Source organism: Cervus canadensis, chromosome 3 (assembly GCF_019320065.1).
Source record: "Cervus canadensis isolate Bull #8, Minnesota chromosome 3, ASM1932006v1, whole genome shotgun sequence".
Taxonomy (NCBI): domain Eukaryota; kingdom Metazoa; phylum Chordata; class Mammalia; order Artiodactyla; family Cervidae; genus Cervus; species Cervus canadensis.
In genome coordinates, this window is record NC_057388.1 from 46,894,419 (window position 1) to 46,966,507 (window position 72,089).

The window sequence follows — 72,089 nt, forward strand, 5'->3', positions numbered from 1 at the left end:
ATCTTTGACATTTGTCAGTATCCATTACCATGATTACTGAAATGTTCAACTCCTTTCTTCCTAATGACTGCTACCTCCTTAAAGGTAACAGTATCCAAGCCATTCTGCAGTTACTTCTTTTTGCAGAGTGCAAATATGAAGTTTTACATTGTGTTATGTTATTTTATATGTTATGTTATAACAGTTTTTGACTTACTTCTTTTTCAAAGTTTATGTGCACAATTTGCAATAGGAGGTTTGCCTATCAACCAGTTGTATGGAAGTGATTCACTAGAAGATGCTGAAAGGGAAATACAATATTTCTTTCCTCCTCAACACACTGTGGCATTGATTAAACCTCATGTAACACAAGAACAAAGAGGTAAATATATAAAGATAGAACCAATGTTAGGTTTTTTTCCAACTTCTGTGGAATTTTGCAAAGTAAAGAAAAGTTGAAAGAATAAAGCAATGACCACCTTCATTATCAGGCGGTAGTGCTCCAAGTTTAGGCTGTGAGAGATTTTGACCAGATTTCCTTTATTTAACCACCTTGATGGTGCCCTGCCAGTTCAGTGAGAAGAGTTCAGGTTGGCTGTCTCTTCCAATCTATATCTAGAAGTTCTATATCCAAGAAGTTCCTTGGCATTTACAGTGTGGAGCTGAAAACATGTCTTCACTTTTGGCATAGAAACAGATTTCCTCCTTTACAGACCACTAGACATATCACGTGGTTTCTGGAAAGATGGATCCCAGAAACTGAACATCTACATTAACATATTGAAGTTCTTCTGAATGTCCCTCTGGTGCCTTTTCAGTTTAGTTTAGCACAGTTTTGTTTTTTTAAAACCACTGTATGCAAGTGATACTCTGACCTTCCTTAGTTATTTCAATCTACTTAAATACAGAACAAAAATGGAGGCTATCTGCAAGACTATCAAATATCTGTTTTCCCTAGAGGATATCATGAAACTTATTAAAGAGACTGGATTTGATATAACACAGATGAAAGAAATACTCCTAACTGAAGAGGAAGCAGAGAAAATTTATTTTAAAATAAAAGGAAAAGAGTTTTATAAGGATGTCTTGGATGTGTTAGCTAAGTAAGTTTCTGATATATAAGAGTTCTTTGCATTGTAAACATAGTAACTGTTTGTTATAGAAACTTTGAAAAATATAAAAAATTCATTAAAACATTCTATCTAATCTAATTCATGAGAAAATCACCCTGGTAATATTTGGAGTTCATGTTTATTCTAATTCCTTTTTTTCCTTCTCTGTTTTCTCTTTATTTCTTTAGGTCTTCACATTAGATATAGAGGCTATCTGCTTTTAAATGTCTGCTTTGCCAACATATTTAATCTTTGCCTTAGTTTCCTTATCCATAAAATGGGGATGTTAATAGGACCTAACTCATTGGTACTGTTGCAAAGGCTATATAATTGATACATTGAAAGTAACTGGAATAGTGCCTAGCATGTATCCCTAGAATTAAAAAACAACATTCTTCTAGAACAAAAATCCTGTTGAGAGGGACTTCCCTGGTGGTCCAGTGATTAGGACTCTGTGCTTCCACTGCAGAAGGCATGGGTTCAATCCCTCGTTAGGTAACAAAGACATAGCAAGTGATGCAGCATGGCCAAAAAAACCCAGAAAAACAAACCCCAATAAACCTATTGGGTGAGGGAGAAATTAAATTTTTTTCAAAAAAGCAGAAAAATCACACTGATGAGGACAAAGAATAAAGATGAGCTCTCTGGATGAAGCTGTGGCATTCTGTCTTTAGCTGTGTATTCAGTCTCTACAGTTAGCAATAGTCCAAGTCTTCTGAAAGCATTCTTGTTTGCAGGGGTACATCTTTGGTCATGATTCTGACCAAGTGGAATGCTGTTTTAGACTGGAGACGATTAATGGGTCCCACAGACCCAGAGGAAGCAAGACTACTGTCCCCAGATTCTATTCGAGCCCAATTTGGAAAAAATATTTTGCAAAATGCTGTCCATGGAGCATCTACTATGGAGGAGGCAATGGAGACGATTGGTAAAATGTTTGAAGACTTCATTCCTGAGAACCTTGAGGAAAACTAAAGTATAGTACCTCCTGAATTATTATTATATCTCCTTATTACAGTGACTGGACCTAGGACAAGGCTGGTCTATAAAGACCAGAGTTCTCTCCATATTCCTGAATCAACTTTATTTCCTGCCAGACACACTGTGCCAGTCTCTAGCAGCCTGGGAGCCTTGTAGATGCCAGGGACCTGAGAGACGGTAGGGCAAGTGAGACACCTGTGGATTTGCCAGCCTTGGTTTTAAACCTATGGGTTTGCAAGCCCTGGTCTCCAGCTGTGTCTGTGCCATCTGCTGTGACTCAGTCTCACCAATCTCTCTTCTTTCTTCCCCTCCACTTCTTCACTCTGAGTGGTCAAAGTCTCATTCAGAAGCCTCAACTCTATCCTTTAAGTGTCTGGAAACTTGGAGCCTATTAACTACCTGTGGGTACTATATGACCATAGAATAGAATAGAATATTAGAAAGTATAGAATAAAAGGCAATCAGTTCTATTCTTTGGCAAAGAGGTGCTTATTGGGGAGAGGCAGCTACATAAAATGTATGTGAATTGAGTCTTGCTTAGTTGTCAATTGAAAGCTTTTCCATCTTGGACAATGTGGGAGATAAGAGTATAAGACAGATAATTTTCCCCATAAAAGCTACTTTCTTTCTTTAGTTTCAAAGAGCAGGCTCACAAATGTATAATGTGGCTCTGGTTGCTGACTTGAATGTGGAGTATAGTCCCCACCTGGACAAGCCAAACTGAGAATCAACCTCCACAGCATAATGAAGAAGCAATGTGAAATAGAGCAATCCCTTCACACCCAACCGGTTCCTCAAGGAGAGATGACCAGGCACATTGATTCCTAATATTATTGATAAGCTATGATTTCCCTAGATATAAGAATGTTGTATTAATAGATTATGCATAGAAATAAAGGTAAATTCTGGCATAGTGCAGCTCATTCCAGTAGTCCAGCTCAGTTATAGACCAAAGCATGATGGTACAACCCTTGACCACTTATGTTGGGAAAACATGTATTGTATATCTGCTTGAACTGTGGGTTCTTAGTTAATACAAAACTATGGGTTATTGGTTAAAAAATAATAATTAAGGTTACCTTCAGGGAAATACAAGTATGATGAGGAGACAAAAATCACAGAGACAGTGTCTGATTATGACTACCATCTGCACATTATTAAGCATGTCAGTGATGAGTGCCTGTGGAGCAGGTGGTGAGTAGAATTACATTCTGTTTATAGTGTCTATTAGAAGTATAGTGTAGATATAATGTCAACATGCTTCTCCCCTTTTGTGATGAGGGAAACATTATGAATAATATAGGGGATTTTTAATTAGTGTATATTTCAGTGCTGAATTGATAGGTGTGTGTTTGATGAAAAGAGTTTTATACACACACACACACACACACATGGGCTTCCTTGGTGGTTCAATTGGTAAAGAATCCACCTGCAATGCAGGAGACCTGGGTTTAATCCCTGGGTTGGGAAGATACCCTGGAGAAGGAAATGGCAACTCTGGTATTCTTGCCTGGGAAATCCATGGACAGAGGAGCCTGGTGGGCTGCAGCCCATGGACTCACAAGAGTTGGACGTGGCTTAGTGATTAAACTACAGCCACCACTACACACATATATTCACATTTTGCTGGTTTCTGTTTTATGCTATCACTATATCATAACTCTCAGGGGGCTAGTATTGTGGGTGTGTTCCAGACATTCAAGAATCATTTGTTTGGCTCTTGTTGGACACTGTTGCAGGGCTGTATATACACAGTGCTTGTCCTAAAGGAGCTTAAGGCTCTAAAGGCTGGAGATAGAAAATTAATTTGTGTTCTACGATTCTTAGAGGTAAGCACAGAGTGAGCAGATGCATATATGTGACAGAGAGGGAAACAGAGATTGAAGTTATCCAGAAAGAAGGCACTGCAATAATCAAAGTGGAAATTGACAGCAACCCACAATAATGTGGAAATGTGAGTTAGTGATGAGTGAAATAATCAGAGAATTTTTAGAAAGCTTCATTGTGCCCACAAGACTTGATAATTGGCTACAATTCTATCATATTACAGTTGAATTGTCAAAAGCCAAAAATAAAGACTGACACTAGAGAGCAATAAGAGACAAGCACTTGTTATGTACATGGAATCCACAATAATAGCTGATTCTCATCAGAAATCATGGAGGCCAGAAGGCAATAGGGTAACACACTTGAAGTACTGAAAGAAAAAAAAAAAATCAACCAAGAAGCCTATACCTAGGAAAACTATCCTTTAAGGCTGCAGATGAAACTAAGACATTCCTAGTTTAAAAAAAAAAAAAACACGAAAGGAATTTATTACTACTAAATCTGCTCCACAAGAAATGCTAGAGAGGGTACTTCAAACTGAAATGAAAGGTCACTAGACAGTAACTCAAAGCCACATGAAGAAATACAGAACACTGGTAAAAGTGTGAAAGCCAGCACTACTGTACTTTTGGTTTCTAACTCTTTTTGCCCCCCCATGGTATCAACATATAAAAAAGATGATACAATAATGATTAAAAACATATATATTAACGGGCACACAGTGTACAAATATGCAGTATGTGCCAATAACAATACAAAAGGGGAGAGACAAAAGTTTAGGAGAAACGTGTATACTATTAAAATAAATATATCCATTATACACTATTGAAATTGGTATTCTTCACAGTAGGTTGTTATACGTTGTTTTTTGTTTTGTTTTGCTTTCATTATAAGTTTTAGAATGTTAATTGCAATTTCTGAGGAACCACTGAGAAGTTTTATAAACTACTAGAAAAAAGAGGGAGGCAAAATGGTGTGCTAAACATAAAAAGTCAACCAATTCAAAAAGAGGCAGTATGGAAGAACTGAGGAACAAAAGCACACAGGACATATAGAAAACAGATAATTAAATGGCAGACGTAAGTCCTTCCTAATCAGTAACGACCTTAAATGCATATGAGTGAAAATGGAAGTATTACTTGCTCAATCATGTTCAACTTTGTGACCCCAGGGACTGTAGCCCACCAGGCTCCTCTGTCCATGGGATTCTCCAGGCAAGAATATTGGATTGGGTTGCCATTCCTTCTCCAGGGGGTCATCCTGACCCAGGGATCGAACATTGGTCTCCTGCATTGCAAGCAGATTCTTTACCATTTGAGCCACTAGGGAAGTAAAATGAAAGTGAAAGTTGCTCAGTAGTGTCTGACTCTTTGTGACCCCATGGACTATGCAGTCCATGGAATTCCCCAGGCCAGAATACTGGAGTGAGTAGCCTTTCCCTTCTCCAGGGGATCTTCTCAACATAGGGATCGAACCCAGGTTTCCTGCATTGCAGGCGGATTCTTTACCAGCTGAGCCACTAGGGAAGCATGGAGTAACTTCTCCCAATTTAAATGCAGGAGTTCTCCAATTTAAAGGTGGAGGATAACAGAATGGATTAAATCATGTGATCCATTAATATGTTATCTTCAAGAGACTCGCTTTCAATCCAAAGACACAAAAAACTTGAAATTGAAAAGATGGAATAGAATGTTCTATGCTAATAGTAACTAAAATAAAGCTAAAGTGCCTATATTAAATCAGAAAATTATATTTTACATCAAAGAAGTTTATGCAAAAGACAGTAAAGGACATTAGATACTGAAAAAGATTCAATTTATCAATAGATTACAATTATAAACATATGCACAATAACAAAAGAATTCCAAAATACATGAAGCAAACTTTGACAGAATTGAAGAAAGAAATAACTTCCACAGTAATAGTTGGAGACTTCAATGGAACTCTTTCATAATAATAATGGATAGAACAAGACAGAAGATCAGCAAGGAAATGGAGGACTTCAGCAATACTATAGTCCAATTAGACTTAAATGACACACAGTTATTGCCTCAGGGGTGGTCCAGGACTTCAGCAGCATTAAAGCCAAAACTCTTAATAACCAGCAGATGGCATGCTTGACTCAGTTGTACACAGTTGTTCAAAGATTTTAAAAGCAAGACATAGGGACAGGCTATTTTTTCAGGTTGTAGAATTAGGTTTAAGTAGTCAGAAATCTAATAATCAATGTCCAAAGAGATATATTCCATTAAACTTTAGTTTATGTTGGTGTCGGTCTTGAGGGGTTTGAACTTAGTAAAGTGGTATGCAGCAGCATGAGGCAGGCATCTGGGGACTGGGGTTGGTGGTATCTGGGAACATATTCTTACCCCAGAGGAAGAAAGGTTAGAAAAGACTAGAAAATTGTCAGGGCTCCAGTTCACTGGATCTTGAAACTTGAATCTTAGCTGGACCTTAGGCAGCAGATGCCTGTCATTGGCCATTGTGGCTGAGGTGCATATACCTTGTGCATATGTGTGTGTACCTGAGTGCATATACCTTGAAGCAGTGGGCTGAGATATGTAAACAAGATGAGAAGCACATGATGGTGGGGCCATGGGTCCAAATACAGGGACGAGCTCAGATGGCAGACAATGGTGTGTCTGTGAGGGAAGGAAGCACCTCTAACCTGACAGCCAGACAGAGCCAGGGATGAGTCTCGTCTTCATGAACTATACAGTACAGAATAACCTCCAGCCTCTGGCACTGGATCAGTCATACACCTTGACCCTGAAGCCAGAGTTTCCTTCATTGCCCTACTTAGCCCTTGTAACCCGCTTCCAACATAAGAGACCTGAAGCATTGCTGATTAGAGGCTAACACCTTCTAGGATCCCCCCGTGGATCCGGTTCCTTGTAAGCAAATGCTTTGCAGAAAATGGACCAGTTTCCTAAAATGTGCTCTGCTGTATTCTATGGCCCTCTCCTTGGAGTCTGTTGGTGCCCTGAGACACCAAGAGTTGATCCGCTGCTAATGATGCTTGCCTGTACAGTGTTCGAACTTGCCCACCCCTTGGAAGTTACTCTGGGAGACCTCCAAAGCCAGTTCTTTTTTCAATGCTTTTAAGAAAGAAGAAAGTTTATTAAGCAATGGTTTATGTGATTTTCAGCTGCTGAAATATTTCAATGACATAATAAATACTTGAAATTATTAGATGACTAAATGGTTAATGAATTTTAAAAATCCATCTGCTTGATTCAACAACAGCACTTGAGAGATCCCTTGATACCATGATGAAACTTTATTCATAATACCATGTTTTGCTTAACCTCAGTGTTCTGAACCTCATACTGTTATTCATGTTATTACAATTTTGTGAGATTTGGGATCAGCCCTCTGGCTATGAGTCTTCTCTCTTATCTAAATGTAGTTGCTAATCAAGTATGCCCCTTTTCCCTCTAAAATGTATCACTTATGTGATTTAAATTTACCATTGCAAAATGGTTCTCATCTAGATATTACAGCTGCATGTTAGAATTATCTAGTTATAAAACTACTCTCATACAAATATTGCAACTACATATGTTAGACTTATGCCTATACTGCCTGAAGTTGTAAAGGCAAAATTACACACCATAGAGATTCTTACTGCCATTTATTTCAAGGTTTCCTTACATGCTAGTAGAAACAGACCTCTCTTAGGTAGAAGAGTAAATAATGTAAGATACATAGGATATGAAGGCAGAACTGTCCCTGGGAGACAAGGGAGTCCCTGATGGCTGGCTTGGTCCCAGTAGTCTTGACAAGCCTTCCTTAGACACTGAAGCAGCCTGGAGAGTTTCTTCCCCAACTTTCTGTTCATCTTCCTTCTGTCTCAGCTCTCTCAGCCCTATTCAACTCCTGCCTCACTCTTTTTCACAGGTGTTTCCTCTAATAGGATCCATATTTGACTGGATTCCATTTTGGTGCCTGCTTCTCTGAGTACCCAGACTAACACACATGTAATGAATAAAAGTTTTCATGTCTACCCGGCTTAAATCCATACTATATTTCATCACCCTCTTTCTCTTTCTCGCTCTGATAATATGTTTGTGCATGCATGCTAAGTCACTTAAATCATGTACAACTCTGTGTGACCCTATGGACTGTAGCCTGCCAGTCTCCTCTGTCCATGAGATTCTCCAGGCAAGACTACTGGAGTGGGTTGCTATGCTCTCCTCCAGGGGATCTTCCCAAGCCAGGGATGGAACCTGCATCTTGTCTGTCTCCTGCATTTGCAGGTAGGTTCTTTCTCACTAGAGCTTCCTGGGAAGGCCTAATATGCTTACAGTATTTTCTAATTATAAAAGCAACACATGTTCATTAGACAGAGTACAAGAAAGCATTTATGGCTTGTACTCTTCTGTGCCACATTTTTTCCCCTAGTTCTGAGAACTCAGTAACAGTAGAAAATTATTTGTGTCATGAAAATCTGTCCTCCCCTCATGCCTGGGGACCCACATTCAGAAGTCAATTCTCATAAGTTATTGACAAAATAAACTAGTCATTCATTGCCCAGCTGCCTGGAGTGTGGAGAATGTTGTCAGTTGAGGGCTCATAGATAAAAAGAGACATTGAGTTTGCAGCTCAAATTTACGTTATAAGAAGGTGAAGACAATCTTAGTGAGGAGCTGGAAAATCACTTTAATACCCCTATGGGCCAAACATTCTGCAGGATAACTGACAATAGGATCAAGAACTTTGCTGGCTGGGCATACTCCTCGGCCCAGCAATGCCCCTTAAATGAACTTATCCCCCAGGACTAATTAAGGATGTGCACAGATATTAGCTATCAAGCTGTTTGAGTTATTCAGTACATTCAGTTAAGAGTCAACTTAAATCTCTAATAACATGAAGGTCTAAGTGATGCTCACCATGGAATACCTCATGGCCATTATAAAAAAGCTGGCTTGGGTTTTAGTGATGTGAGAGCTAATTCAAATAAAGGGCTGAGTGAAGAAGGCAAGTTATGAAACAGTATAATCTGTATAATAGGTTTTGGTTTTTATCATACAAATGCATAGAGGGAGACTGCAAACTGTGAGAAGAGTGACTATCAGGAAGTGGAAATTTGGACACAGACCTACCCATAGGAACACTGTGTGACTACCAAGGCACAGACAGGAGTTATCCTGCCTCAAGCCAAGGAATGCTCAGGACTGCTGGCAATATGCAGAAGCTACGGAAAAGGATTTGGTAACCAAACTGATGGATTCGGAAGGAATTGGGAGTTTTCTGAAGGAAGTAGCTTCATCAAGGGGACAAGGTGGTGGAGTCGAGGGACCCTGGGCTTGCCTCTTCTCATGAGCACACCCAAACTGCAACTAACTACCAAACAATCATCAATAACAAAGACTGGAGCCTACCAAAAATGATATTCTACATCCAAAGAGAAAAACCCAACAAGATGGCAGGAAGGGTGCACCGTTATATAATGAAACTCCATCCCCACAGGCGAGCGATTTCTCATAAGTATTTAGGTGGAAAAAATATTTTCAGGGAGAAAAATTTGTGGCTCTCACACAAAAGCCACTTCCACACTTGTTATATTACTCTCAATGTGGGCTGATGTTCATTTTCAACTTTTTTATAACAAATAAACAGATTATCAATTAATCAAAGTAATTAATGTACCTAATTAAGTTGTGATATGCAGTATATGATTTCAGTTAAATATTCAAAGGAAACAGTGTTTAAATTTGTCAAGTCATTTCCAAACTCTCATTACATTGTTTTGCACTTAAAAAAAGTTTTGCAGGAAGTTTTTTCATTTCCACTGAGAGTTCTAACTCCCCTCCCCACCCTCCAAGTTCCTACTATGCTAAGGAGGTAATCTACAGTGTCAATGCCTTTTCATGGACTTTCCTAGATTTCTTTAGATGCTATCCTAAATACCTGTCTGGTTTTCCTTAAGGGCCAGAGTGGTTTGGTTTTTAGACAGAAACACACATGGAGTGTTTTATGGATACCTCTGTGTGGGTGTTTGTGTTGGATTCCTTTAGCTCTGTTGCTGCGGGGTAGCAGGATGCAGGTGAAATTACATTTTCAGGAGGAGATGGGTGTCTGTGCCAGCACTCTCATTAACCCTATTTCTTCACTCTGCCCTGGTTTACCCACACACCTCACCTCTGTGTCCCAAAGCCTACAGAGATAAAATTAAATTATCTGTTTAATCACCGTGTGTGAATGCAACACGTAACTTACCCCTTCTCTGAGAAGCAGCAACAATGGTACATCTAAAGGAGATTTTACTCTTAAGCTTGCAGTTTGTTCTTCTATATCCTTGAGTGGTGGATGGACAAGTGACTGCAACTGTCTTTTCCAAGTGCAGAGCTGGTTTGTGGCAAGGGGGCCACAGCAGGCTGAAGACCAGGGGCTTTGGATCCACCCTCCTACCTCAGGCCCAAGGTACCCTTGGGGGCACCAGCAATCAGCAGAGAGGCTGGGCATCGAGATACCTGGGATGTCCTGGGAAGTGAGATGAGCATCACACCCACAGGTGCAAGATGCTTGGGGATGACTAACTGGTACCTGAATCATAGAGAAGAAACAAAGTGTTTCCAGTGCTGCTTAAAGGGGCTGGTAAGAAACATTGTGCATATGAAACAAGAGCATCTCCACTATGGCATGGTAGCCAGAAAACAAGGATCCAGACTTTGTCTGTCTGCCTTTCCCTTTTATTCATTTAGCAATACTATTGTTTTAGTTTTTAGGGTTTCTAGCTGAAAACAGAGAAGAAAGCCTTCTTTGTAAAAACAAAAACCATAAAACCAGACTCATTCTGATTTTCCATATCCTACTTTTCTAGATTGTTCAAAAATTCCCTTTGATCACAAAAATTCTTCTGCAAACAGCAAAGATCTTTGAAACATTCATTCCTCTTGCTTTCCTCTTTAGAAGCATTATATTTTCAATCACATTTTGAAAGACTGCTCACATCCTAACCACCAACTGAAATAAAATGTATTGTAAAAAAAAAAAAAAAAAATTGGGTGTTTTGTTTGTAATATGGCATTTATTTTTCAATGCACATATTAGGTCAAATTGTAAGAACGAAAGCATCTTTGCCCTAGTGGAGCTCTCACAGAGTCTGCACACAGTTTACTCTCAATACGATAAGCTTATTTGACCAGCTTTCTTATACCTTCCATACCAAAGGACATACTACCACTATGGTTTGTAGTGACTTAAAAAGAAAAATTGAAGCATATCATTAAGAAAAATGCTGCAAGATGTGTCTATGAAGAGGACTGTGGTTGGTAAGGCGAGGGGTGTGTGGCCTTCTACAGGCTGGCTGGGTAACGCCCGGCCTCACTCTGAGAGGAAGTCCCCATTTCGGAAAGCAGTTAGCTCACGCTCGTTTTGGGTTTGTGCTCTTCGGAGCACTCCTAGCTTTGATGTTCTTCTTGGGGCTGGCTGGTTTGGGAGCAGGTGGCTTCCCCTTGGGCTTCGGGGCGTTACTGCGACTGGTGCGCCCTGCTGTTCGCTTCTTGTCCTGGGCTGTCCTCTGCTGTTCCTGCAGCCTCTCTTCCCACTGCTGGGAGGCAATGTGTACATGTGACCATCAAATATGTCCCACCTCTTCATGCTATTAAACTAATATCCAAAATAATGCGTATTTTCACTGTAATATACTCATCAAGGCATTCATGATTTCCATAGCTACTCTACCCTGTGATGCTGAGCATGTATCCTGGAACAGGTGCTTTGGAAAGCACTGGATATATATGGTGATGTCTTGACATGCATTGATTTCATTGTAACAACAGCCCTTCTAGGTAGACACCATTGTCATGACCAGGAAACAAGCATACTGATATTATTTGCAGAGCCAACAAAGTCAGAACTGGGGATTCAAATTTACCAGTCTGACTCCACAGCCGAAGGCCCTTTCTTGTTGTTCGGTTGCTCAGTCATGTCCCACTCTGTGACTCCATGCTACATGGGCTACAGCATGCCAGGTTTCTCTGTCCTTCACTATTTTCTGGAGTTTGCTCAAACTCATGTCCACTGAGTTGGTGATGCCATCCAACCATCTCATCCTCTGTCATCCCCTTCTCCTCCTGCGAAGGCCTTAATGTATGCAATTTTTCCTATAGGCCCTCTAATGCAACTTTCCTATACAGCCAGTCATTCTTAAAAGGCTTTGCCAAGGCTAAAAGCAGAAATGGATCCAGCCTCATTTGGAAGCTGGGATTTCTTACCACACTTATAGGTTCACCTAACTCTCTTACATCTGAAGGAAGATGGAAGCCCCACCCACATTTAGTAATCCCCTCAAGTGTTAGCTACCCAGAGCTGATGAGAAATGCCATTCTAGACAGTCAAGATTCCATGATAGAAAAAGAATTTACTCTTTAAATATGAAAATGTCTAAGAAAAAAAATGAAAAAGAGTCTACTTGAATAGACGTTGCTTTTCATTATAACACATATGTCCCTACTTTATGTTAGAATATAAAAATTAGACCACAACCATAGGTCAGGCAGTAAAAATACAATGAAATGAAAAACACAGTCTCCACCCTCCTAGGGCACAACTCTAGTTCTAAAATAATAAACTTATTACTGTACATTGTTATACCATGGTGATATTTTCATACTCTTAATATTGTATTGGAGTATTTGCTGCCAAAGTGAATGACCCAGTTATGATTTTTGAAAGCTTTCTTTCCTCTCAACAATCTCAGTTTTCAAGGTGGACTTACCTTCTAGACTGATTCTTCTAATCTACAGCAGTCTTGGAAACCAGATAACAAACTCTGCTAGAATTTTCTGTTCAGTAAGACAAAGTGTGCTCCTGAGAAGCTCATGAGTGTTTAGCTTAGATGCAGCAGCAGTGTTTGGGCCTGTTATTTAGAAAAGGACTCAGTAGGAGAGGTTGTGTTGAAACTACCTTCTCCATGCATGCAAGCATGCTCAGTTGCTCAGTCATGTCCAACTCTTTTGTGACCCCATGGACTGTCGCCTGCCAGGTTCCTCTGTCCATGGGATTCTTCAGACGAGAATACTGGAGGTGGTTGCCATTTACTCCTTTAGGGGATCTTCCCAACCCAGGGATTGATCCCATGTCTCCTGCAGCTCCTGCATTGGCAGGCAGATTCTCTACCACTGAGCTACCTGGGAAGCCAACCGTCTCCATAAATGAGTATTAATACACATTCTCCCCTTGCTCAAGAATTTTCATTCCTGCAAACTAAGAGAACATAGGCAGTCGCAGTATCTTTTCTGAACCAGGTAATACAAACTCTCTTGCATACATCTAAACATATTTTAAGGAAAAGGGATGCTTTTAAAATCCAAACCAATAACCTGATTTCTTTAGTTCTGGAATGATTTCACATCTCTGAGCAGAAAATTATTCTAACTCCTCTAACTAAATGACCAATTTTTCTATGATGTTACCATTAAATTATGGATTTGACCACAAAAGTATTACTTTTTGTATATGATTTATTTTGACAAAAGTCTTGAAATTATCTTAAATACAGGGAAAGAATCTTCTCTGTACAGTGACAGTGTGAATTTCAAAAGCAGACATTCACACCCATATATATCTGTATTGATACCACTGGATATTAATTCTGTTCAAGCACTTGACTGTCTGCTAAACAAACTAAATATAATACAATAAAGCAAGCAATAAATAAATTTAATCTGGAAATGTTAAAAACCAGTAGATCAGTATTGAACGCAACCAGATCACCTTTGAAACTGAAGAGAAATTTATGATAAAAACTCCAAATGAGAAAAGTTATTCTCTTAACTACTTATTCAAAAGACAAATACTGCTATTGTTGCTGGTTCCTATGATAGCCTAGCTGGAGCTGGGTACGGCAACCCACTCCAGTAGTCTTGCCTGGAGAATCCCCATGAACAGAGAAGCCTGACGGCCTACGGTCCATGGGGTTGCCGAGTCGGACACAACTGAGCAACTAAGCATAGCACATGATAACCTAGAGATGAAAGAATGTGAAGAATTCCCAAATATATGCATTTAAATCCACATTTATGAATTCTTAATTATACTTACTACGGATCTTTTACTGAGTTGGTCTCTCCATTTTTCAACTAAACAATTTTCAAGAAGCATCATCCTGAAAAAAGTAATTTATCTTAATAAGCAATGCTAATTATGAAAGTAAAAATTTCAAAAATATAAAATACAAAAAATTGTAAAAACCAAAATTCTTCAATAACCATTAGCCCCACAAGTCCCCATTTATATTTTACTAATATTTTCTTTCAGTGTATTTATTTTACTAATATTTCATATTTTATTAGATCACACTGTACATTTAGATCATACTGTATATTTCCTTTCAGCATTGTATGCATTTTCTTATATACCTGAAAATTAAAAAATATAACTTTCCTAACTATATAAATTTAACAATGGATATCCATAATATATTTAACTATTTCTCTATGGTTGAACCTCCCTTTTGCTTAGCTATTATCATCAGCATTGAACTGAATATCACTAGTGTGCACTGGCTAATTATTTCCTTAAGACAGATTTCTGAAAGTGGAAATCTGGGGTTGAAGACTATGTATTTTTTTCTTAAGGTTTTCAATGCATAGTGCTAAATTATTTTCAAAATGGTTGAACTGTCATTTAATTCACCAACATTAAGACTATGTAAGTCTTAATCTTGCTTTTATTTGGGTTGGAAAATTAATGAGGTAAATATTTTAATGTTTATTTACTATTTGTACTTCTTTTAGAACTTTGTATAGACTTTGTACATGCATTTCTATATTGTAGTCAATGTTTTAAATAATTGACTTATATGTAAATTTATAGACTTACTTTTTACAGAGTAAGATCACTATCTTTTGTTATACCCATTGCAATAATTTTTTTTTGTCTTTCTCATTCTAAAACAAATTATTTTTTTTGGCTGCCTGGCACACAGGATCCTAGTTTCCAGACCAGGGATTGAACCCATGCCTCTTGTAGTGGAAGTCTGGAGTCTTAACCACTGGACCTTTAGGGAAGTCCATGTCTTTCTCTTTTTATTTTTTATTTTAATATGCACAATATTGTCATCAGATATGTGCACTGACATTTTTCCTCATAATTTCTTACACTACTTTTATGTTTACAGACTACTTTATTTTTCAGATAGTACACATTTATTTACTAAACTTTATCCTTTTTGATTAAGTTTTTAAAATATTTACTTTTTTACCCCATTTGAAATTGATCAAGTACAAAGTGAAAATACATACTATTTTCCCAAGTAAAGCTATTCGCAACATTTACGAAACAACAGTTTAATTTCTATTGATTTGCCACATCTCTTTCATAATAGAAGTTCTTGCATGCATTATAATCTGTTACAAGATTTTCTTCTCTGCTTTATTTATCTACATGTCTACTGTTGCACCACATGACTGAACAAGTGTAGCTTTATACTAGCTTTGCTCATGACATAAGGCACATTTTCTCTCATCCTTCGATTTTCAAAATCTCCTTTACATGTCCTTACCACTTTATTCTTCCAAATGATCATTAGCATTACTTGTGAAGACATAAATCTCAATCATCCAAAAGATGTTGACTAGGATTTTTTTTATCAGAATTAAACTATCTATAATCTGTGGGGAAAATGACACAAAGGCTGTTATTTAACTCACGTATTATCTATTCACCTGTTCGGCAATCCGGCACATCCTCAGATCTGCCTCTAGTACTGGAGCATATATATAAGCATCATAGAAGAGACGAGCCCAGAAACAGTCATTCAAAGTTCATTCAATCAATGTCTTTAGAAAGACAAGGTATAAGCAGTAAAGCAGCTTTAAAGCCAAGAGCACAAGGAAGTGTGAAGAGGATACTAAGTACTGATAGACTGAAGAATAAGAAAGTATTCAAGTGAAGTCAGTATCAAAAAGTGTTTCTTTGGAGACATAGAATCTTGAGCTGTATCCAGAAGGAACAGGAACATTATTAATGGGAGAGAATCAAAAGGAAGACTTTTTAAATAAAAATGAGCAGTTCTGCTGGAGAAATGAAGTGAAGCAAGTTATGGGGCTCTTTCTGGAACCTGTGCTGAAGTGTTTGATTTTTATATTTTAAGGACTTCTTATGTTGTAAGGATATATATAAAAAGATGTTATGGTAAGATAACTGAGGAGATACACTCCCAGCTGGATAGATGTACAATACATGTGTGTGAGTGTGTATATGTGTTTATATAGTACTCTAGTAAACAAATGTAAACTAAGTGTGGAACTGTGTTTCAAATGGCCATCTTTTTTTGATTAGTAATTTATTAAAAAGGTCTTAAAAATTCAGTATTTGCTACAATAAGATTGATTTGAAAACAACTAGTTTTACTCAATTTATTTGCTTATAAGTTTCTGAAATCAGGTAATAAATTCTGAAATTGATTTTTAATGAGTTCACTGAAATACTCATATTTTTCATTTTTCCTTAATTCTATGAAGAATTAACTGATGTTTAGGACATATGATATCCCAATCAAACCATCTATTAAAACTGATTTTTTTAAAAAAGGCTAGTGCTGTTCTTTTTTAAACAAACAAACAAACTAGGACTTCTAAGTGGGATTCATGGTTTTCCTAAGCTGTGTGCAGTTTTTTTCTGCCCTGCTGTGCCTACCGTGAGCGCCACTCGTAACACATGATGAGAACGTCTTGATGAGGCAGGATGTGTGGACACTGGCAGGAAGAATTCGTAATAAGAGGGACTTGAGTCCGAGGGATGGGTGATGAGGACTTGAAGATCTCTTTCACGTCCACCACTGTCGTTACTTCATTACAGCCACTCCTCTGCACGGCTTTTATTTTTGCATGAATGACTGCAATTGAAAAATCGATTTAAGTGTTGCCGAAGCTTTGGAGAGAAATATGGATGGTGTATTCCTGCCAACTCTGAGCCTCTCTTAAAGAATCACTCCTGTAATTATGGTCATGTCCAAGCTGCCCGAATGCAGGCAAAAAATCCCACACAATCATATGCTAAATGTAAGGCCTCCCATATCGTCAACAGTGTCTTAAAAGTTCTGAACCATGCTGCAAGATGGAAAAGGAAATTCACAAGTGGCTTACTCTGGAATCCGTCTTTGGGTCAGTGACTGGTCCACACTGGGCTACAGATAAGAGTTTCAATACAGAATCCCATGGATCCTTTCAGCCCAAAAATTCTATGATGAGGCTTCTTTTTGGCGGGGGGGGGGGACATCAGGAAATTTAGTTACATAGAAGGTTGACTAAATTTTGTAGAAATAATACTGTCTTGTCTTTCTAGTCTGTCCTGTAATGATTTGAAGTGAGAATCATATATTCTCAGATTCAGAAGGTGCCTGAAAATTTGTGTGGTTCAATCACCCATCTGCTGCTTGAACTGTTCCAGAGAAAGTTGTTACAGCCTTAACATTCTCATGCAGGAAGGAGTCTCTGAAGATGACTGTTCTCAATTCTTTAATTTCCCAAACTGCCAAAGCAGGGTCCATGGTGGGCAGAGGTGGAACTGTTATTATAGATGACTGATAATGTTGCTACGTCTGATTATGCTTGCAGTTCTGACCTCCTTGGTCCCTTGCTATTACCACCTGCCATGGAGTTGTAATCAGCCTAGGATGGATCTGTCTTGGATTCCATGCTAGGAAGCTGGTTTATGAAGAAGCTAAATAATTTAAATAGAAAATAGTTTCATTGGCTGATTCATGTCAATGTATGACAAAACCCACTGAAATGTGTGAAGTAATTAGCCTCCAACTAATTAAAAAAAAATTAAAAAATTAAAAAAAAAAGAAAATAGTTTCATCATCAATGTGGTTACAAAGCAACGATGCCTCAAGAATAGCACGACAGTGAAACTCAGACTGGACAACTAAGAAACTAAGGCTGGCGGTGCCACACAAGGGACTAAGTGGATCAGATTAAGATGATATCTACATATAACAGGTTTAAAAAACAGTAAGAAGAAGCTACTAGAAAAGATAGTGTTTTGCTTTTTTTTTTTTTGGTTGAATTACCCATTTTGGCTATGTGTGGTTCTCAAATATGACAACCTAAATAAGAGGTTATTTTTTCAGACTTTTATAGTGCCATGATCTTCCTGCTTTTATGTGGGTTGTATAATACAAAGGTTCTTATGATATAAAATTTCAGTTTGAAATATGGAAAACTAAGTTACCAAATAAAACAAACATTTTTACCCAAATAGTTTCCACTATTTCAACAGAAATAATTTAAGAAACACACACAAAAAAACCATAAAATAGCCCAAAAAGATATTTTAAAGGAACACATTTTTAATTAAATTTACTTTCAAATGATACTAGAATTAAATTCACTGAAACAATCAAGACAGCATGAGTGACTTATTCTCTGAAGAAAGTGCCGACTGGGTGTTTCAAATAAGAGAAGAGAGCATTTAAACTATGCTAATACTTACAGCCATAGGTCTTGGGATTAACATAATTCCACAATTTTTTAAAAAGTGTTTTTATAAGTAAAAAGATATGTGTGCACATCTTAATTCTTTGGTCTCTGGGCCTCAGGTCAAATCCACAGATCACTTACCCATCCTTTCCATAGCAGTGAAACTTTTTTTCCCGTCCCCTCCCACCGCTGCCCTAAGGCCCTGTGGTAAAACCATGAGAGAAGTGAGGTGATGTCCTGGCTGACAGAACTTCTGGACAAATAGGACAATTAGGATCAGGATGTCACACTTGTAATCTGATTCACAGCACTGCCCCCACTCAGGTAATTTACTTTGTTTTTACTTGATTTACCCAGAAAAGCAAGATATATTCACAGTTATATTATGCCATCTAGGACCCACATGACTGAGAGAAATCACCAACCGCTTTTTCACTTCATGACTAGCAGACCTGGCAGTGTCATGTGCCAAGTCCCCAAGCCAATGGATTCAGCAGATGATTTACCGTAACTGTAGTTTTTGCTCAGATACGTCGCCAGGGTTGGCTTCACCTTTTTGCACTTGCACCGGTCTAAAGAAGACAAAACAAAGACAGAATGTTGAAAAAAGGTTCAGAAGTCACTCTGGAGAAGAAAGAGATGGAGCCTTGAGGCTAAACGAACTTACCCGGGGTTAGGCGTTTACAGTCAATGTCAAGAGGCCTTTCCTGTACCATCATGTCTGGAGTGATGTCTATCCACTTAACGTCTGAAAAACACACAGGGACACATGGGTGTGGTCAGTGATTTGGCCTGTTCACCCAGCTGGAGAAAGGAATCATCTGGAGACACTAACACAGCAGCACACACACACACACACACACAAATCCTAAATAGCAAAAATTATATGTGATCGTCAACTACTTTTTCCATATAGACTCTTTGGGCTTAGGAAAGAAGACTTATGGCTGAGACTGCTTATCCAGAACAAACTGAAGTGAAGGCACATCCATTTTAATTGGTTGATACATACAGCCTACCTGGATTTATCCAACATTTATCCAACCTGGATAAATTACATCATTCCCTCCTAAATCTATTTTAAATGTTGATTTTCCAAGTTGACAGTTTACACTAATCAAAATAACCAAAATAGTTCTCAATTCCCACCTCATATTTTGCAGAAACAGTCCAGAGCTACCCCCCAAAGAAGCATAACCCTGTATCATTTCTATAATTAAAGCAATAAATGTTTTTTTTTTTTTTCTAAAACTGAATTAGAGAGGAGCTTCAATTTCCCCCCATTCACTTCACTTTTCCTCCTCCACGTTTTGGGCAAGGCTCTGAGGTATAACTTCAGAAACTACACTAAAGCAACACCATAATTTCTTTAAATGTGTAGCAACTTGAGTCAGGGATAAAAGGAGGCAAAAATATTCTTAGGTTTTATTTCAAGAAGTGGGTTTAAACCTGCCTCTTCTTCCTAGAAAAGCAGCAAAAAGACTAAAGAGAAAAGAAGGAAGCGGTGGTTGAGTTCGAGTTAACTAAGATGCCACAGACGCTGGCATTGGGTCAAAGACCATGAAACAGACATCACAGTTTTCCAGGGCAACTAAATTTATAAACTGTACTCCTGGTGGGAAGTGACAACTAGTACTGTTTTTTCAGAAAGAGCTTTCAAGAGCTAACGTTAAATGGAGAATCCTGGTGGGAGTGTTTTATTTACTAAACGATATATAAAAAGTGCTGAAAGCTGGTTCAGACCCAATTGTCACTGCTATTACTATTTTATTACTACAAAGAAAAAAGTCTAGTGTCACCTATCTAAGCAAAATCTCCCATCCCTCTTTATGGGGACATGGTGTTCTTTAGCTCCCGAAATTCCTGTGGAGAAAGCAGACTTTTCCAGAAGTCAAGTCACCAGTCCTTCCCACCTCCTCCAATTCGCCCAAGTAGAATGGGGGGCTGCCCGACCACCCAGCGGCAGCTGTCGGTGTGTCTGCGGGTTCTCACGTGGCAGTGACAGTCCAGAGTGCCTCCTCCTCACCCCCACCCCACCCCCGCCCACCTCGGTTCTTCCCCGAGTCTCACCGTCAGGGAGGTCAGTGACGATGGCCTCCGGCGAGATGCACACGCCCCGGTCGTAGACAGGCAGCTCATCGCAGGCCAGGCTCTCGGGCCAGCTGTGGTTGTACATCTTCATGAGGGGCTCGCAGTCGTCACGCGCGCGCTGGCACACCGACTTGCATGGCTTAATGGGGTCGTGCAGGAACTCCAGGGTGCAGATGGGCGCGTACATGGCACAGAGGAAGAAGCGCAGCACCGCGCTGCAGTTCACGTCCACCAGCTCCTCGTACTGCTCGATGGCCAGGATGGCGTTCTCCTGCGTGCTGTGGTGCAGGTGATTGGGCATCCGCGTGATGTTCCAGGGCATGTGCCGGCACATGGGGATGCGCACCGCCTCGCAGGGCGCGCCGCGCACGCCCAGTGCCAGGCGCAGCCACAGGCACAGGGCGGTCAGGATGGAGAGGAACATGGTACTGCCCTCCCGCGCCGCCACCCCAGCAGACAGAATGGGTCCCCCGCCTTGAGTCTTTCTCTCTCCCTTCCCGAAGGAAGAGGTCCTTTAGGGCACAGGGGATGTGCTCTCCCCAAACTCCCCTGGGCAGCAGTGCGCGGCCTCGGGGGCCGGCCCGGGGTATCCGCAGTCCGGCGCGCGAGGCACGAGCAGCGCCAGCCCTCAGCCTCCCCGGCGCGAACCCGCCCAGACAATTCCAGTCCCCGGTCCGGCAGCTCCGAGCGCAGCCAACCCCGGCCATTGCCGGACCTATTTATCCCGACACCTCCCCTGACGTGGGATCGGAACGCTCCCTTGGCAGCTGCAGGCCCGGCGCGGGCTCCCCCTCGGCCGCCCCACCCCCTAGGCCTCTCTTGCAGAAGCGGTGACATCATCTCCTCCGGGCCGCAACCCAGGGCTTGAATCCTGCATTCCCCCAAAGTCCCTCCTTTTTAGTCTGGCCAGTCCTTTTTCTTCAGACCAAGAAAAAGAGGCTCTGGCAGTCATTTTGGACACCAGATCCAAGAAGGTGCAAGATACGATTTCAAGAGAGGGAAGGACCGTCTTTCGAATCAAAGCTGAACTTTGCGCCCTCTGCCTTTTGGGTTCCCCAACTGTGAAGTTGGACGAAAATGGGAACTTCTGCTGCTCTTTACCTCTTAAACGTACTTGCTTTCTCCAGTAGGGGGCATGAGAAGCGCCGAGAGGTGAGAAGTGTGGGACCAGGAGAGTGCAGTTGGAACAGGATGGACACATTATATAAGCAAACCGCCCCCTCCCGGCCCTGAGTTGTATGGAATTTGTTTTTGTTATTACTGTCGTGGCTAGTAGACATTACTTTGGGCTCAGTTTTTTTTCCAGAATGGCCTTTGATCTGTACCTGCTCCAGGAAAAGAACTGACCGAAGATGTCACAGCATCTTCCAGTTTGAGAAATGTCTTCCATCTAACATTTCTCCCTCTTTCTCCTATTCCTGTGCCTCTCTTCAACTTGAACGAAAGCAGAAAGCCAAGACGACTTTGATATCACAATCTGAAAGATTTTTTTCTTCCTTTATGCCAAGTGATTTCCAATCCAGCTGTCTAACATCTTGATTTACTTGGAAACTGTTATTTAAATGAAGTAAGAAGCTGTGTACCATGGAGATCAATGATGTATGTTTTGTTCTCTCTTTTATCTTATTTTTATTCGGAACAGGTAGTAGAATCCACTGCTGGCTCAGCTATCCCCAGAAAATGGAGGCTTTATTGTTCCAAGTATACACTGATTTGCAAGCAGTAAGATTTTGGGTATATGATATTTTCTTAGGGCATTAGAATTTGAAAGCATGTTATCTGAATGGTAATCATCATGGTTTAGTTGGAAATCTGAACTTAAGGCAGACATTGTTTTTCTCTCCAAAGCTTAGATCACAGAATTAGTTTAGTTTTGACTCTGATTAGGACTGAGGATTAAAATAGCCCAATAAAGGAAAAGCACAGCTGATGTTTATTGAGCATGTGCAATGCGCTTGATGTGTAAATGCATTACCTTATTTATTTTTTCTGGGTACATGAATCAAACATGGTTAGTTGAAAAGGTAAATGAGACAAACACATTTCAGGATTCACCTAAGGAGTCCAGTTTTATTTATGGGAAGCCCAGGGTAACCAAATACAGCAGGGCCCATCTAGAGAGATATCTTTTTTCTGTGGAAAACCAAGCTTCAGATGCCAGTGTAGGCTAGTGAAATATCAAGCAAACAGGATAGCCCAGATGAGATCTCAAGCTGTTTTCAGTATTATATTCTAGTAGGTCTAAACCGTGGTTTAGTGAAAATGAGTTTCAGCCCAAGTTCCTAGCAGGGAAGAAGATACAGTTTTGAGAATGAACTGAGCTCCCTGCCCTTTTCCAAGGAATCAGCTGAGGGCAAACTTGGGGAGGACCCAAACTTCTACAGCCAGTTTGAACCTGCTGCATTAGTTTAGCTCTGCAAGTACCATATCACGACATTTCAGGTATTTCCTTGATGTTCACAGATGGAATGTCCTTTAACAAAGGGAGGGGAAAAGCTGAGAGCCCTTCTCCATAAAGCTCCTTGCTTACCCGTTTAGGTCTGTTGGTAGTTTGGCTTTAGGGTTCCTAGGAGAGGGTGGCAGCATTGAGGAATTCATCTGGAGAATGTGACAACCAGCCTCCCTCTTCCTGCTTGGCTTTTAGCACTCAGTCCATTACCCCATACTTGACATTGATTTGCCAAAATCTCATGTAACTGGGGAAATTCCCCTGGTCAGTGGCTTCTCTCTGGTGACTCCTCTTCAGTCTCCTCCAGGGCCTGCTTCTCTGCCCATCCTTTCAATGTCGGGAGTTCTCTAGGGCTCCATCCTCAGCCCTCTTCTCACTCTCTACACTCCCCACTGCTCCAGGTTGTTTCAATCTCAGCACTAGTGACAAAAGCGCTGGATAATTCTTTTTTGAGTGAGCCATGGGAGCTGGGGTGGGGAGGGTTGTCCTGCACATTGTGGGTAATTTAGTAGTGTCTTGGTCTCCTCCCACTAGATGCCAGAGGCAGCTTGCCCCCTATCCCATTGTAATAATAAAAAATGTCTCTAGATATTGCCACTGTCCCCTAGTAGACAAAATCACCATGAGTGGAAAACCACTCTTCTACTGTCCTTTCTGGGTTCAGTGACCACCTAAATGCCAATGGCTTCCAAATCCAGACCCCTAGGCCTGCTGGACTTCCCAGATGGCCCTAGTAGTAAAGAACCTGCCTGCCTGCAGGAGACATAAGAGACTTGGGTTTGATCCCTGGGTCAGGAAGGTCCTCTGGAGTAGGAAATCACAACCCACTCCAGTATTCTTGCCTGGAGAATCCCATGGACAGAGGAGCCTGGCAGGCTGTAGTCCATAGGGTCGCATAGAGTCGGACATGCCTGAAGCATCTTAGCAGGCATGCATGCAAGCCTGCTGGTCTCTGCAAATGTTTATCCAATTGTCCCTCGGGTATTTCCATCTGTATGTCCCATAGTCATCACAAAATCAGCCAATCCTAAACTGAATTTATCTTCTTTCACTCAGGACTGAACTTCCAGTGATCCAAACCACTCAGAGGAAGTGGTCTTCCTCCAAGTCTATCCTTTTCTCTAGTCCGCAACTCTTCCATCCTCTGCATTGCTACTACCAAGGTGTTAACTCAAACAGTAGCTCTTGTCTAGATTGTGACAGCATCTTCCTCTTCCCCCTGCCCTCTGCCTTGCCCTGCCATTCTCCACACTGACGTGGGGGAGCTTCCTAAGACTTCTACCTGATGAGACTCTCCCTAGCTTTACATTTAGGCTTGGTTCCAAAACTTCGGAATTAATAATAAATCCTTAAAAGGATTTTCCAGGCCCCGAGTGATCTGGCCTCAGATTACCATCTACCTCATACTTGAACCCCCAAATCACACTCATTTCCTCTTGCCCCGCCATCTGTCTCTCATCCAGGAATGCTCTCTCCCACATTCACCTGCCTCACTCTTCCTCATCTTTGAAAAGCAGATCAGGTGAAAAGACTATATAAACTTTGAAAACAAGGTGTATTTTTTTAAAAAAATTTATTTATTTATATTAATTGGAGGCTAATTACTTTACAATATTGTAGTGGTTGTTGCCATACATTGACATGAATCAGCCATGGGTGTACATGTGTTCCCCATCCTGAACCCCCCTCCCACCTCGCTCCCCATCCCATCCCTCAGGGTCATCCCAGTGCACCAGCCCTGAGCACCCTGTCTCATGCATCAAACCTGGACTGGCGATCTGTTTCACATATGATAATATACATGTTTCAAAGCTATTCTCTCAAATCATCCCACCCTCACCTTTTGTTTTTTAAACAGTTTGCTTTTTATCTTTATTCCATACTACATATTCTAACCTTACACAGACATAAACCATAAACCCAATTAATGTCGTTCTTAGCGACCCTAAACTTCCAGACACACAGACGTGTAGGCCTGTGGTATTGTCAGGTGATGGGTGAGGTGATGGGTCTCACTGCAGATGTGGCCACCAGGCGTGTTCCTGAGTCCTCAGCCCAAGAGCAAAGGCATTGTGTCTAGTCTCACAGTGTCTAGGGTCTAGAGTAGTCCCCATAGTGTCTAGTCCCACAGGCTCTCTACTGCCTGCCAAACGACCATAATGAATGACTGGTGTCATTTCTTCAGGAAGGGACCCTTTGTTACACTTTTAATTTGGAGTTAGCAGGTGGTAATTTTGATATGCTCAGCCATGGCCACAGGACTGGAAAAGGTCAGTTTTAATTCCCCTTCCAAAGAAAGGCAATGTCAAAGAATGTTCAAACTACTTACTGAACAATTGCACTCATTTCACATGTTAGCAAGATCATGCTCAAAATCCTTCAAGCTAGGCTTCAGTAGTAAGTGAACCCAGAACTTCCAGATGTACAAGCTGGATTTAGAAAAGACAGAGGAACCAGAGATCAAATTGGATCATAGAAAAAGCAAAGACAACTCCAGAAAAACATCTCCTTCTGCTTCATTGACTATGCTAAAACATTGACTGTGTGGATCACAGCAAACTATGGAAAATTCTGAAAGAGATGGGAATATCAGACCACTGTACCTGTCTCCTGAGAAGCCTGTATGCAGATCAAGAAGCAACAGTTAGAATTGGACATGGAACAATGGGGTGGTTCAAAGTTGGGAAAGGAGTATGTTAAGGCTATATATTGTCACCCTGCTTATTTAACTTATATGTAGAGTACATCATGTGAAATGCGGGACTGGATGAATCACAAGCTGGAATCAAGATTGCTAGAAGAAATATCAATAACCTTGAATATGCAGATGAGGAACTAAAGAGCCTCTTGTTGAAGGTGAAAGAGGAGAGTGAAAAAGCTAGCTTAAAACTCAGCATTCAAAAAACTAAGATCATGGCATCTGGGCCCATCACTTCATGGCAAATAGATGAGGCAAAAGTGGAAATAGTGACAGATTTTGTTTTCTTGGGCTCCAAAATCTCTGTGGACAGTGACTGCAGCCGTGAAATTAAAAGATGCTTGCTCCTTGGAAGAAAAGCTATGACAAACCTAGTAGCATATTTAAAAGCAGAGACATCACTTTGCCAACAAAGGTCCATATAGTCAAAGCTATAGTTTTTCCAGTAGTCGTGTTTGTGAGATATGAGAGACGATAAAGACTGCTGAGGACTGACAAATTGATGCTTTTGAACTGTGGTGTTGGAGAAGTCTCTTTTTTTTTTCCATTTAAAAAAATTTATTTATTTTTTTGCTATTACAAATGTTTATTTATTTATTTATTTTTTAATATTGTAGTGGTTTTTGCCATACATTGACATGAATCAGCCATGGATTTACAGGTGTTCCCCATCCCGATCCCCCCTCCCGCCTCCCTCTCCATCCCATCCCTCTGGGTCTTCCCAGTGTACCAGCCCTGAGCACTTGTCTCATGCATCCAACCTGGGCTGGTGATCTGTTTCACCCTTGATAGTATACTTGTTTCAGTGCTCAGTTCTCTCTGAACATTCCACCCTCACCTTCTCCCACAGAGTCCAAAAGTCTGTTCTGTACATCTGTGTCTCTTTTTCTGTTTTGCATATAGGGTTATTGTTACCATCTTTTTAAATTCCATATATATGCGTTAGTATACTGTATTGGTCTTTATCTTTCTGGCTTACTTCACTCTGTATAATGGGCTCCAGTTTCATCCATCTCATTAGAACTGATTCAAATGGATTCTTTTTAATGGCTGAGTAATATTCCATTGTGTATATGTACCACAGCTTCCTTATCCATTTGTCTGCTGATGGGCATCTAGGTTGCTTCCATGTCCTGGCTATTATAAACAGTGCTGCGATGAACATTGAGGTACACGTGTCTCTTTCAGATCTGGTTTCCTTGGTGTGTATGCCCAGGAGTGGGATTGCTGGGTCATATGGCAGTTCTATTTCCAGTTTTTTAAGGAATTGGAGAAGACTCTTGAGAGTCCCTTGGACTGCAAGGAGATCAAAGCAGTCAATCCTAAAGAAAATCAACCCTAAATATTCATTGGAAGGATTGATGCTGTGAAGCTGAAGCTTCAATACTTTGGGCACCTGATGTGAAGAGCCGAATTTTTTGGAAGATACCCTGTCTGGGAGAGACTGAGGGCAAGAGGAGAAAGGGGCTACAGAGGATGAGATGGTTGGATGGCATCACTGACTCAATGGACATATATTTGAGCAAACTCCAGTGAAAGACAGGGAAGCCTGATGTGCTGCAGTCCATGGGGTTGCAAAGAGTTGGACATGACTTAGCGACTGAACAGCAACAAAAACAATTTGATAAAGGGACAAGGTTATGTGGGGCACAGCGAGTGCAGCTATCCAGCTTTCTTGATCCTGACTTTGAGTTTGTCCTCCAGTGTTGGTTATCTGCTGAATACTCAACTTAGCAGAAAAACACTTTCCTTCTCACCCCACCACCCCATCCCCCTTAAAACGCGGATACCCTTCAGGATGCTAGTGGCACCACTGCCACCGCATTTCCTGTTGGCAGCAGAGAGCAAGTGAAAACAGTAGCGGCAGCGGGCAGCGGCCCAGGCAGAAACAGCTCCCACACGATTCACGGAAGCTTTCCCGTGGCCAATCCCGGTTCCCAGGCCTTGCGCGTCCTGATCCCAACAGCTGGAAAGGCCGCCGCGGAGACCTGCAGCAACTTGGGCAAGACCGCCCTCGGGCACAGTTGGAGAAAGCCCCGCTGAGTGCCTGGGCTGCTCAGCGCCCCCTTGGGCGCGGGCTGGCTCTTTGGGGACTGCGGCCTCGGCAGAAGGCGATGCCTGGGCGCGCTCCCCTCCGCGTGGCCCGAGGGTCCCTGCGCGCTTGGCTGCTGGGCAGCCTGTGGGTCTGCGCACTGGGCTGCCTCTGCGGCGTGGGGACGGCGGCGCCGGGGGCCGGGGGCTCCCTGGCGGCTCAGCGCCCTTGCCAGGTGCCGCAGCAGTGGGAGGGACGCCAGGTGCTGTACCGGCAGAGCACCGGGCGCTACAGTCGCGCCCTGCTCTCTTACGACGGGCTCAACCAGCGCGTGCGGGTGCTGGACGAGAGGAAGGCGCTGATCCCTTGCAAGAGGTACGCGGGGCGCGGGAAGCGAGGCCGGGGCTGCCCGGGGAGGGCGAGGGCGAGGGAGCTGCGTCGGAGCGCGGGGTTTCCAGCAGCTCGCGTCGCCTTCCTCCAGTCAAAGACAAACTTCGCGGAGAGGATCTCTTGGGGACAGCAGAGTTGGGGGCTGGGTGTCGGGCTGGTCCACTGGGGGCGGCCTGCTGGCGAGCGCTCAGTGAGACCTCGCAGGGCGGTGGCCGGTGAAGAAAGGTGGCGCCCCCAGGCCCTGGTTCGCCCACATTCAGAGGCTGCTGAGTCAGCCTCCTGACTCCTGGTGCCCCCTTCAGCCTAGGGCGTGTCTTCTGCACTATCTCAGCTCTTTCAGGAGCCATCTGTGAGGGAGACACGCTGAATACATATTTTATACGAGGTTATTTTTTTTCTTTCTTTTTCATTTTAAAGGAATATGACAACTCTACCAAAAGTGTGAGGGATCAGTTAAAGAACTGTCACAACAGTTGAAATTTTAGTCTACTCCCTTAAAATTTCTTTTAAGCAAGTTTTACATTCGGTGAGCAAAAATCCTGTATGTCTGTATCTGTTTTATAGAACATGATCTCTTACCTGTTATTATTTGCCATTTTAATAGTTGGCCCCTACCTATTTTTAATGGCTGCACAATATTCCACAGAGAGGTTATGCTACAATGCTTTTTAACCACTGGTGTGATTATTCACCTTTCTGCATCTGTTATGACAAAGGACACCCTCTTTCCTGAGACTGCAGTTTGTTCTGACCCCATTAAAACCTGATTTCTATTTTGGGATCGCCACCTGTCAGTTCCTTCTGCCTTATTCCTGTTTCTCTGTGTGTGTTACTCCAAGGGTTATGCGGGCCTCTCATATGGAGTTGGCATAATTAGGAGGTGCCATGTGAATGTCCACAGTTTAAGGCTCCAGTGGGCAGTAAAATGTGGGGAAAATTTGATATCATTTCACCTAAAAGTGTTTGTTGAAGTATTAGGCATCTTGAAGACAGTATGCAAATGCAAGAATTGTTCAAAGCAATATATTTGAGAAGGCAAAATAGTACATGATTGTAAACCGTGAGTGCTGAGGAGGCCTGGAGTAGCTGAGTCATCATGGGGTATTGGGAGTATCTTTTCTCTTTCAAGAAAATGAATGTTTTCTATTAAGTCTCTAATAACTTTGTAATAATAATAGCAAAATCCAGCATCTGAGTACTTGTTACGTACCAGGCATGGTCCTGAAGATGTTCCACATACTGTATTATTTAGTTTAAAAATCACAACCACTGGACAATGCAGCTTTTATGATCTCCATTTTACAAGCAGAGAAATCTGGGGTCAAGGGAGATTAGATAACTTTCTCAGATCAAGAGCTAGGACTTGAGGAAGCCAAGTGGATTCTGACATCTATGATATGCTGGGCTCTTGTTCATTTGCTTATTCATTCAATCTGCATTTTTTGTGTGTCAGTCATTTTGTATAATCAGAGTGGGTCCTGGGTTTCAGGGAGGTCATGGTCTGGGGGTGGAATGATATGAGGAAGAATTCCCATAGAGTGGGGTAAGGGGTGAGCTGGACTTGAGAGCACCCTAGACAAGCACCTAACCTGGAGGTGCTTCCTGGAGGAGGTGGAACAGGAGTGAGTCCCAAAATCCCTGGAAGAGGTGACCATTAGGGGGAAGCGGGTGTGGAGGGAAGACTGATCCAGGAGGATCCATCCAGGTGTATTCCGGGACATCCTGCCACAGGCAAGGCTGAGAATATTCCAAGAACTGCAGGCCAATCACTGTTAGACTGAAGCATGGAGTATGGCAGGAGGTTGGGGATCCAGGGAAGGATATTTAAACAGTGGAATGCCATGGCTGGGTTTTTAAAAGAGCACTGGATGAATGGTTGAGAATAAAGAAGAACAAGAGAAGAAGCCAAAACATGACCTAGGAGATGTTTGTAGAGAGATCCAGGTGGAAGACGGGGTGTGGCATGATGGTGAGAAGTAGACACTTTTGAGAGATATTAAGGATACTGAAGACGCTTATTGAAGGAGGTGCAGATGATTAGATGGTATGCTGCAGGGTGGTGGGGGGGGGGAGTCAGATTTGCCTTGTGAAAGCTAACGGTGCTGACGGCATCGAGGAGATGCTGATGCTGTTTGCTGAGATGGGATTTGGCTTCTGCACTTCTGAAGAAGGGTCAAGTACTGCTCTTTCTGTGCATCGTCCTGAAGCCTTGTAGAGTGGTGGCTTACGGATGAGGAGTCATGTCAAAGATGGACTAGGATTGAGACAGACCTGGGACCTGGGACCCTATGCTGCAGTGCTCCCATATGGCATACTTCTCCAGCAACAAAATACAAAGAAACTATATGGGACTAAAAATAACTGTGTGCATGCACAATTAGGGTGAATTCTGGACAAAGGATACAAAGAGACCCAAAAACCCAATTGCCACATTTGAAAGAGCCTGGAGCAAAAGCAGCCTACTATGTGCATTCCCCTGCACAAAACACCACTGATTAAGGGATGGGAAAACCACCTAAGCCATCCCCCTCCAGCCTGACCCCTGGATACACCCCTACCCTCATCCTGTGTAAGGAACAAGCTTGCTCCCCTTGGGAATCTGTTTGTTCTTGTTCCCCTCGCCCCCTCCACTGCAGCAGAGGCCCCTATAAAGCCTTGCCTGAATTTCTTGTCTGGCCTCTGATCAGTTTCTATTGATTAAAGAGGCCAAGAACCCTGATCGGTAACAGGATGGCCCAAAGCACACCGCTGACACAGCAGAGTGAGGCCAGGAGAAGGAAAGGATAGGGTTCATCCCCCAACCTCCCAGAGGTAGGATTTTCATGATTTAAGGGATTAGCCTTTAGAGTCAGGTAAATCTGCCTCTGAATTCCAATTTCTAATGCAGGTCTTTGGGTTACTAGATGGGAATGCTACTAATGCCTAATGTATTGCTTTGCTGTGGGGATGAAATGAGTTCAACTATGTACAGCACATAGTGCAATGTAGAAGGTGTGGCAGCAATTGTCCCTCTGGCCACCACCATCTTTGCCATCCTGGTAAATTTACCATTGCCCAGAGACTCGCTGCCAGCCCCATGAGCTCAGAAACTTGACCTTGTGGCACCCTCCAGGGCCCTTTCTTTGGGAGCTGACTGAGAATAAACAAGCTCAAGTGCGGCACTGTATATCTCAGTGAGTGCTGTAGCTGGCATGGGGGCCAGAATTCTCAAATCTGACTAGGTCATTCTCTCCCTGTAGGCAGAACTATGTAGAGAGCCAAATTTTAATCAGGAGGCTGTGAGCAAAGAGTTGGAGCCAATTCATAGAGTCTAATGATTGCCTGCTTTAGGCTGGGCTGTGTGCTCAACGTTGAGCTTTCCATCGTGCATAAGAGGCCAGCCCAGCGGATTCAGGCTAAGATTAATCAATGCATCATTTTCACTAGAGAAATTAGAAGCATAGAGGTCCCTGATCCTATGCTACCCCAACACTGCTGGTCCAGATCCCCTTCACTCTGCACAGAGCCTGGGCGGGAATTGCTCAGGTTGTTTTAGCAACCTTTCTTCTTCTGTGACTCCATGATCAATTAATAGAGTCTTCAGATGTGTATATTATAGCCTCACTGAGGTCACAGCCAAATCTTGCTGGCCTGGAAGCTTTTTTGTCCCCATGTGGTGATTTCTTTCTCTCTTTACTTTTTAAATTGAAGTATAGTTGATTTACAATGTGTGGGTTTCTGGGTACAGAAAGGTGATTCAGTTTTACATATATATTTATGTCCTTTTCACATTCTCTCCCATTATGATATTGACTATTGTTCCCTGTGTCCATGTGGTGATTTCTCACTTCTTTACACTTGCCCTGATCTGTCAAGTGTTAATCTCACAGTTTAGCTTTTAGAAGGAAATTTTATTCCTTTTCTTCCCAATTTCTTGGCAAGGTTCTATCTTACAGTCCCATCTCTGGCCCTAAGTCAGATGCAGAAAAGAATGGTTAGTGCACAGATGCATTTTTAAGCTTTTAAATGTAGATTTGTTGGAACAAACTCTGAAACTTTTTCAGGTACTAGCAGTCTGGCCAAGAAACCAGATACGATTTGAAGAAAATATGGATGGGTTGTCTCTTCATATTTATTAGTAAGTTGAGAAGTAAGTTTTAGAATTGGATCAACTTCTTAAGATTTTTATTTTGCATCCAGATAGTTATGGAAAATCCCACTGATAGTTACTGTGGAATGACTAGGATTTTCCAGGCTTTCTTCTCCCTGAGATGATGGAAAAGATTAAATAACTTTACAAGCTTCAGATAAGACAAGGCTTAGCAGAGAATGGGAAATATTAGTAATTGATACTATTTTGTTTTCTGTTTCCAACTGTTTTTTCCGGTAAACTCACAAGTGTTACATTTGGAAGACTGAAGGAAAGGCAAGATTATTTTGTATTTCAGTAACATAGTGAACTTTATGGGAGAAGCAGTGTAGATACTGAATGAATTTTGTTAGACTACCAGTAACTTACTGTTCCTATTTATAAAATGGTAGATTGGGAGTTGGAATTAATGAAGCTATTGATGCAAAGGGAGCAGAGTGGCACTGAGAGGATATGCACTGGTAAGTTAGAAATGTATCTTAGACGGCTATTCAGCTACCAATCCCACATGTTTGAGGATTTCTTTGTTGTTGGTTTTTTTTTGTTATTTTTTTTGCTGAAGGATGAAAAGTATGTCTTAAATGGAGTGACAAGTATCCACTTTATCTTATACAAATTCTGATTAGTTCATCTCTGTCTCAGATTTTCCAGAGCATTCTACTTCTTGGAGAACAGAATATCATTTCTCTTCTCTATTCTTAGAGAAAACCACCTAGAGTAGTGGAGAGCATGTGGACATCCATTCAGACAGTCGTGGGATGCCAAACATGGCTTCTAATCCTGGCTTCACTCCCACAGTTCCTTTGCTTCTCGGAATATCAGTGCTTTTCATCTTTTAATTTGATTTTAATGATATCTACAGTATTTATACGAAACAATATTTAGGGCTTCTTAAAAGCTAGGCACAAATAAAATTATACGATACCATGAGAGCACTACTTGTACTTTTATTACATTAGGCTGATTCTTTTTTCTTGCAAGATGCAATGAACTTGACATAGATTCTAAATTTATTCTTCAACTTGTCCCTTTGTGTAGATAAATTCAGATACATCTCTTTCTTCTTTCACCTTTCCACCAAAGCTTGTGTTCATGGGTAGAGATGAGATGGGCTGCCTTCCTATGCTTTGGCTCCAAACTCAGAAGGCTGTCCTCTCCGTGGAGCCTCCTGTATACTGTGGGATTGAATGGGACTGCTTACAGGAGTGTCCCTCCAAGGATCTGCTGTGGAAGATTCATTCCAAGAGAAGTTATCACGTGGGGCAGCTTCAACAACTATATGTGTTTGAGAATCAGGATACGGGTTTTTTTCTCCAAAGGCACAATTTTATTTTGAAACTACTTCACACTTACAGAAAAAGTTGCAATTATAGTCCGTAGCCATTTTTTCCCCTGAGTCACTTGAGAGTGAGTTGCCAGCTTGATGTCCCCATGACCGCCCCGTATTTCAGTGTGTATTTCCTACAAACGGGGACATTGTCTGGGGATACAACCATGCAAATCAGGAGATTAGCATGTGTTCCTTGCTACCATCTGAAATTCAGGTCTTACTCAAATTTTGTCACTTGCGCTTTTGATGTTCTTACAGCAGAAGGACCCAGTTCATATTTAAGCATTGAATTTAGGTGGGTCTTTTTAGTCTCTTTTTGTCAGTAACAGTTCCTAAGCCTTTTTTGCACTTCAGTACTTTTGAAGATGATACGCCAATTATTTAGTAGAATGTTCCTTGATTTGGGTTTGTCTGATGCTTCCTCATAATTAGATTCAAGTTATTCACCTAGGGTAGAAACGGCACATCTGGATGTTTACTTTGATAACTTGATGACTGATGTCTGCAGTATTTCTTAAGTGTGAAATGACACTTTTATATTTTGTAATCCATAAGTATTTTATAGGGAGATATTTTAAGACCATGTACATATTCCGTTCTTCATTACAGTTTCAAGTTATCCTTTTGTTTTTACCAGCATGAATATAAGGAGGCTCATTGAATTCCGTCTGCTTTCACTATTTAGGATGTTCAGATTTGGCCAGTGGGAAGCCCTTCAAGTTGGCTTCTATGTTCTTTTGACATGTCTCGCTTCTTTGAACATATCCTCGATTTCTGCCAAGATATTCCAAGCTCATCTGTGCTTTCCTTACTGGGGTATTGGGATAAGTCATTTCTCAGGAAGCTCTGGTTACTTTTACTGGAGAACAATATTTGGAAGCCAAGGTCCCTGCTTTAGTTGTGCTTATGGTTATTGGGTGGCACTTTCCAGGCACCCTCACTAGACAAAGCAAAAAGATATAGGTTTGAATACATACACACACACACACACTCACTCACTCACTCGTTCACACATATTTACATCCACATTTATTTCTAAGCTTCTGATTCTAATACGTAGAGATATTTATACCAGTATCTCTAATTCTGATCCACTACCACATGGATCATTCTGGATTTCTCCTGTTCATTTCTTTGCAACTCCCTTTTCAGACCATGAGACAGCTGGCTCCCTTTACTCAATTGCAGCTGGTATCAGGCATAGCTATGCTACGCGCTCCCTACTTGGATGTCTTCCTGTTGGGCTCTGCACTCCAGGTCAGGCCATGCAGAGACCTACCTTGCTTGACCCTGCCTAATGGCTCTAGACTAAATTGTTTAATGAGGGGAGGGGAAGGTCAGGTTACATTTTTTCGTATGTTTTTCTTTGGGATTTCTTGGGGCTAACATTGTTGTAAATCCTCAGAATGTGTCTGTGTGCTGGGGGAAGTAAATTAGTATGAAATATTCAACAAATTTATTTGATCCTGAGCCCTGTTTTGCACGGGTTGGGCTTTCATTTGAGGAACTCCTTTCAGACTTTCAGGAGAATTACTCTTTTGCCCTTACTCCCTCCTCCTTGATCTCTGACGGCTGCAGCCAGTATTTTCTTTTATTAGCTCAGGAAGTCTGACTGCTTGTGGCATTTTGATCCTCGAAAAATAAACCATGCTGATTTGTAATACTGAGTTTTTCTTCACGAAAGAGATTTTCTTGGAAGCACGTAAAGTTTGCTTTAAGAATCTTAATTCTGTGGGTCTATTGACCCTGAATTTCAGAGGATTGATGCTGGGATGTGGAAGAAGTGGGATGCAGGGATGAGGAAAAAGAAATTCCGAGGAAGACAAGCCTAGGAGATTAAAGGCACTGGTGGAATAGGAGAGTAATTTATAGAAGCCAGAGGTGGTCGCCATACTGCTTTGAAAATATCTTTATTTCTCTCCATTAACCTTGAACTGTTTCTTCCTGATTCTGACCTCAAAGATGGTGGTCAAGGGCAAAGTGCCCAAAGATCTGAAAATATTCCACCAATTAGTGGTTTGTTTTTCCTGGAATAAATGTGATAGGCTTATATTTCCCCAATTCCAGTAAAAATCTTCTATTTTCCCCCTTTATAATTTATTTTACCCAGCTTTCAAGAAAAAAAAAAATCTTCTCTTGATCTTCTTACTAACTGAAACTGCATTCTCTCCATCTATTTAAAGCAAATCTCATGCTAATTTCCATTTTTGTCCTCCCATGTTCTCTTGGATCCTCTCCAAGCAAACTTTCTCCATCACAGCTCTACTGCAATGGCTCTGGTCAAGGACAGTATGCTCCACATTACTAATCAAGTGATCTTTTATCTGTCTTCATTTTTACTGTTGGTCATTTCCTCCATCTTGATGTATTTTCTTCTGTGGTTTTCAGGACATCACACTCTTCTAGTTCCCCTCCTCTTACCTCATTTTCTTACCTTCTCTTTCTCTTTACTGTCACACATCTTTACTGTCAGGCTGGTCCAAACCTTCATCATTCTTGCTTGGGTTTTTTGCAACAGCCACCTAATAGGTCCCTACTTCTGCCCTTCTCCCTTTGGTCTATTCTCAACATCGCAGCCTGAGTGATTTGCTAAGATTGTTGTATCATGTTGCTTGTCTGCTCAAAACCCTCCTGTGTGTTTCTATGTCTCAGAGTAAAGGTTTTGCAAGGACTTGACCATCCTGTGGGATCTGCTCCCCCAGCCCCTCCACACCTTGTCTTGACCTCTTCATTCTATCATCCATCCATTATCACCTCATCTCCAGCTCACTCACTCAGCCCACAGCCTCAGCATGCTCACTCCTTTGGCACTTGGGTGGTTGATTCCTCTGCCTGGAAAGCCTTTTCCCTGAAAAGTTGTATGACCCACTCGCAAATTAGACTGTCTTTTCTCTCCACAACATATACTCCACCTTGCTGCCTTTTATCTTAAAGATATTTACCTACTATCTCATAATTTTACTAACATACTATTTTAATATTTTATTAATATGCTATTTAATTTAATTTAAATTTTAAAGTCTGTTCCCTCATTTCCTCTGCCACTCAGAGTAAAGCTCCATTAGGTCCAGGATTTTTCCCTGGTTGTTGCTGTATTTCCAGCACCATAGAATAGCCCTGACTAAATTTTTTTGAATGAGGGAATGAATGACAATGATAACATATATTCATTGTAAAAGGATATCTAAAATATAGATATGCAAAGAGTAAAAATTATCCATAACTACCAAGCCAATATGACTACTGGTAACATCTTCTAAATATCCTAGGAGACTTTCGGAAGCACAATTTACATACTGTAGCGCACACTGTTTGGTAATAGGCTGTTTTTCATTTAACTATATTGTGCAAGCTCATCCATACTGACTAGTCTGCTTGTATCATCTTTGAACTCCTGGCTTTTCTCCATTCAGGTCTTAGCCCAGAGGGGCCTTATGTGACTGTCCAATAAAGCCCTCCCCACTACCCACTCTCCATCACATCTCATTCTGTTTTATTCAGGACACTATCACTGAGTGACATTGTCTTGAGTCTCTCTTCCGGGGAGTGAGAGGAGAAATTGATCAGTCTGGTACAGAACTGAAAGTCCAGCACCTAGAAGTGCTTGGGACATAGTATATCTCAATAATGTTTATTGAATGAATAAATACCATTCTTATGACTTTTGAATTACTAGTATCATACATGTTCATGGTGGAAAATCTAGGTAACCAGGAATAGCAAAATAGAGTAAAGAGAATCATGTTGTCCAGAATTAACAACCCTTATATACGTGCTTCTAGATTTTTCAATTTCTATTTCTGTATATACAATTCTAAAATTCAATTATAAACATGCTATGTGAGTTTTAAAAATTTAACAAAACATTGCATATTTTCATGCCACTATGTAATCTTTAACAAACCATTTTTAATGACTGCACGGTATTCTGGCTAATGGATGGAACACAGTTTCTATAAGCAATCCCTAATAGGGGACAGTTAGATTTCTTTCTCCTTTATGTTTCACTACTATAAATAACTACATGTATAACCTTGTATTTGTGTGCAGTTTACTTTAAAAATATTTTGCACAGATTCCTGGATAAGAAAATGGTTGAAAAGGGATTACACATTTATAAAATTTTGACCACTTTGCTTTTCAGGAAGGTTGTTACAGCTGATATTTCAACTGGCAAAATATGAATGTTCTTATTTACCCCACTCACACCTATAAGGAGCCTCGTTAATTTTTAGCAATTTCAAATATGATAAACAAGAAACTGAAAGGCAAAATGACACACTGCAGTGATGTCACACTCCCTTGTCATGAGTCTCACTCTAAAGCGAATGCCTCTAATTTGTAAGTTAAGTCTCCTACAGGCTGCTGGTTTAACAAAGACACACTATCATGTTCAGTAAATATTTCTCTGACCTATTTTATAAAGAATTTATTCTGATCAGGATGAGTCTTAAACTTCCCCAGCTTAGTGATTTATACTAATAGATTGCCTAATATTTAACCATCTTTGCATTCCTGAAATAAATTATATTATTATGTATTATTTTTAATAGTCTGATTGATTTGCTAACATTTAATACTTGTTTTTAATCCATAGCCATAATTTAATTTGATCTATAGTTTATATTTTTGTGTTTTCTATATTTTAATGTTAGAGTTTAATAGTTTTGTAAAAGAACTGGCAATCTTTCTGTATTTCTGTATGCTCTATAGCCTTGAGGTTGGAAAAAACTGATTCATGAAACCATGTGGACCCATCTCTTTTTGAAGAAGTAATTCTTTGATCTCTTTTTAAGATCAAAGATCTAAGATCTCACTAGGCTTTTATAAGGATTTTTCCTCTAGTTTTTGACCAGCTTACCTTTCTGCTTAAGTCTGAATCAGTTTTGGTTGTTTATATTTTCCTAGAAAATCTTTTACTTAATCAACATTGTATTTATCATCATAACAAGTTGGTGCATGGTATTCTCTTAACTCTCAAAAAAACTTCACCTTATCTATCAATATCCCCTTTTCTTCCCAATATTTAAATTTTCTTTTTTTTCCTCTAAATTACATTTTAACAATAAGCTAATGGATTTGTGTGATGGTTTTATGGTTTATTATTCATTTATGTTTTACATCCAATATCTTCTTTGTTAAGAATAATTTTTGTGAATTAAATTTCAGTGTCTACCCATATTTTGAAAAGTTTTGAAGCAGGGTTATAGTGGAGCACACACTCCACTGCAGGTAGAAGGGCATGCCATGACCAGTACATCCCCCAGATTCCTTTCATCCATGAGCTACTCACAGCTCTTCTCTCATCAAACACTGTTTACAGTGCTTCTCCTGCTTCTCACTCTCTCTGGTTTGGAAAATTTTCCCTAATATGGGCATTGGACGTTCCCCCACCATCAATGATTTCCTTCTGAAGCAGTACCTCTTGAACCGAGAGGTACTGAAGAATCAGACCCCTAGCAGGGTGACTGCATTGCCCTCAGACTTTCCAAAGAAAGGAGGAACTCTTGGGACAAATGGCTCCCAAACAGAAGCAGCAGCTGCCCCTGGACAAAAAGACTGCAGCTTCTTGGGTGACCCCTGTCCTTTCATGGCAGGTTGTTTTGTTGTTAAAGTTAGGTCTACTGGGAGGGGTCCAGAGTGTGAATTCTGCCAGTGAGTGAGGACCCTCTTCTGGGTTTGAGTTTTCACTATATCTTCACTTCACATGGTGGGCATGGTCAGCTAGCTCTTCGACATTTCTTTTTATCCATTCATAAATTTTATAAAATTTGAGGGAGACCTATCAATCCTACCAAAGTTATTATTAAAAAGGAAGGCCACAACTTATTCCAAATGTTTTTTCATACCAGGATTATATGATAACAAAATCAAGCAATACATTGTAAGAAAATCACAAATTTTTCCATAAGTATAGATGTAAACATTCTTTTTTTAAATAAATTTATTCATTTTAATTGAAGGCTAATTACTTTACAATATTGTGTAAACATTCTTAATAAACTATTAGCATATTAAATCCAATAGTGTATTTGTGTGTGCTCAGTCGCTTAAGTCATGTCCGACTCTTTGTGACCCTATAGACTATTGCCTGCCTGGCTCCTCTGTCCATGAGAGTCTCTAGGCAAGAATAGTGGAGCACGTTACCATGCCCTCCTCCAGGGACTCTTCTGCGTCTCCTACGTCTTCTGCATTGTAGGCAGATTCTTTACCCACTGAGCCACGTGGGAAGCTTTAAATCCAACAGTATGTAACTTTATATACATATATATATATATATATATAAAATGGATCATTGATCTAGTGGTGATTATGCAAGTTTGATTTAATGTTAAAAATTCAGTCAATACAGCTCACTATATTTATAGAATAAAAAAGAAAAATTATACAGTCATCTGAAGAAATACAGAAAGATCATTTGGTAACATTCAACATCCATGGCAGGCAGGCCCTGAACCCAGCCCCAGCAGGGCCTTACTTCTGCCTCTGAGAGCTACTATGTGAATTTTTTTTTTTTAATTGGAGGATAATCCCATTCGTGAAGGCTCTTGGCCAAATCACCTTCCAAAGACCTCACTCCTAAATACTCATCTTGGGCTTTAGTTTTTCAACATAACTTTGGGGGAGAAAAAATTCAGGTCATAGGACTCAGAGAATCTGCTCTTGAGCATCTCAGAAGTCGTCAAGGAAGATGCTGGCCAATGGGAAGATAGTGGCACAGGGCCAAGGGGCTCGCGGGTTCCTGGGTCTGATGTAATCTTGTCAGCTATAGGTGAGATATAACTTATGAGGACTATAGGAGGTATCGTGAACCACCAGCCTGGTTGGTGTGGCATCCAGGAACAGCCATAATGAATGCAACGGCTTCAAGGTTGCTTGAAAATACTTGCAGGGAAGACTGTGGTGAGCAGGACCATCAGCACTGATGCCAAAGCTACTAAAACATTGGCCCCAAGTCCCTTAATGGGACACTTCTTGTATCCTTTGGAATCATAAGGCCTGCTGCCCAGAGTGTCTCACTCAGAAGCCAGTGACCCAGGATCCAAGCTGGAAAAGGCAGACATTCATCTGAGGAAGATGCCCGACCACCATGGAGCTATTTGAGTTGGCTGAAGTCAAGTGGAAACAGCACCTGCTTCAGAATCTCCAGGACAACTCTTGGCAGAGAGGCCCTGGTGGAAGTGGGGAGGCAGAGGCAGAAAAGGTAGAGAAAGCCCAGGGGGATAGAAATTCTCATTTCAGGAGAAACAGGCAGTGGACCAGTGGAAATTCTATAGCCTATGCTCTTGGGAGCAAAGGATGCTGGGGAGAGAATCCACCTCATATTTAATACCCACTGAGATGCCACGTTGTGTGCTGTGTTCTGGCGTGGTTTACATGTTTCCTCTGGATATGGGAGTCCTCCCTTTCAGTCCCGCTCTTTGTAACAGATTCTATTTTGGACAGTGATTCCCCTTGCAGCCAGTGTTGGTTATTGTCTGGCTTACCCCTGAGACCCCAGAGGAGCCACCCTCCTGCAGGCTTGGTCCTCTTTGGGATCTGCTTTTCTGGTGCCAGAACACAGTTTCTTTTGTAAAAGACAAGTATTTATTTAGGTCCCACTTGGTATGTGGAAAAGAATTTAAAGTGTTTGGATGGCTTCTCGTCTTTCCTTCTTTCACCACGCTGTCAAGCCTCTAAAAGGTCAACTTCTTCGCTTGTAAAACACAGAGGAATTTTTATAGTGTGTTTGTATAAACTGCTAAGTAGCTTTGCCACAGTGTCCTCTGTTAAATGAGAAACATGAATTATTTTACTACTTTTATTATACACTGCAGTTTCTTTTATATTTATATTCACATTCACTTAACTTCTAAATTTGTTTCATGTTTTGGTCAGCTAGAGAATATATTCAATTAATTTTTTTCAGATACGGTATTGCTGTGGTGGTGTAATTTCAGAGATTTTGAATGTCGGAGAATTTCTTATTGTTTTTTCACATAATGATAATTTGGGGGTGCATATAATTCATTGGGTAATAATAGTATTTTTGCTTAAATTTTTTATGGCATTTAGAATTCTAGAAGTTTGATACCAAGGTAATTTTGGTTTAGTTTTAACAATTTTTTTCTGCCCAAGTCTTTGTATTTTGTTAACCTTGAACCTTTTTAAATTAAAAATTTTTATTGAAGTATAGTTGATTTACAATGGTTTAGGTATACAGAAAAGAGGTTCAGTTATATATATATACATATATATATATGTATATATATTTTTTCAGATTCTTTTCCATTATAAGTTATTATAACATATTCAATAGAGTTCCCTGTGCTATATAATAGGTCCTTGATGTTTATCTATTTTGTAGATAGTTGGGTATATATGTTAAGCTTTGAATTTTATTAACATCTCTTGGTTAATGTGCAGTTCTAGGGAAATTTCTGGAGGCTTGATATTTTTTCTTCTCTATTTGTTCCTTGTTAAATCTCTCTCTACTTATCATGTACTGATTCTCTTACACCTGCACCCCCTCACACACATTTTTTATCTTTTCATTAGCCTTTCATCACTTTTTATGCTTCTTTCACTTGAGCTCTGGAATAGCACCTTTTAACTCACTGCTTCTGCTTTTTGTTTTTGTTGGTTCCCATAGCCAGTCTGCTTCATACTACTTTCACTGCACTTTCTATCTTGATAATCATGTTTTCATTGGAAAGCTATTCTTGTGGTCATACATTATTCCTTTTTTTCTTAAATGCAAAGTCCCAAACCCCAGTGACAGTGGAAAATAAGCCTTGTGTCTGTGCTGCTGACCGTCGGCTGCGAGGCTGCGCGTGTGTGTCACAGCGTAGTGTGTGCCATGTGCTGAGTCTCTTCATCGTGCTCAACTCTCTGCGACCCCACGGACGGTAGCCCGCCAGGCTCCTCTGTCCATGGGATCTCCAGGCAAGAGTACTGGAGTGGGTTGCCTTGCCCTCCTCCAGGGGATCTTCCCGACCCAGACATTGAATCCGTTTCTTATGTCTCCTGCATTGGCAGACAGGTTCTTTACCACTAGTGCCACCTGGGAACTATTACTTTCTGCTGAAAAGCAGAGTGCTGACTATATGACCCTGACTATGCTTGTATCCTCCCAACCTCCTTAATACTCCTGACATGAAGTTTTAGAAATCACCATGTACCATGACAACATGGGTATCTCAGTACTAATGAGGCGTTTTCTTTTAGTGGTGGTAGAAAAAAAACCCTCCTTGAATTATTGCCTCATGAGAAATTTTTTATTATTATCTTTCATCAGATGAAAGAATATATGCCTACACATTGCCAGTATTCATCCAGATACATTTTTTTGGGGGAAAAAAATCTCTTTAGCTTCTTGAGCATCCTTTTCTTCTTTTGAACTAGAATCCAAGTAGTGGAGGCCCATCACCTTACAGCTTCTTAAATTGCACACATAATTATTCTTTGACTTGACTTTTCCTAGGGCTGCATTCTCAAGTAATTGAATTTTCCTTTTGTTATATGCGGTTGGCATCAGCCTGCATGATGAGTTGGTGTCTAACACGACAATGTTGAAATAGTGTTTTTCTTTTATGTCTCATGATTACTGTAGGGTGTAACTCGATCTTGGTATACGCCAGAATGTCAAGTGGCCGCAGCTCAGTTCTTCCTGCTGAGAGTCAGAGAGCCGGCATGCATTACTAATCTATTATACTGCATATTAAACAAATCCAAAATTTGTCCAATTTCTTCCATAAAAGCCAAAGTACTTTTGTAATCACAAAATAATATTTGTCCACTCCCTTTTCTGTAATTTAGTATATCTTGGATGGCCAAGTACTTCTACGTGAATGGGAAAAATCATTCCTTTCCCCTGTGGAAGGACACAAAGAGTGTGCTGTTAGTGAATTAGAGTGAGTCTGATTGGAGATCACAATTTGGGTTTGATCATGGCATCATTATTTACTACTAAATTATGCTCCGAGCCTCATATTTTCTCATCCACTTTTTTTAAATGAAAAAAGCTAATAATGTCAGCCAGCTGAATTTGCCAGTTTGTAACTTCTGCCCTATACTGTTTTTTTTTTTTTCTCTGACTACCCCAATTCAAGACAGAAAAACTGTTGGCTTTTGGCTGTGAAGGCAGTAGCTTTTGGGTTCATTTATGCCCAGGCCAGGCTCTGGTATTTTGAGTCCTAGGATTAACCAAATCCTTGTACGCTGCTCCTTCTGGAAGGCTCTCATAGACTTGTTGTTATAAGGTATCCAATAGGTAATATCTATGAAGTATTCCTTTTTACTTATTTCTTCTTTTGGCTGCAGAAAAGTTGACTGTCATTGGCTTAAATTAAAAGGATGTTTGTTGTTTACTTCAGAATTATGGTGATATGTGTTTGTAGGTTTGACTCAGCAGTTTCATCAGGGGTCCTGGTTCTTCTCCATCCATCCACTCTGCCACTCTCAGTATGCTGACTCATAGTTGCAAGAGGGTACGCTGACATGTTGCCTGATGGCTGCCTTGACTCCAAGTCTTATGTTCTTACTCAACTATGTTCAAAGAAAATGAAGGAAGTGGAACAGAGATTCTCCTCTCTTTTTTATGAGAGCAAAGAAATTTCCAAAGGATTCCCTTTCCCCATAGACTTATTTTTAGGTCTTCAAGACCAGAACTGATAATACTCCTAGCTTCAAAGAAGACTAAGAAAATGAGTATATGAGTATACTTTCTCAGCCTCTATATTGAGAGGCAGGTCAGGAAGAATGGGTGAGAATGCCTGCTATGTCTTCCACAAAAGGCCTTATTATGCCTCAGAAGTGCTGTCTCTATCTCTCCATTTCATCTGAATGAATTAACCTTTTGCTACATAGTAGATTGCATCTTAATGTGTACATGTTAAGTGAATAGTTTACTTGTTAAACATTAACTGATTATGGCAAATACAACTGTAATCAGACTTTCCTATAAAGCTATAAATCCTTGCATTTATGCAATAATTTCACATTCATTATCTAAAATTGTCTTCATAATAATGCTATGAGATTTAAAATTTTGGTCTCTCTTTACATATGGAAAATATAGAGTTTAAAATTATGATGATATAGTTCACCATTGGTAGACTGTGATCCTTAATTCCTTGACCAAAGCTTCTTTACAGTGCTTTTAACACTGTAATGTCTGTAAACATTATCCTGAGGTAGGAAAATTAGACAGAAAGGTTTTCTCCCATTTTCTCATAGTAGCATACACTTTTAGTATCTTTTCTAATGGGAGGAAATTAATGATACTCTACACGCAGTTAAAAATTCCACTGTTCCGTTTTGGGAAATAGTAGTACCTCATATCAGAGAGGTACTGGAGGTACTGGAGGTACTGGAGGTACCGTTTTGGGAAATGTAGTACCTCATATCAGAGAGGTCCCTGGAGAATCCCAGGGACGGGGGAGCCCGATGGGCTGCCGTCTATGGGGTCGCACAGAGTCGGACACCACTGAAGTGACTTAGCAGCAGTACCTCATATAATATAAAATGGGAATTTCCTTTTGATCCAACAATCCCAGTTCTTAAATTTTAAATAGGAATATAAAAACAGAAAGCAAAAGGGCTTGTCTCCAATTTTTATTTAGTATTGTTTATACTAACAAACTGTGAAAATAATCTAAGTGGTCATGAGTAGGGAGCTACTGAAGCAAATTATGGTGTGTGTGTATATATACATACATACAAGAGAAATATGCATCTAATAAGTATTGTAAAGCATTGTCATGTAGGAAAATTGATGGAATCATTGATTACAAATTCCTAAATAGTAGACTGAACCCAATAGCACATGAAAAAAAGAATACATTATGATTGAGGTTTATTCCAGGAATGTAAGGATGATCCAGTTTTAAGGAATCTATAAACATCTGTGAAAGATGGATGATAAAACTCAATTAACAATCTTGATACAAAACATTCAATAAGAACAAATTGATGCTTCCTTAATATGATGAAATCTGTATCATTCTTAATGTGCTTAATGTTGAAACCATAGCCCCTTTTCCACTAAACTCAGGAAGAAAACAAGAATATCCATTAGCTCCATTTTATTTAATACTGTGTTTGATTCATTCGCCAATATAATCAGAGATAGAATATTTAGGGACATGAGAATTAGAAAAGAAGAGATAAAAATGATCTCTGCTAATGATATGGATGTAGTATACTGCAAAACACAAAAGGTCTAAAGAATAAAACTAATTCAAACAGTAAGATAATCCAGTAAGGTAATTGTATATAAAATTAGCCTGAAAAATCAATAGGCTTAATATATACAAACAATAATCTAGAAATAGCAAATAACAATGGGAGGTCTCATTTAAAACAGCAACATCAAAAACAACAAAAGACTAACTACTTATGAATAAATTTAAAGAAAATGTGAAAAATCTGTATAAGAAAAATTTCAAATACTGCTGATATATACAAAATGACAAAACAAGATTTGAAAATATGTAAAGACATGTAAGGATGGGCACAATAAAGTAAAGAAATGGTAAGGACCTAACAGAAGCAGAAGAGATTAAGGAGAGGTGGCAAGAATACATAGAACTATAAAAAAAAGGTCTTAATGACCCAGATGGCCATGATGGTGTGGTCACTCACCTATAGCTGGACATCCTGGAGTGTGAAGTCAAGTGGGCCTCAGGAAGCATTACTATGAACAAAGCTGGTGGAGGTTATGGAATTCCAGCTGAGCTATTTCAAATCCTAAAAGATGATGCTGTTAAAGTGCTGCACTCAGTATGCCGGAAAATTTGGAAAACTCAACAATGGCCACAAGACTAGAAAATGTCAATTTTCATTCCAATCCCAAAGAAAGGCAATGCCAAAGCACGTTCAAACTACCATACAACTGCACTCATTTCACATGCTAGCAAGGTTATGCTCAGAAACCTTCAAGCTAGATTTCAGCAGTACAAGAACTGAGAACTTCCAGGTGAACAAGCTGAGTTTTGAAGAGGCAGAGGAACCAGAGATCAAATTGCCAACATTTATTGGATCATGGAGAAAGCAAGTGAAAGTGAACGTTGCTCAGTCATGTCTGACTCTTTGTGACCCCATGGACTATACAGTCCACGGAATTCTCCAGGCCAGAATACTGGAGTGGCTAGCCTTTCCCTTCTCCAGGGGATCTTCCCAACCCAGGGATCGAACCCAGGTCTCCTGCATTGCAGGCGGATTCTTTACCAGCTGAGCCACAAGGGAAGTCCAAGAACACTGGAGTGGGGAGCCTATCCCTTCTCCAGGGGATCTTCCCAGCCCAGGAGAACCTGCATTGCAGGTGGATTGTTTACCAATTGAGCTACAAGTTCCAGAAAAACATCTACTTCTGCTTTATTGACTATACAAAAGTCTTTGACTGTGTGCATCACAACAAACTGGAAAAATTCTTAAAGAGATGAAAGTACCAGAGCACTTTACCTGTCTCCTGAGAAATCTGTATGTGGGTCACGAAGTAACAGAACCGGACATGGAACAACTGACTGGTTCAAAATTGGGAAGGGAGTATGGCAAGGTTGTATATTGTCACCCTGTTTAACTTCTATGCAGAGTACACCATGTGAAATGCCAGAATGGATGAAGCACAAGCTGGAATCAAGATTGCCAGGAGAAATATCAACAATCTCAGATATGCAGATGATACCACTCTAAAGGGAGAAAGTGAAGGGGAATTAAAGAGCCTCTGATGAGGGTGAAAGAGGAGAGCAAAAAATCTGGTTTGAAATTCAACATTCAAAAAACTAAGATCATGGCATCCAGTCCCATCACTTCATGGCAAATAGAAGGGAAAAAAGTGGAAATTTTTTCTTGGAAATTATTTTTTTAGATAGAAAGATTTTATTTTCTTGGGCTCCAAAATTACTGTGACTACAGTGACTACAGCCATGTAATTAAAAGACGCTTGCTCCTTGGAAGGAAAACTGTGACAAACCTATTAGCATATTAAAAAGCAGAGACATCACTTTGATTCCAAAGGTTTGTATAGTTAAAGCTATGGTTTTTCCAGTAGTCATGTATGGATGTGAGAGTTGGACCATAAAGAAGGCTGAGTGCTGAAGATTTTTCAAATTGTGGTGCTAGAGAAAACTCTTGGACTGCAAGGAGATCAAACCAGTCAATCCTAAAAGAAATCAACCCTGCATATTCATTGGAAGGACTGTTGCTGAAGCTGAAACTCCAATACTTAGGCCACCTGATGTGAAGAGCAGACTCATTGGAAAAGACTCTGATGCTGGCAAAGATCGAAGGCAAGAAGAGAAGGGGGTGGCAGAGGATTAGATGGTTAGATAGCATCACTGACTCAATGGACATGAATCAGAGCAAACTGGCAGATTGTGGAAGACAGAGGAGCCTGGGTGTGCTGCAGTATGTGGGGCTGCAGAGTCAGACACAACTTAACAACTGAATGACAACAAGGACTTTTTTTTTGTTTGCGGGGAAATAGGATAACAATATCATACAGGTATCCATTCTTCCTTGGAGTAGGAAATGGCAACCCACTCCAGTATTCTTGCCTGGAGAATGCCATGGAGAGAGGAGCCTGATGGGCTACAGTCCATGGGGCTGCCGAGAGTCGGACACGACTGAGCAACTGAGCACTATTCTAGTCATTGTGGAAGGGAAGTGACTGGGAGGGGCCAGAGAAGACTTCAGAGGTGCCACAACTGGATATGGATGGGGGATCCCAGTTCTTCAGTTTGTAAATTTTATCATGCTCTACACTTTAGATTTATGCAGTCTACTGTATGTTCATTATGCTAACCCCAAAAGGAAAATGTGTTGTTTTTTAAAAATCCTGACATTTCTTACTTATCAGATTGGCACACATCCAAGTTTAACAGCATGATCTGTTGGCAAGACTACAAAGGAAACAGGTGCTCTCATTTATTACTGACAGAAGTGCAAAATTGTACAACTCTGTAAAAAGAAATTTGATAATATTTAACAAAATGCTGTTGTCCTTGTAGTTTCATATCAGTGATTTATTCAAAATGTATACCTCCAAAATGGCACAAGATAATTTGCTGTGGTGTTTGGGGCAATATAATAAGAATGGAAACAAGCCAGTGCTCACCAGTAGGAGACTGACTAAATAACCAACACTACTTACACACAATAAACTACTGATATGACCATAAGAAAGAATTATGATAACCTCAGTGTATTAATAGAGACTAGAACAAGCAAGGTGCCAAAAGTATATATAGTATTCTACACTTTTTATAAAGAAGAGAGAGCAGTAAGAGTACATACATGTGTTTGCTTATATTTTTGAAAGGAAATAAAGGAAAATAACAGGGAAGCCAATGAAAAGTGCCGTTTATCGGGAGATCAAGGGATGGGGCAGGGGTTGAGATGGGAGACGTCTCTGCATGTGTTTTTTAATATTTTTCTGAGTTCTGAAACGTGATAATTTTTACATGTTTAAATAATAAAATTAAATCAAAGAGGAAAAGTGTGAAGTCCTTGAATTGACAACAAACAAATGAACCTAATGACATCTCAACCTGGAAATGTACCCACTCAGGGAATAGGCTTAATCCAAGAGAATTTTTACTGCAGCATTGAGTTGTATTCTAAGCATGAAAAGAACTACAATGAAATTTTAAACTTCACTGGGCAGTTTTATTCTTTGATAACACTTTTGAAAGTATTTCTTTTTTTTTTTTCTCTTTTTTTTTTCATGCTTAACTACCAAGTCTTACAAAATTTTCAGCCCAATATGACGGGAACTGGCAGGGATGTGCGGAGGCAAAATATAGACATATAACTTCCTGAATGATGAAACTGAAGAGATTTAGATGATGCTCTGTAAAATAGACTTCTTTGGCAAGTTGATTATTTTGAGCTGAAGGTACTTGAGAAACACCAAATGCATAACAGGCTCTCTGACCTTCTCCTTTCTGTCTCAATAGCAGATTATAAAATTTCCCATGAGAAAGATGCCCTGTCTGGGCCAGAAAGAAAATAACATTCTTGTCACCAGGGACTGGGAGTTGACACCAGAATGAACCTGTGTGAACAAAGCCCGAGGCCCCATCCTATTCCTTAGCTCAGGATGGCCTGTATTCCTCATTTTACCTTCCTTTTTATTTATTTATTTATTTTATTAGTTGGAGGCTAATTACTTCACAACATTTCAGTGGGTTTTGTCATACATTGATATGAATCAGCCATAGATTTACATCCCGATCCCCCCTCCCAACTCCCTCTCCACCCGATTCCTCTGGGTCTTCCCAGGGCACCAGGCCGGAGCACTTGTCTCATGCATCCCACCTGGGCTGGTGACACTTTTGAAAGTATTTCAAAGCTATTGTAGGATTAAGGAAATAAATTTGCTATGTTTTTAGATTATTTTAAGTGAAAATATATACAAACATAAAAAAATGATAAAGAATATCCTATAACATTAAATTTAGATTGGAAATACCTGTATGAACTCACGATTTTTTTTTTTTTAATGTACAAGGCCCCAACCACTAAAATATTCTCAAAACAAAGACATTCCAATGACAATGAGCACATCTAGGGCCCTGATGTTGGTTTCCAAGTTATTTCCCAGTTAGGTTCAGGGATCCTTAGAGAAATGACTGATCTTAGATTTGGTGCAAGAAAAGTCTAAGATGAGTCTGGGACACTTGTGTCACAGAAGGCCCTGCGTCACTCAAAGACTAATGGAGTCATGTTATAAGTCACAAATATCAGGTAGAAGGAGCTCCTACTGACAAAATTGGGATAATTTGAGCATCAGATGGAATAATGACTTTAATCATTTGTTGTATGTTAAATAAAAACCCAAGAGTGCAGAATGATACTAGATCCATGGATAACTAGATTCATTTGCTACACCACTGGTAACATTGTATCAGCCACCAGTGAAATAATTGATTCAGGAAATGGTTTTACCTAAAATGATTGGGTGACAGATATTTTCAGCATCACAAGGTATTACCCACCAATTACTTGGCAGTTGGGGCTTCCCAGGAGGCTCAGTGGTAATGAATCTGCCTACCAATGTAGGAGACACAAGAGACACGGGTTATATCCCTGAGTCAGGAAGATCCCCTGGAGGAGGAAATAGCAACCCACTTCAGCATTCCTGCCTGGAAAATTCTATAGACAGAGGAGCCAGGCAGGCTATAGTCCATGGGAGTCACAAAGAGACAGACACAACTTAGCAACTGAGCATGCACACACTTTGGCAATTGCAAAAAGAAATGCCTTTATGATGGAGACATTTGGAGTAATTACATGACTTGGTGATCAAAGTTGGTAGCATTAATAGTGGAATGCGACATCATCTGTCTTCTGATGTGATAGGACATGAAGTACAGAGTCTTATTTGTAAGAGACATTTGGAAAATAGAGCAAATATGATGAAATGTAAAAATTGTTGAATTCAAAATGGCAGATAGAAGGGTGATCATTGTACTAGTCCCTTCAATTCCTGCATTTTTAAAATATTTCATAGTAAATTAGGAAAAATGATTTGACATCTGTATTTTTTGGACATACTTGGAAGAATGTTGTTTTTGTTGTTGTTTAGTTGCTAAGTCATGTCCAACACTTTTGTGACCCCATGGACTATATAGCCCACCAGACTCCTCTGTCCATGGGATTTCCCTGGCAAGAAAACTGGAGTGGGTTGCCATTTCCTTCTTCAGGGGATCTTCCTGACCCAGGGATGGAACCCATGTCTCCTGCATTGGCAGGCAGATTCTTTACCACTGAGACTCCAGGAAAGCCCACTACCAAGGACAAACTGTTGAACTTAAAATACAGGTTAGAAAATGTATATATAACTATTTTTGTAAAATGTGGTTCATACACTAAAAATTAATGTATTTGCACACTTATGTTCATAGCAGCACTATTTACAATCCCAAAAGATGGAAACAACCCAAGTGTTCATCCTCGAATGAATTAATAAAAAATATGTGATCTATACATTCAGTGGAATATTAGTTAGGCTTATAAAGGACATGCTACACTATGGATGAATCTTGAGGACATTGTGCGAAATGAAATAGCCCAGTCACAAAAAGGTATGATTCCACTTATGTGAAGTACTCAGAGTAGTCAAGTTCATAGGGACAGAAAATAGAATGGTGCTTGCCAGGAGCTGGGGAAGGAAGAAATGTGGAGTTGTTTAATGGGTATGGCATTCCAGTTTTGCAAGATGAAAAGAGTTATGGAGATTGGTTGCACAACAATGTGAAAGTACTTAACACCACTGAACTGTACACTTAAAAATGGTTAAGGTGTTATATTTCGTGTTACGTGTATTTTACAATTAAAATTAAAATTGAGAAATCAGAAGACACACATGCACAGAGTTGTTATTTCTGTAAATTAGAGTTTCAGTTTTTAGGGAAATGGATTTTTCAGGAAACAACAGAAATTGTCCATGCAGTCTGAGAATTTTATCAGAAGCCACAAAAATCCTTTGTCCCACAAGGTGAGAGGCAAAATGGCGCCTGGGCACTACTCCTCTGCAGTCGGGCTGCTGTGGAAAGCTTGGCCTGCCGACCCTTCCGCTGGGCCTGGAGAGCCTGAGATCCCGGCGTCGGGCCTCCTGGGAACAGTGCTTGGCTTGGTGTCTGGCCAGCGAGGAGGCTGAGTTTGCAGGCTGTTTTCAACCCAGGGCTGGCCTGCCTGCCTCGTCCTTCACACCCATTCTAGCCCCCCACCTTGCTTGACTGCAACCCAGGGGTGTGGTTTGTGACTCCTGTCCTCACAACTTCCTTCTCTTCAGAGCCAGGCTTTGATCTCACCTCCCAGGATCCAGTTTCTGTTGAAGTCTGTTCCTCTTTCAGATCCACGGGTTATTACCCGCACAGCATCCCAGACAGATGATTCATTTCAACCCTGGCTGATCTCTGCATTGTGACCTTCTGGCTTAATTGGGCTCCAGGCCCCTTTATCCTGGCTGTGGTAGAGAACCCACATCTTGACTGTGAATATGTTCATATAAACATACAAGCCATGAACATCTTCTTTTCCAAAACTTTGAATGGGGCAGTGCTAGCATTAATATCCATATGGAATTTTGAAAAGATGATTATACAGTTCTATTTTGCTTCCCATTCAATTAATATTTTCTGTTTTACTTAAGGCACTGTCAACATAACATCAGTATCAGACTATGCCCTCTTTTTTTTCAAATTAAATATTTTGAAAACTTGGAAAAGTACAGAGAACATCATAACAAAACACCTGTGTTCAGACCACCCAGAAATAACAAATGTTAACCTTTTGCAGTGATTGTTTCAAGTCTAGAATTCTCGTTTTTAAATTAAATTTTACTTCTGTGTATGGACAGAGCTGGCAAACAGTGAGGTTGGCAGAGCTCCTTTTCTGCTGCCCTCCCCTCCTGCCCCACAGGTGACTGACAGGCGTCCATCCGTGCCCTCGGCTCTGCCGCGGTCTGTGTGGTGCCTCTCTTAGAACAGCTGTGCTGGCAGCTGTTCCCGGGGCTCTCGATGGAACAGTGGAATCCTCAACTGTATTAGAAATGAGTCCTGGTTATGAGTCACACAAAAAGTTCCAAGCATAAAAAGGAAAGTTATTAGAACAAAGGAAAGATCATAATTCTGCAGATGGATCTGTAGGCACTGGGCCTCAGAGAGGAAATACATTCAGAAAATGAATAGCTGTTGGAATCCCAGCTTGTTGCTGCTTCTCTGTTCCTTCTTTACTTTTAGTTCACCTATTGCAAATTAGCCTCCCATGACTTCTGAGTTTACGTATGACACGACAGCCATGAGAAGTGACTGACTAGCAGACGTTTGGTATCAATTCCACACGTCTGAATGAGAGACAATCTGGTTGTTCCCCCACCTCCCCACCCCTCCCCAGGTCAGATGTCCCCCAGTGGTCTATGAAGCTCTGTGGAGGGTGACCAGCTCACACACATAAACATGGCTGCTAGACTTCCACTTTTGTGCTCATGTGGATTCTCAGGCTGAGTTTCAAGAAGGAAGCCCCTCTTTCCTGCACCTGGCTGCATATCTTTCAGTTGCATACAGCTAGAGTATCAACCAAAGCTTAGGAATGACTGTCTAGCCTAAACACATTAAACTTGGGGAAGCACAATAAGATGAAGCTGATGGTGAGAGAAGGAGGATGGAGACAACCACTCCTCAGGCCGTACAGCATAGGTGCTGCTCTCACTGAAAGGGTCATGGAGCAGGATTTGTGTATGAACAAGGAATCCCCCTATGATGACTGGACTGTGCTCTAAAGTTGATGCTAATATTTCTGTATTCCTTCCATGAATGTTTAGACTCTGATGTGCCACAGTCCAACTCCAAACTCCTCCAAAGGACTTATAGTTTGATGTGAACCCTGCTTCTATATGAGAGATTTGCTCCATTTTTGAGCAATAGTGCATAAAATGAACACTTCCATTTCTTCCTCCAGTCCCTCACACTTCTCAAAGTCTGTGCTTGGGTTTTATTCTCATAAGACATGTCAAACATTTACTGGAATAAGCAGGGTCAATATTTCTAAATACATAAAATGAGGTTATATTCAAATTTTTATGCTAGCTCATAGAAAATGGAAGTATAATACTAATAATGGTACTATTTGACCATTAGAAAGTTATCATTTACAATATTGTTTTTAAGAAGATAAATTTCAACCCCTGACTTGAGATGGAAAACAGGCATCCTCCGGGGGTCTGTGGGGTGGAGTGAGCCTTGTGTACCACGGATGAGCTGTTGACTATTGTTATTTTCTCATGGAAAGCTATTTCTCTGGGCTCTTCTGCTTTCAGATGTTTTGAATTTCACTTTTGAAGTCAGGATTGCAACCTCACACTGGGTCAGCAAAAGTGCCCCGAGTTTTAGACTGACAGCTGTAGGCATGGAAGCTCAGCGAGCTTCATCCAACATCAAGATGGCTTAGTTTTAAGAAAGATACAAGGCTGATGACCACACAGCATGCAAGGTGATGGCAGGTGGTCTGTGAGCTCAAGCACAGCCTGGGAATACTGCCGGCTTGCTCTGCACAAAGTGTGTGCACTGGGCGTGCGGGATGAGGCTGAGAGCATGCAGACAGACTCCATCCAGCGACGCCCTTTGACTGGGGTCCCTCAGCTTTTGTCCTTGCCTGTCTCAGCTCATTCCCAGCGCAGCTGCTCCTCACTGAAGCCCGTCCCTGTGATGACAGTTGAGACAGTGGGGCCCAGTTGTCTGGTACATCCTCAACTCTTGTCGTCCTGTCTAGAGCATATCCCTCGTCCCTGACTCATTGCTGCAAGGACTCAACTAAGGTCAAGAGTCAAATCCTCCTGTGTCTCTAAGGCTAAAATGTCACAAACCAGCTGCTAACTCAAGGCCTCCTCACCTCCTCATGCTTGTATCCCAAGCAGAGAGTCTGTCATACAGTAGGTACTTGATAAGTTAATAGGTAATTGATAGGTAATTGCCTCAGGAATATTCAGTTTTGACCTCTGAGCTTTATTTTATATTCAAGTTGTTCGGGTGCCTAGTGTTTATAAATAAGTAAATAACTGCCTCACAAGCAAAACTACTTTTTTTTCTATTTTAACAGTAATTTGTATCAAAGGCCTTTGACTTTTATGCTGATAAAAGACATGGTGATTGAAACATAAAGTCCTGAATGTTCTCTCTTAATCTGTCTTCCAGATTATTTGAATATATTTTGCTCTATAAGGATGGAGTGATGTTTCAGATCGAACAAGCCACCAAACAGTGCTCCAAGATCATCCTGACAGAGCCCTGGGACCCTCTGGACATTCCTCAGAACTCCACCTTTGAGGACCAATACTCCATAGGGGGGCCCCAGGAGCAGATCACTGTCCAGGAGTGGTCGGACAGAAAGTCTGCCAGATCATGTAAGGGTTCAACAAAGTATTCAAGTATTGCATCTCAAGAGGCAGGAAGGGAAAAAACATTTAAGCTCATTAAGGAAGGTAGTCATTAATAAGGAAATTTAGAAGCTTAATCAAGTTGTTTAACTCCATTGAAGTGCTCACGTGTACTCTGTTAGTTGTGTAGTGCAGGGATCTCAGCATCACATTTGAAACCCCTCAGCCTTCTAAGGCCCCCCTGTAACTTTCTCCACTTTGACTGTTAAGGGATGCCCCCAAGGCCTGTGACATGTTTGTCTAAGGCACATGTGAGAATTGGGCACCTACTTTTCCTTCCCCCAAAACACTAACTAAAGTTGTAGTGACCCGATCGACCGCCATTATGTGTCTTTTGTGCAGAGATGTGAAGCTCTTCTCTGCAATGCTGCCCACACACCTTCCCCAAGAGTGTTTCATAAACACAGGCCTTTATTGCTGTGGAAAACAGTATGATGGTTCCCTCTGAAATTAAACACAGAATTATCATATGACTTAGTAATTCTACTTTTTTGGCATATACCCCAAAGAACTGAAAGCAAGGACTTAAAGAGATATTTATACATCCATATTCACAGCAGCAGTATTCATAATAGCCAGAGGTAGAAACAACCCAAGTTTCCATCAGCAGACACATGAGTAGACAAAGGTGGTGTGTACATACAGTGGAATATTACTGAACTTTAAAAAGGAAGGAAATTCTGCTACACACGACAACATGGATGAACCTTGAGGACATTATGCTAAGTGAAATAAGCCAGTCACTAAAGGGCAGATACTGTATAATTTCACTTAAATGAGTTATGTAGACTAGTCAGACTCAAAGAGACAGTAACTAGAATGGTGGTTGCCAGGGGCTGGGGGAGAGGGGAATGGGGCATTAGTGTTTAGCGGGCACAGAGTTTCAGCTGGGGGAGATGGAAAATCTCTGAAAATGGATGATGGCAGTGCTTTCATAACAATGTGACTGTACTTAGTGCCATAGAACTGTACTTAAAAGTGGTTAAAATGCTACATTTTACCACTATTAAAACATACTGTATTTTGCCTGTCTTCTACATTAAAGACTCAATCTTCCTTCCTCGTTATAGATGAAACTTGGATTGGCATTTATACCGTCAAGGATTGTTATCCTGTCCAAGAAACCTTCACCAAAAATTACAGTGTGATATTGTCCACACGGTTTTTCGACATACAGCTGGGCATTAAAGACCCATCAGTGTTCACCCCGCCAAGCACATGCCAGACAGCCCAACCAAAGAGGATGAGTGAGGACTGCTCCTGGTAAGCCTACAAACACCGAAGGGACAGCATCGGACATCAGATACCAGCGGCCCCACCTCCAGCCAGATTTGAGACTTGAGAAATGAGAGTCTTCGTTGGAGATAAATATCATAATTCTTTGATATGCTTTTTTTGTATGTATGGTTTTTGACTACTTGGGCTAGGTTTAAAAAAGGAATGGAATGGAGAATATGTAGTAACATATAAAGAGATGGCAAACACAGGGACCTCAGGTATTTCCAGAGCCTGTCTGGACCCTGCGCTTTCTGTGTATGCAGGTGTATAGGTGATGTGGTGGCATACGCAGGATGAGGGGAGGGTCATCAGGGGTGAATGTGTTATTACTGACATTACTGGGACTTGCTGGATTGCTGGCACATCGTGATAAAAAGAGCAGATTGACTGTGGTCAGTGTTAATATTAAATTTTAAGCTCTCTATACACACTGGCCCCCTTATTGCCTATGCCAGGATAGGGATTGCTTCCACTGCTCCATCCCTCCAGCACCTCCTCCTTTTCCCCCACCCTGTGCTCCCTTGGTCTCTGACACAGTGATCTCTGAAAGTCCCTTCTGGCCTTAAGAGCTTTATGGCATGACCCAATCAATGTAAATACTTGGGGAGGAAATAAAAGGCTATAGTACAAAGAAATGATTCCTCTAAAGATATATTTTTACATAGGAGGGTTTGGAAAATCTTAATGTCTATTTCTGGGTAAGCATGAGCCATGTATTCTTCCTTTTTTCTATGCAAGAGTATTGATATGTGTGCTGAATCAACTTGTCAAGAGACCTAAAGAGACAGGTAGCATTCTAAAAATAGCACCGAACAGGGATTCAGGAGACTGTTGTTTCTGAAATCCAGGATGAGAATTCCCTTGTACTAGAGCTCCTTTGATTCGCTAGATAGACTGTGCTTCCTCTAACATCCCTGGGGCAGCATTTCATAACCTCTTTGTTGGTCTGACTTCTGCTCATCCTTCCCAGGTCAGCTCATGCATGGCCTTCAGAGGCTGCTCCCAAGCCTGGACTGGGTGCACCTCGTAGCTTGAACAAGTTATTCTGATAATGCTTACTAGGCTGTGTCAAAATTTCCTGCTTCCTGGACATTCTGACTCACTAGCCTGACTATGAGTGCCATGAGTATGGCTACCATGTTCTGTTTACTTTTATATGCCCAGCACTAAGTGCCTAGCACATGGTCGGTGCCCTGTAGTTTGGAGAATGGAGAATGCTAGCCTCTCTGGTCCTTATTTCCTCATTTGCTAAATGGGATTGGGTTTGCTGATTTCTAGGGAGACATCTAGTAATAAAATTTATCATTCTAGATTCTTTCTAATATTGTGTTTTATCTGGCCATCTATCTATCCATCATCTATTGCCAGGAGAAATGTGTGACACCTATGTTATGCTGAAAACAGTCTGTATCATTTACAGTTTATCTATACTGTTTCAATAAACAGATTTAATTGCACTTCTCAGTGTTCTTTGATATATTTGTTTTTGTGATAAATATGTATTCAGTTCAGTTCAGTCGCTCAGTCATGTCCGACTCTTTGCGACCCCATGGACTGCAGCACACCAGGCTTCCCTGTCCATCACCAACTCCCTGAGTTTACTCAAACTCATGTCCATTAAGTTGGTGATGCCATCCAACCACCTCATACTTTGTGGTCTCCTTCTTCTCCCACCTTCAATCTTTCCCAGAATTAGGGTCTTTTCAAATGAGTCAGTTCTTTGCATCAGGTGGCCAAAGTATTGGATTTTCAGCTTCAGCATCAGTCCTTCCAATGAATATTCAGGACCGATTTCCTTTAGGATGGCTGGTTGGATCTCCTTGCAGTCCAAGGTACTCTCAAGAGTCTTCTCCAACACCACAGTTCAAAATATGTATTATCTTATAATAAATATGGCTATCAGTTCAGTTCAGTCACTCAGTCGTGTCTGACTCTTTGCGACCCCATGGACTGCAGCACACCAGGCTTCCCTGTCCATCACCAACTCTTGGAGCTTACTCAAATTCATGTCCATCGAGTCAGTGATGCCATCCAACCATCTAATCCTCTGTTGTCCCCTTCTCCTTCCACCTTCAATGTTTCCCAGCATCAGGGTCTTTTCAAATGAGTCAGTTCTTTGCATCAGGTAGCCAAAGTATTGGAGTTTCAGCTTCAGCATCAGTCCTTCCAATGAATATTAAGGACTGATTTCCTTTAGGATTGATTGGTTGGATCTCCTTGCAGTCCAAGGGACTTTCAAGAGTCTTCTCCAACACCACAGTTCAAAAGCATCAATTCTTTGGTGCTCATGGCTATGAGGCATGAGCCTTATATGGCTTATATATGGCTATAAGGCAGTCAAAACACTCCTCTAATGAATAAAGTGCTTCCTAAGATCTACACCAAATTCATTATCTTTTCTCAAAAGCTTGCTTTTCCTCTTTAAAGTCCCAGTTTCCTGGGTCAGAAGCCTCAGAGTCATTCTTGACCCATATTTTCTCCTTCAATCTTCATAAGCACTCAGTGTCCTCAGTTTCACCAAAATAGTTCTTAAGGGTACAGACTCTTGTCCATCCCCTCAGTCACACCCATATCCCAGCTCTTAGCATTGCTGACCTTTGCAAGATCTCTATACCCTCTGTCCTTTTCCTTGTTCTAGAAACCATCCTCTGTTCATTCATTCATTCATAAGCCAATCCTGAACCCCTGCTATCTCCATTGCCTATGCTGGTTCCTAGAGTCACAGAGGAGTGCACCCTGACCAAGGCCAGTATCTGGACTACACAGATGGGGGAGACTTTCACAGCTGCCTTCAAGGTGGTCCAGCTTGATAAAGCCTTAGTGAGTGTTTTACCCACTTCTTTTCTCTCCACCCACAGGATAACCCTGCTCTATTTCCCTGAGCTCTGCAATTTTGCCTTCACCCACCTCAATCTACACCACCACGCGAACGAGAAAGGAAAGGAACTCCTCTTATTTTATTCGGGACATGTGAAGTTGGCACCCTTCATTTTTCAGTTTGTCCACTTCGGGAGTTAAGCCATTTCCCAGTTAAGCTAAATCTTCCTTGCAGAAGGATTTTGTGTCCAGGGGTTCTCCACTGCCTCCAGGAAAAGCGGAGGCTCCACAGCTTGGTGCGCAAGGCCCTTTTGATTAGGCCCTGACTCCCTCTCCCGCTTCAGCTCTTGGCACTGGTCTCTCTTTTCAAATGGCCACTAGAGCCTGAGAAATGAAACCTGGGTTACTTCTGGGTGCATGGGGTTTTATCAGTCACCAATCTTGTATAAAATTCTCCAGTGGCCAAAATAGTAAAAAAATAAAAGGACTCTTGAATAGGGCAGCGACTGTTTCCTAATAACAGAGAGGAGCATCCAGTGCCTCAATTATCTGCAGATAGTCCTGACATGGACCAGGACTAGGGTTGGGTTTCACTTTGTGGACCCTCTGTCTTGTGTCTCTGACCCTTTATATTAACGTCACAGCAACTTCCTTCCACCCCTCCCAAGGCAAACTGCCAGGATCCATGCAAGTGCAGGGGTCTTCTCTACCCTTGGCCTTCAACTCTGAAGGCCCTGCTTGGGGACAGAGCCATCCCTCCCTCTCCTACTGGCTCATGTGAAATCAAGGGGGCCTGGCCTTTCTGCCCCCAAGTGCTCTGATTATCTGGGTGACTTTCTTGCCAGAGGCTTTGCAAATTGAGTTGATGCTGCATTTCCTACAACTGGAACCCAGTATTCAAAATATAAAATTATTTAAATATTTTAAAAGACAGAAAGTTTAGATCTCTGAGATTTCCTATGATGTACTGAGTTTCCCATCAAGCTAAATTCCACACCATTTGAAAACTCAATACTCACTCCTTGCTGGATTTTCCTTACTAACTCCATCCTCTCAGTGTTCCCTCAGTTCTTTTAAATCGCTTTGAGCCTCCTCAGCCAAAGTCTTGTGAGTAATTTGTGAGATTTAAAGGCCTTGTGGGTGGAAAGCTCTTTAAAAGAATAAACTTAACTTTAACTTTATATATGGATATCCTAGTATCAACAATCTTTCTTTTGCGGGGGGTGTGCTACGTGGTTTGCAGGATCTTAGTTTCCTGATCTAGGACTGAACTCAGGCCACAGCAGTGAAAGCACAAAGTCCTAACCACTAGACTGCCAGGGAATGACCTCAATAAAACTTGAGAACTATGCTAGGATGATAACAACTAAAATATACTTTTATTTGTTTTAAAGCAGAATTATTAGTTCAGGAACATGTGCAGAAAAAACACTGGGCTATAATTTGTGGTATATTTTATTCGGGGAGAATGACAATTTTATATTGCTATTTTAAAATTCATATTGCTTTCATTAGGGCAAATATTAACACAGCTACCGTATTTATTTCCTATTTAAAGATGAGAAGTGTAATGTATTTTCAAGAAGTGGGATATAATTGGCAGTGGATACATCTTCCCTGGTGGCTAAGATGGTAAAGAATCTGCCTACAATGCAGGAGATGTGAGTTCAATCCCTGGGTTGGGAAGATCCCCTGGAGTAGGGAATGGCAACCTGTTCCAGTATTCTTGCCTGAGAAATCCCATGGACAGAGGAGCCTGGTCCATGGGGTCACAAAGAGGTGGACACAACTGAATGCACACACACAGCCTTCTTGGTATTTGGGTAATCTGAGTATATGTGTTTGTGTGTGCTGCGCTTCGGTTGCAGCTATAACATTCCCCGTGGTATGTTGTATATTTATTTTAACGTACAATTTGCTCAAATTGGATAGCTAAGTGTTCTTTTCCTTCATCGGGGTACTTTTTGATGATAAAACAAGTACTCTTCTTATTAAAATAAGACTGCTATCATTATAATTTCACTTGAACTTCAATAAAAAAAACTAAAGAAAGCCACAATAAGTCAAAGGTTTTCTTGTGAAATGGTTTTTCAAATCTACAGTATATTATTTAATAACTTCTCAGCCTAGTTAATTAGCTTTCTCAGCCTGGAGAAAGGTTGAGAAAACATTGGTATTAGTTTCCCAACCAGGAGGCACCAACCTAAACTATTGGAAAATTCCAAGTTAACTAAATACACAAACTTGTTTGATTAACAATATAGTCTTGGGATAGTGGGGGGGGGGGGCGTGGGTTATAAGAAACAGATATTTAGGGTCTCTTGATTTTGCTTCATTTTTGTGGCAGAAGTGGTACCTTTGCTGTGGAATCATGGTACAGCTGTCCTATCTTATGGAACAAGTTCCCTTAGCAAAGTCAAGTTTTCCATTAAATTCTACTGCAAAATTTAACACAGTTAAATTCCAAGAAAAACAAAGTTGTGTAAAAGCTAAACTGAAAACTTTTGATGAGAAAAAGACTAAGATAAAAGTTATTTCTGAAACATTCTGTGATCACATTAGTTGATGGGCTCCGGTGATCAACAGTTGCAATTTAGTATCTTATTATCAGGCTCCTTTGCTTTTGCAAAACAATTTGATTCTAAAGTATTAAGTGGCCTTTCCTTAGTAGCTCTGGCTGCTCCAAGGGCTTGGGGATAAAAAAGTGAAAACATAAACTGATCTGTCTTGCAAGACCTTAGGAAATTTTAATGACCTATGGGGTACAGAGTCGGACACAACTAAAGCGACTTAGCAGCAGCAGCAGCAGCAGCAGCACATTAGCACCACAGGAGTGAATAAAGTGGTGTTTCAAACCCAACAAAGGTGTACACTTTCATGACATGTCTTATTGGTTAAATTTCTCTCACTTAACAGTTTTAATCAGATCAGCAACCACATGTGTTCTTATTGCCATAACTCACACTATATTAAAGAAACAATAGCACTGCAAAGATTTTAGATGGACCCCAGTACTTCTGGTAGCTTGACATTAAAGGTATTGCTTAGCTCTTTATGTGTCTAATATAAAAAATATCATGATTATAGCAATCCAATAAATTCTAGCTCATTCAATCTATGTCCTAAATAGCAAAGATAATTGAAGAGTAAGAATAAGGGTAAGAATAAAAGAATAGGAGGAGAAGGAGGAAAGGGGGAGGAGAAGCCATTTGATATATCATCATAAATTCTCAATCCAAAGTTACTGATATATATACATATATACATATATATATACATACATAGATAGACAGATAGATAGATAGATAGATAGATAGATAAACATGAGAACAGTTCAAGCCATACTGGAGCAGCACCTTAGAGATTTCATTTCAAATGTCTCTCTATTAAGTCATCCTAATATACAGCATTTCCAAACTGAATGTTCTTTCCTAAGCCACTAACCATTGGTCTCCTCTGTCAGAAATTTAGAATTATTTCCATGTCTGTGGATGTGTGCATCTCATAGTAGACACTGTCATTTAATGATAAAGGAAAACAGCTTGAATGAGAGAGTCTACTAGTTTGGGGGGTACTGTCTCTGCTTTTTCAGTTCAAAAAATTCAAAATGACTTTTATTTTGTCAGAACAACTAAAGTTCAGTATTCTGGTGTGTTCAAGTGTGTAGCAACTGAACCTTGGAGGACACTTCATAGTTTAACATCGTGTGGAAATTATATTATTATGTAGAGAGTTCTTATTTAAAAATGGATTATCATAAATTCTAAAAACTCATGAGTCTATTTTACTCTTTCTAAACCCCTTATCTTTCTAGTTCTGTCATGAGAACTTCGCATTTCCTGGATTAAAGGTTAGAAAGAACGGGAAACAAGTCTTTAGATGATTCAGTTAGTTCCAATAAGAATGACAGATTAAAAAAAAAAGTATTTGCAGTGGGTTCTCCTAGAATGCAGATAAAAATTTCCCCAGGTTCTTGCCCTATATAACTATTTGGTATGACCAATTTGTTCAAAAATAAACTACTTAATAATTTTTCTATTTAGATAGATCCATATGTCTCTAGAAGAATGTTAGTAGCAAATTTACTTAATGAAGTCAGATACAAATAGGCTAAACTTAATTGCTCCCAAACTCAGAAATAAGGTTAAGCACTGTGATTGAAAACATAGGACCAATAAATACATAATGCATGGATAAAAGAGTTATTTAGAGATTTAAGCCATGGAAAGAGAAGGTCTGCATATTCAGGGCTGAAAAACTGGAGAAATCATGAAGTCCTATTAAAGCAAGATTGCCATTGGAATGCTATTTCATTAAGATGCTGTGGAAACTGGGCTGATATGAAAGAACACTAGCATGCTCTCATTTTGTCTGAAGACAAAGTGGTTTAGCAGAAGGAGGCTGGTTTCTGTGGAATTTAGTTAGGGAATCTAAGACCAAGGATTTGGCGCTGTTTGCATGCAGGAGAGAAAACTATGGAATCTGGCAGATATCTGGAGAACATTGGGGACAATTTTGAGATTAAAATCATGTGTTGTTACTTTGGGCAAAATCCATGAATATCCAGATTTTACTTCCCTCCCCTGTCAAGGATCCATAGAGAAGCATGCTCAGACGACAGCCAAGTGAACCATCACCATTATTTAACTGGGACTCTGGTCCCCAAGTACTTCTGTAGGACTCTGGGGAATTAGGCGAGATCAAGCAGAGGAAGTAGAGGCCAAGGAAGCCACAAACCAGAGCAGGGTAAATTACTAGGTGTGTCTACTCTACTACCAATCCCAACTCAAGTAGATCTTATCATCCTGGGTCAGCCAAAGGGCAACACATCAGACCTTCTGGCAGCCGAGGAAGGGAGCAAGAACACAGGAGGAAAGCATTTATCTTGGTGCCTAAGACCACCTACCCTAGACCTTGGCTCTTCAGAGCAATAGCCAACCTGCATGAACAGAAACACCCAAAAAGGAGAGAAATATTTAACTAGGCCTATGAATCAGGCATAATTCAATAAACTCTGTGGCCAAGAAGAATTACTCCTCCAGACTAGGTGGATTCCCTTCTGATTAGAAATTTTACTTCTCAAATAATTTGTTATCACAGGCAAGTATTCTACTCACTGAAAAGATTCAAAGCACCATTGTAAAATAATGCATTGTCATTCTAGCTTATATGCCTGTCTCAACAAAGTTAAGTTGCTTAGTGTTTGTCACTTTCTGAGAGAGACTATGGAATATAACAGAAACGAAACAGGCTTGAAATTATACAAGTATGCATGCTATGTTGCTTGAGTCATGTCTAATTCTGTGATCCGATGGACTGTAGCTAACCAGGCTCCTCTGTTCATGGGATTTTCCAAGCAAGAATACTGGAGTGGGTTGCCATTCCCTCCTCCAGGGGGTCTTCCTGACCCAGGGATCAAATTCACATCTCCTACAGCTCCTGGATTGCAGGCAGATTCTTTACTGATGAGCCACTGAGAAAGCCCTGAAATTAAACACACTTGAGTTCAAATGCCGACTAGGTCCCTTATCACCTTGGACAAGTTACTGGAACTTTCTCTGAGCCTAAATTTTCTCTACGTCTACTAAAGAATTTTGTTAGGATTGAATGAAACAGTATAAAGTATGTAGTCAATGACTTTGTAGGTAATAGGCCCTCAAAATGGTAGATACTTCCTACTTTTGGTTTCTTTCCCCTGAGAGACCAACCCTTCATGGACTAACAAAATCAACCCTTTATGACTGTATAAATCTTCTAAGGATCTTACCTAAGGTGACCCATGAAGGCAGTGCCTTCTATGTGCTCACAGATCCACTAGCTGGCCTGCCCATTGGGATACCTCTGTCTATTCTCCATTGCTTCACACCCATAGGCAGAAATGTACCCACTCTTAGCCATACTCAGGTACCATGAGGGATAATATAAGCTTAGTTTTAAAAGATAACAGTGACTTTCTCTTAATAAGTGTGGCTCTTGTAGTTCTTGCCATTTTTTCACAGAATATGTGAAGGATACATAAAACTAAAATAGTATCAACCTCAATCTTAATAGTAACTAGTATTTTCTTTATGTCTCTATTCAGAATTTTATGCTGATTATTTCATTTAATCTCTGCAACAACCTTTGAGCTAGAAACTTATTATTCCCATCTCATAAATGAGAACACTCAGGTTCACATCAATGTCCTTGGCTTAAGAGGACAATTGATAACAATTTTTAACTGTTATTTGACTTCCTAGGTATATGTTGTTAGAACATTACTTATAAAAGTCATGTTTATTAAATGAGGAAAAGACTGAATGATTACATTAAAACACAGTTCTCTACATTCAGTTTTGAATATGAGCTGAATGTAAAACTATGTACATCATCTCTGTTTAATTGACAGCACTGCCTGTGGACTTCTGGGTTGTGGTGGAACCTTCTTATCTTTCCCCTGACTTCATGGTCAAATATCCATTTAAACAAACAAACAAAGATATAAAGCTACAATAGTGCTAGAAACAGGAAGAATCCATCAACAGATTATCAATCTGCAAGAATGATCACTAATTAGCTATCAGAGGGGTTAGCTGAGCAATGGCCAAGACTATTCTGCCCCTAAGCTTTGAAAAGCAACAGGCAGGCAGGAATAAGGTAGAGAATGTTTTCACCCACTATTACTACTTCTGCCAAAAGCCTGTCCTGATCAGTCAGAAAGCCAACAGGTATCTCCGCAGTGGGGAAATATTTCTGGAGTAGCCAAAGTTATTCTTTCATCCTCTATTTTCATGCCACTTCTCAATAACATCACTTTCCTGAATTAATCCCAGCTAATACTATTCCTGGGGCTTCCCTGGTGCCTCAGATGGTAAAGAATCTGCCTGCAATGCAGGAGACTTGGGTTTAGTCCCTGGGTCTGGAAGATCCCCTGTAAAAGGGAATGGCTACCCACTCCAGTATTCTTGCCTGGAGGATTCATGGACAGAGAAATCTGGTGGGCTACAGTCCATGGGGTCACAAAGAGTCTGACACGACTGAGTGGCTAACAACAATAACAATACTATTTTTAACAGCAGCCAAGAGTGAAATAGGACAGACAGTGGGCCATTGTTAACAGTATGTGAAGTCCCCAGAGAGAGAAAAGGGTCCTGGGATTGTGGTTTTCAGACTGAAGAAGCATCATCAGTTCATATTCTCAGGAATTCATTTAATCATTAAGCTTTACTGAGATGCAACTATGCATAAGACTTTCTTCTAGGTACTGGGATACAGTGAAGGACAAGACAGGCCAGGTCCTGTCCTCAAGGAGCTTCCATTCTGGTGGTGGTGAGCAGGCAGGCAACAGACAGACCATTGAAAAAGTCAGAGAGTGAAAAGAACTATACAGAGAAAAAAGAGTGATGAAGTAGAGAGAATAAACAGCCACTTTAGATGGAGATAGTCAGGGAAGGCCTCTCTGAAGAAATGCACTTTAACTAGAAGCTCTCTGTCAAGAAGCACCTTGTTATGAGAAGATCCAGCATCTGTATGCAATAAATCCATCTTGGTGAGGACAGATCCAGGCTGGCACCATGGAAAGCAGGCGCACAGCTCCTGAACAGAGGCTCACTGGCCCCTGTGCACACCACCTGTAAACTGAAGGGCTCTGCCTCTTAGGGAGACTGGCTTGTCATTCCTCAGTTGAACAGCTGTTTAGACAGAAGATATTTTGAAGGTGAATTTTTTTTCAATCAATAGTTTAAAAAAAATAATAGACTTAATCAGAAATAAAATGGAGCAAAAATTATAACTCACTAGCATCAGGAAAACAAAGACTCCTGGAAATAACCCTTACAAGAAATTTGCAGAAATTATATGCTAAAAAAGATACATAAACTTCATAAATGTGCAGCAGTATATAATAATTTTAATCAGTTCCTGAAATTACCTATTCAGCACTCTATAAAATTTTCCACTTAAAATAGGGGTTAAAAATCTAATTCCAACCCCAAATACTTTCCTTTTCAGTTTGACAAAATAATTTTAAATTTTGCCTTGGAAAAATAAAAAATCAAGGCTAGAGAAGAAAAGGAAGCATGGTTGTGTACTTTCCCTATGAAATGCTAGTTATAAAATGAAGTGTTAGATAAAACATTGGACAGACTGTCGAATTCACATATAAATCATTAGGCACAATAGTCTTGAAAGAGACACACAAATTTAACATTTCAAAATATAGCATCATAAGCCCATGGGAAGGATGGGTTTTCTTACTAAAAAAGTATTGGGAAAATAACTCTTTTTTTGAGAAACAAAATATAACTGTAGTTTTACCCATACCATGCACTGAAATAAATTGTAGTGCATTAAAGACACGGATATTAAAAGAGTATAAAATGACTCCAGGATTTCTAAAAGAATACTAAAATAAAATATAGGAAAACAGCCTGATGTTGGATTCCAGCATTTAAGCAAAGAAGAGAGAGAAAGAAACAGATTGACTATATAAAATTGTCTATATAAACACTGACACAAAATATATATAATATTCTATATTATATATAATAGACTATAATATTACATATATACATAATATAATAACATAAAGATTAAAAGGAAACGACAAATCAAATAAAACATTTACAACACTTTCTACAAAATATGACATTTTATTAATCATTAGTCTTCATTGTTCATTAGAAAATAAGTAAAGGACATAAGTAGGTAATTCATACATAAGAAAGACAGATGTCTAAGAAACATATTAAAATGTCCAACTTCAGTAGTAATCAAAGATGTGCAAGTTAAGCCATATAATACCATTTTTCACCTTCTTTGATCAATAAATATTAAAAAGTTTATAATTCCCAGTGATGTTTGAGGGCTGATGATGGAATAAGGACTCATGCACAGCAGCTGACCTGTCACTTTGGTGAATTTCTAGAAAGCATTTTGTGATATGAAGTTGAGAGCCTTACAAAGTTTCTTAAGCCACCCTCCCTCCATTTCTCACCCCAAATTAAGATGATCATTTAGCACAACCAACTTTTAAAAAATTTCCAACTAAATTCTTATAGTATAGCTGTGACACTTTTAGGTTTTAATGAATAATTTGATCATTTCTTGGCATAGGCTCCATGTTAGTTTTTAAAGAAAATGTTGGTACTCCCTTGATTCATCTTTGAGAGTTGGGGCAATCTTCTTAGTATCAGTTTTCTAACTTTTATCAAAGGTGTTAATTCAACTTGATGGGCTATTAAAATCTTGGAGTCTTCCCTTTGTTGGCAATGGAATCGTTGGGTCCTCTTATCTCCAAAACACACATATTCAGGAGAATATATTTGGAGAACCACTGGCCTAGAAGCGAGCAGGACAAGTAGTCATTTGATTTTTTTTCTTTTTTTGGAGGGAGGGATTGGCAAAAATTTGAGTTGAAAAGTGAAATTATGATGTGATAGTTTCAATCACATTTCAGCCAGTGTATGAGAGCTATTTTGAGGCTATCCTAACACCCCAGCCAGACTTGGATAGTCACATACTACTTTTAATGTGAGACCAGTTCATGGTTTAACAGCTAGACTTTGTTTTTCTCAAGAGCAAGTCTGGTCTTCAACTTTTCTTTTTTTAAATTCTCCATAGTTATTTGCACAGATAAATGATCAGTATAGATTTGCTAAATGAACTTAATTCATAGAACAACAAACTCTGAGAAGAGCCTATAGAAAGTTCTGGGTGCCTACCCACAGCAGCAATTTAGGGTTTACTGAGTAAGCCTGTTAAGGAATGTCGCAAAATCCTTATCTTGTCATTATCCCAGTTATAGCTGAGAATAAGCTGAATAAAATTTGAGGCTGAAGATTTTAATGACTATAAAACTCCTTTAAAATTCTCTAGGTGCACTCTACCTCAGGGTGCCAATAACAATGGCAGATAATCATAGGACTAAAATGGTACTATCCAGTTCATCCAGATCCTTAATTATGCTATGGGGAAAATGACAGGGGGTGTGAGAGACACAAATAAAGGAATTAGCTCTTACTGGAAAACAATTTTTAAAAACCAACGCTTCTCATGTATCTGCTTTGGAGGTTTCTTTTTTTTTCTTTTAAGGGAAGATTTCTTGGAATGAGCTATTGAGGTTGGGTATTGAATGCTCTTTGTCTTGTTCTTTATATATATATATATATATATATTTATTTATTTATATGTATACACTTTCAGACCAGAGGTCTTGGGCAATATCCTATTTTGCTCTGATCATTAATAAAAGGTACAACGTTCGCCTGATCACTGCTCAAAAACCAACAAACAGGCCATGTTGGTGAAAAGGAAAGTTTGCTTTGTTTCAGATGCCAGCAACTGCAGGGGAGTGCAGACATCTGTCCAGAGGCTGACTCCCCCCACCCCCACCCCCGCGCACTGGCATCCAGTGGGGCAAGAGCTTTTACAGACAGAAGGGGGGGTTAAATGCACAAACAGAGCAGTCAGCTCTGACAGTCATCTTCAAATTGGTCATCGGTGGTCTGACCAGCATCATCTTGGCTATTTTAGGTACAGTTAATCTTCAGTTCCAGGGTCCACTTGTTCCCATTCCTTTGAGGCCAGTTCTCAGAAATGTGGTAGCACATGTCGTGGGTACAGTCTGGTTATCATGTAGTTAACTTCTTCCACCTGGGGTTTCAGTAGCTATAAGACAGCTCACAGGATATGGCTCAGAATATTATTTATAGTTCTTGAGAAGGATCTAAATGTCCTTGACTATGCTTCATGACTACATTATTATTATTTGGTTATATATTATTTGGTTACATATTATTATTTGCTCTATATATTTATTATTTATTTCAAATAATAAATTGAAACAATTTTGACTGTTTCAAACAGTGAGAAACAAATTTGAACTGTTTTCCTTTGTTTCCGCATTTCTCATTTCTCTTATTAAACTTATTCTTTGGCTAAAGTTTTCCACAGACAAAAGGCAGGCAAAGGACATGGGGTGAGGATAGGGTGGGCAGCAAGGACCATAAAATCCTGCTCTGTTTCATGATGACGTTGAGATTTTGCTCTCTTTCCAGTTATAATAATAGTAATGGCTAACTTGTTTATAGCACTAATTAATCATCAGGCACCATCCTAAGTATTTCACAAATACTAATTCATTTAACTCAATGCAGTTTTGTTAGACGAATATTTTTTATCACCTATTTTATAGTTAAGGAATTGGAAGCACAGAAAGATTAAGCAGTTTGTCCGATGTCACAGAGCTGGTAGTGCTAGTGCTGGGCTTCACACATGTCAGGCTCTTCCTGCAATGGGGTAGAGGGTACAGGGAGTCTGTTGACTTCTGAGTGAAACTGCGCATATGAAAATCTGGTCTGATCTATAGACCTTTCTGGGCTGTATCTTCCATGGCAGTAAAAATGAGAATCATAATTACTTCCTAAGTTTAATAAAGTAAAAGATCATGTATGAGCCAACAACTACAATAGGTCCCTGAGCATGGTGGATACTCAGCATATATGAGGTTCTGTCTTTAATGACAAGAAACTCTATGAACAAAGAGTCTGCTTTCTCTGGTAGCCATGTTATCTAGGGCTTCTGTCCTCATCCTCAGAGGCCTGGTGTCAGGAAATAAGAATAGCCTGAACATGACCTTAACTCTCATGTCCCACAGCCTGCACGTTTGGAAGAGCTATCACTCATACCAGCACGTATTTTGAGTAAGTCTCTAAAACTGCATATAAGGAGACGAGAGTGAAGTCCTCAAGTGAACTGAATCTCCTGGGACTGTTCTATGGCGATGTAGTGGCGTGTTATTTTTAAGTACTAACAGACATAGGCCTCACCAAAGCTTCTAGGTTTTTTCAAAGCTGTAAGACAAAGAGGTGTATGGCATAAAGATTCTGATGCATACTTCTGGGGTGAGTCTCTACCATCTCAAAGCAACCCCCAAACGAGATAAGCCTTGGTGGGCCCCAAACTGAGGAGGGTGGGCCTGCCAGGGCCATTGGCCTGCAGTTTACTGTTGAGTGTCCAGTGCCCTGGACTCTGCCTGCTGCCCCTCCCTGATGCAAAGCCTGGACAGCCTGCCTTCCACAGACCTGGAGATTTGCAGATCTTGTCTGAGGATGATATGAGGAAAAGCCTTGCTCTCTGACCAAGGTGGAATAGGACAAACCTGTTGGAAACTTGTGTATGTTCCAGGCGCTAGGATCAAAGTGTCACCATGGCATTTGCCTCTGAGAAGTTCTCTGGAAATGGGTGGAATGAAACGCATGGTGTTTACAATGCAGCGCTTGACAGTAATAGGGCTCCCCCAGCCTGGCCCATATTACTGTCATTATATAAAAGCTGATGCTTCCTGGAACACTATTCCAAGAGTATTGCATGAAATGACTCACTGGGTCTTCACAATGGCCTTATTGTCTCTTACCATGAAGTACCAGAGACTCAGAGAACCCAGCAGCCCTCTCTCCAACACCTCCTCATCTGCTGCCCATCTTTAATGACCGCCCCCTGCTCTCCAGGAGAAACCAGTCTCCATCACACAGCTGCTGCTAAGGCCCTTCAGGATCTAGCTTCCAAACAGCCCTTGGGGTCATTATTTTTTCTCCTTCACATACCACATTCAGGTTGTGATGAATTGGGTTCAGGTCTCCAA

At 40.4% G+C, this 72,089-nt stretch overlaps 2 protein-coding genes across 2 annotated transcripts; one reads left to right on the forward strand and one right to left on the reverse strand.

The window, feature by feature from the left end:
- Nucleotides 1-8,539: 8,539 nt before the first annotated feature.
- On the reverse strand, nucleotides 8,540-21,161 carry SFRP4 (secreted frizzled related protein 4). Its single transcript, XM_043463096.1, has 6 exons — nucleotides 20,405-21,161; nucleotides 19,002-19,082; nucleotides 18,841-18,906; nucleotides 16,548-16,746; nucleotides 13,950-14,013; nucleotides 8,540-11,454 (listed from the first exon to the last, which is right to left on the reverse strand). Exons 1-6 carry the CDS (start codon nucleotides 20,847-20,849, stop codon nucleotides 11,269-11,271), a joined length of 1,041 nt encoding a protein of 346 aa, XP_043319031.1. The 5' UTR covers nucleotides 20,850-21,161; the 3' UTR covers nucleotides 8,540-11,268.
- A 6,284-nt stretch (nucleotides 21,162-27,445) lies between these two features.
- Nucleotides 27,446-58,107, forward strand: EPDR1 (ependymin related 1). The gene is made up of 3 exons (XM_043463101.1): nucleotides 27,446-27,979; nucleotides 55,131-55,339; nucleotides 56,443-58,107. The coding sequence occupies exons 1-3, from the start codon at nucleotides 27,687-27,689 to the stop codon at nucleotides 56,637-56,639; spliced, it is 699 nt and encodes a 232-aa protein (XP_043319036.1). The 5' UTR covers nucleotides 27,446-27,686; the 3' UTR covers nucleotides 56,640-58,107.
- Nucleotides 58,108-72,089: the final 13,982 nt, after the last annotated feature.

Bases quoted from the DNA above. Each gene is read 5' to 3' on its own strand.
- EPDR1 (XM_043463101.1), top strand. From the start codon at position 27,687: ATGCCTGGGCGCGCTCCCCTCCGCGTGGCCCGAGGGTCCCTGCGCGCT. The intron at 27,980-55,130 runs GTACGCGGGGCG...TCTGTCTTCCAG, and splicing joins GCGCTGATCCCTTGCAAGAG to ATTATTTGAATATATTTTGC. The intron at 55,340-56,442 runs GTAAGGGTTCAA...TCCTCGTTATAG, and splicing joins CAGAAAGTCTGCCAGATCAT to ATGAAACTTGGATTGGCATT.
- SFRP4 (XM_043463096.1), bottom strand. From the start codon at position 20,849: ATGTTCCTCTCCATCCTGACCGCCCTGTGCCTGTGGCTGCGCCTGGCA. The intron at 16,747-18,840 runs GTAAATCATCTG...TTTCAATTGCAG, and splicing joins GAGCAAAAACTACAGTTACG to TCATTCATGCAAAAATAAAA. The intron at 14,014-16,547 runs GTAGGCACAGCA...TACTTTTTTCAG, and splicing joins TGTTACGAGTGGCGCTCACG to GATGATGCTTCTTGAAAATT.